Here is a 60,948-nt window from a genome sequence, read left to right on the forward strand (position 1 = left end):
AAGTGGCAAGGGCAGGTGTCACAAGACATCTGCTGGCCCACAGACGGGCACGTGGCTCAACCCTCTAAACCGACCTACGACCAAGTACAGGAAAAAGTTGAGAAATCTCTCGAACCTCGCAATAACTAATTAATTTATGGCCATGTCCTTTTCTAGGAAGTCTATAAGTTAATTTTTGAATAGTTTAAGGCAAACTTTCGATTTCCCTTTGTTTTTGCAGTAAATATTGAATGTTGTGTTGAACAAAGACACAAAGACAACGTCGACATTCCATTTTCAAGTATTACGTAATGAAGTTACGTCAACGACTAAATTAGAATAGTATTTTTTTTAATCATAAAACCTTATTATTTGAAATAAATAAAAAGTATTTTTATTGTATTTTCATTACTTTCTATAAAAACTAACTTCTACAACAGCTTTAGTTTCAAACAAAGACTAGCGTAAAAGACTTCAACGAGGACTATTTCGTTTAACCATTTCCACGAGCAATAATAATATGTGCTTACTTATACAATTTAATGGCAGTGCTAGTCCACTAGTTGAAATTCGGTCTCTCAATCCAGGGGTTCCAATCTGATTTTTAAAAAGTTATATCCGAATTAAAATTGATTATCCTATTCTAAAACAACGAAGAAAACATGAGGAAATCTACACGCCTGAGAGTTCATAAAGAATCTCATATGTAGTGAAGTCTACCGATTCCCACCTAATCATCGTGGTGGAATATAGTCTAAACCCTTTTCTGGAATGTGATCTGGACCCAGTGGACAAATGGGTAATGGGTATATTACGACCTACTACTGTAGCAATATTTATATTAATAACTAGCTGACCCGGCAAACTTTGTACCGCCTCAAAATCTATTTATCAAATATATTTCATGTAAATTATAGCCTATGTTACTCGTGGAAAATGTAGCTTTCGAATGGTGAAAGAACTTTTAAAATCGGTCGAGTAGTTTTTGAGACTATTCATTACAATCAAACAAACAAACAAAATTTTCCTCTTTATAATATTAGTATAGACATAGAATTTGCAGTCAGATTTAAAGAGAATAAATAGCAGCAGGTGATGTGAGAAGTACTTAACGTGATTTTCCTACCATATTACAGTATGCAAGACCTATAAATCAGTTTTATGTGTGTAAATATTAATGAATGTAATGTATTAATATTTGGACCAATCTTAAATTGCTTCCGATGTACCTAATCAAGTTTTAGTCCATTAAAATAAATTATTATTCCCCCGTCAACATATATCGATGGATTAAGCAACGTTTAATGATATGGCTTTTCAAATGTACGGATGCCAGATTAAAAATAATCTAATGTGAAAAACTGAAAATGTATTAGAGTTCCCACTAATTCAAAAGTATTATAATTATTAGTATTATTCAAAAGTATTAGTATTAGCAAATGAGCATAAAGTCCATCTGATTGTAAGTTCACACTGCTGCTGATAGACATTTGTGACCAAATCAATATAGAACAGGATTTCTATCTGAAGATCTTCGTCTCGTATATATACTATGTAGCCTGCATTTATATCGTCACTGAAACGCAGGACTTTGAAGGTGGTAGAACCCTTTGTGGTGCCACTCCGGCGGCACCACCGCCACACCTATTTCTGCCTAATCACAGCAGTGTTAGGCGCTGCTGTGTTCCGTTTTGAACGTTTTGAAGGGTGTGGTAAGGGAGACATACTTTTCCGAGGCGTTTTAGCTTAGTCCTCAGGGGTAGCGGCGCATCTGTGGCCGACCTCAGGTAGGAATATCTAATCCTATCTGGGGACTTCCACTTACCATCAGGTCGACTGCATGCTTGTCTGCTACATAGGTATATATTAAAAAAAATACTAGCAGTTAAAACTAAGCGTGACGGACCACCGCCAAGTTCGTCAGTGTAAGTATCACTCTTCCACATCTTAGAGGGTCGGCGGCCATTCCACCTATTTGTATCTTACTGTATTATCATTACCTATTAACCTTACCTTATTACTCAGAGTAATGCGTCTGTGGCCAACTTTAGTTAGGTCTGAACCATTTGGAATTGAGTTTAAATATTCATGCAACTCTATATTATTCTCTATCTTAGCTCTACTTTAATAAAAATATAATAATAAATTAATTAAAGGTCTTGAAAGGTAAATATTACTTATGTTAGTATTTTTACGTACTTACTAATACAAATTCTAATTCGAAGTCACGTTAAATAGGCCTAGTGCTGCATATTGAAGACTTTTCTCACAACTCATGAAATTTTTCCAGACTAATATTTTTTATCTAAAATCTTATGTAGCCTATTATATCAATATGAGACGAAATCATGTACACGGTTTTCGTCCCCAAGAAAATATAATCGTTGGTTTAAAAGCAGTCCCTTATTACCATCATACATGCTTCATAAACAAGCTTCCATTTAGGTAATTGACGCCGGAAAGTAAATTAAAGTATCCAAAATACGATGCATTACCAAAATTAAGTGGGCTTCATTAAAAATAAAAAAATCTTCAGCGAACACGCAGTACCGAATTTATCTTGATTTAAAAACAGACATCATACATCTTATGATTGTTTCCTTGTTAGTTATAAATATATACCTTAGTCGATTTATTCTCGTTTACTTTTTGTGCAATACCTCCTTAATTGGTCTTTTGTTTCTCACTTCGCCATAGATTAGTAAAGATTACTCACTCCTAACAAGAAAATGTACCCAGTTTTGAGAATTGAAATACTTGCGTAAAAAAGTTTTGCCACGTCTCCGTGCTAAAATGTCCCTAAAATATTTGAAATAATTATTTATTTATTATGTAAATTACGCAGTATTAGTTATTAATTTTCTCTAAGAATGTTTTTATTTGTCAAGAATTCAAAAAAATAACTTACTAATAAGCCGTTTGTGGCTTCATTCAATTTCAAGGCGGCGAAGTATCTTTACTAATCTATGCATTTCGCGAAGACTCTGTTTTTATATGTGACAAAACGCAGTTGAAATGTAGTGCGAATAGCGAAGTTGAATCTTGCGAATGTCATTTTATTTTTAAAATTTTTCTATCTGTGTATCTGTAAGAATAGTCGATATAGTTTTTACGCAGCAGTCAAGACATTTAAAGCAGTTAAAGCAAAATAATAGCTTTTTAAAATACTTTATATCATTTAAAACAGCCAAATAGTATTACGAATTGGAATAATGTAGGTACATAAGCTGGTCGCTCATCTTCAACTAGCATTACATAGTCCATACTTAAGACATCACAACTATTGAGGACTAAACGTTTAATATAGGTACATACAACAACCTTCAAATGACAATACAGCAGCTTTACACCATGCTTTTATAAAAAATACCTATCTACAGGTTTGGTACTTCTTTCCTAGTCGAAATACAAATAATTCAACACATATATTTAAATATTTTTTGCGGCATAATATATAAAATGGCGATCGAAACTAACTCAATCTATAAAATTACAGTATTACATTACAGTATCATTATGATCCTACATAACATCAATTATAAATATAAATCAAAAGATATAACTAGCCAAAATATTGAACATAGCAACACTTCATTCCAGTATGCATTCGTAGCGCTGTCGACACCCATATTCAGTTTTATTGGTGTACATTATTACATTTTTCTTGCCTCTGTCGCATAAAATTCAATAACCCTATACAAGTGAATTCGATAATGTAAGAGCTTCCTTATTACCAAAGATTTAACGTTTTTGCTGTACTGAACTGAGTTGGTACAAGTTTCTTGTATCACTTAACTTTAAAACAGCAATTTATTATTATATTTTACGAAATTTTAAAGGCAATGATAACATAGTGGTTGAATCGCCCTCTCAATCCGGGGTCCAAAGTTCACTCCTGATTTCAAAGTTATGTGCGTATTAGAATAATGCTACAGTGAAGTAAAACATCGTGAGAAAACTGTCTCGCCTGAGATTTTTTTTTAAAGAAGCGTCTTCTTTGAAAGCTTTGCGAAGTCTATCAATTCGAAATTGACCAGCGCGGTACACTAAAGCCTACGTCCATCTGGAAGGACAGCCATGTCCAGCAGTGGGATAGTATTGGTTGAAGATGATTTAAGAGGTAGTAAACCAATCGTGGTTCAACTATTACTACTAGTGGAATGAGCTTCCTCCCGAGGTATTCCCGGAGCGCTATGACATGGGGCTCTTCAAAAAAGGTGTAAAAAGAGCTCTCCTTCAAAGCCGGCGATGCATTGGCGACTCCTCTGGTGTTGCAAATGTCCATAGGCGACGTTAACTACTTTCCATCAGGAAGCACGTCTGCTTTATCGTCAGGTTCAAATATAAAAAAAAGAAAATTTGGAACTTCTAGTTAAAACGTTTCAACTTAGTACTCAGGTCAGCGTAACTATAGCCTACCACCGGTAAGACACAAACCCTATTTAGAGTTGACACAAGTATGTACCTCTGTGGATACAGTGTCCAGTGGTCACTCATCATTAAGTTAACAATAAGCTATGTCTATATATTAAACTAATGTTTCCTAGTGTCTCTTCGAATATTATTACCTTATCTGTAGTAGCATTTCTACTGATAGCAACTACCAATTAGGTTTTTAATAAAGAAGAAAAAATAAATAGTCCCTACAATATTAATGTCATTGACGGTGAGTTACGAAAACCGGTATGAAAATAAAAAAATCTATTTTACACTAACTACTGTGTTACAAAACAGTTAACTATAAACCTTAAAATCCAATTTAAATGCATGTAATGCAGACCACATAAACAACGTTCGGTGAAAATAGATTGGCTATGAAAAATTCATGTGATTTATTAGATATAAGTGTGCTAACGAAACGCAACTCCGCGGGAAGTAAATAATACGAATTAGTGTGACTTGTTACAATTTATCGCGACAATAAATTGCGAACGGTAGCAACAATAAACAATGGAGAGTAAATCGATTTTCATGGAATGCTAATGATTTGCCTGGACCCCATCCCGGTTCGAGATGCAGTAAAGCAGTAAACTGAAGGTACAAATCAGTGGAATCCATCTTACACTGAATGGTCACCGATGCAGGTAATATGTGGTAAATCCAAAATAAGACGTACGTCATATATATTTTCTAGTAAATATATTACTTATAAACATTTTTTTCAATAGTAGTAACTTGTTAAACTATTTGGTAAAGAAACTAGGAGTAGACAATGGTACAGGCGAATGCTGTCCCATGAACTACTTTACATTGCCACATTTAAGCAACGAGCTTCAAAATGATACAAAATGTAGCAGCGTTAAACTATTGTTTCTAGGAAGTTGGAAGTGTGAGCATGGTCCGCGCTACCACCCTTAAAAAAAATAAGTTCTATCTCCTTTTCAATTATCTCTGCGTCGGTAAGTTTCTCTCACCGTTATAAATTGAGGATTTTATGTCGCAGGCGCTACGATGCAAAATACTATTTCACGCAATAGATCATTTACTAACCTCAAATGATTATTTTTTTAGCAATATTTTAATGTTGTTTAACGACGAAAAAGTTGCAAGTTCAGTAAATATTACTTATAAATAAAAATATTGAAAGCTAGTAAAGCACTACTTTTAAAATTCCATAGCGCCTTAGCGATTTTGAGAGCAATATTCGTATTGATTTTATTATATTTATGTTTTCTTTAGGCGTTATAGTGATGTCCCTGTTAAGTGTCACTCATATTTTTCCGTATTATATTAAATATTTGAAATTGTTAAGTACTAATTCTTTATCAATGAAATCTGTAATCATAAAATAATCACTTAATTCTGATTAAATATTTATTTATAAATACTGACAGGGAGCCGACCATCTAATATGTACCTACTATTAAAATTTAATGTTATGTAGCAGGTAATATAGCTATTTTATTGTTTAAGGAGTTGAAAATAATAACGTTCGAATATCAAAATAGGCTTTGTTCACACAATATTTTGTAGTTTGTAAACATAATTTAAAATAACAATATTCTAAAAGAATCCCTAACTTAACCACTTTGTTCAAATAAAGTGGCTATAACTCTAGCATCTATTTTAAGGAAGGTGTTTGTAATATATTCTCCTGTATAGGGTAACCAAAAAATGTTTTCATTTATGGGACATTACAAAATAGTTTAAATTTAAATACGAACTATTACCATCAGAATGAATTCATACACAATAGTATTTAATATTTTTGTAATAGGTACATAGATTAGTAAAGATACTTCGCCGCCTTGAAATTGAATGAAGCCACAAATGGCTTATTATCGTAAGTTCTTTTTTTTAATTCTTGACAAATAAAAACATTTTTAGAGAAAATTTACGAATAAATAACTAATACTGCGTAATTTACATGAATTTACATAATAAATAAATAATTATTTCAAATATTTTAGGGATATTTTAGCACGGAGACGTGGCAAAACTTTTTTACGCAAGTATTTCAATTCTCAAAACTGGGCACATTTTCTAGTTAGGAGTGAGTAATCTTTACTAATCTATGAATAGGTATAAGAGTATAGGTTTGATACCACCGCCACACCTATTTCTGCCTTATAAAAGCAGTGTAAGCACTGCTGTGTTCTGATTAGAAGGCTTTGATAAGAGAGACATTATTTTCCGAGGTATTCCAGCTTAGTTCTCAGGGGTCGAAGCGTATCAGTACCCGAACTGAGTGAAGGATGTTATCTTATCCGTTGATTACAGATATCCGCAAGCGGCAGTAGCCACTTGCATCAAGTGACTGCATGCGCATCTGCTATTCCTATATTTAAAATAAAACGTTTGGTCACCTTAATCTACGCATGCAACAAAACATTCCAGCTCTCATTCTCGATTCTATCTACATAAAAAAACAGAATTTATTTCAGAAAATATATTTTTTGGTCACCCCAGTCTAGGCACGCGACAGGAGGTTCGAAGGCTCGAAGCACTGACAGGTTTCCTAAACGGGACTGGGACTCGACGAAGAATGCCAAAAGGATAAAAATAAACAAGAAACACTCATCAACGTGGAACATTGTTTTGATCGTTTATATAAATTGGCACCAAAGTTGAATGTACGAAGTTTATAGGCAAGTAGCCACAGATAATTAATGTCACAGATAATATACAAGTTGTCACAGATAATTAATTGATTTCTATTCATCCAATCCCTATTGATTAAAATAAATCAATGACTGTCAATTATTTTTAATATACTTCAAAATCCGTCATTTGTTTTTCAATAAACTACTACCAGACAATAAAGTTATAAAGACACAAAGAAGACATCATTTATTAGTAATAAATAAGTCAATAATAATTCGTCAATGACTTAAGTAAAGTGCTTTACAACACTCTTAATTGGGACATGTTACATTTCTACTAGTTATAGAAACAAACATAGTTGTTAAAAATCTCTCTGTTTAGTCGTTCACTCTTGACAGAGTGGTCGTGGTTTCACGATGTTGCACTTTTTTTGATGGTAAGTGGCTATTGCCGCCCATGGACATCTGTAATCAACCCCAGATAGGATTAGATATTCCACATCACACATCCTTCAAACCGGAACACAGCAGCGCCTAACACTGCTGTTATTAGGTAGAAATAGGCGTGGCGGTGGTGCCGCCGGAGTCGAACCACAAAGGGTTCGACCACCTTCAAAAAAAAGATGCTGCCCTTGCGATGTGCCTCCACTTGTTCCGGTCTTCAGCGTTGCGGCAGCATTGGATAATGGACGCTTGTGTAAGTGTACCCCTTAAGTCGGTCCAACGCGTAGGAGATGGTCCGTGTTACCGCTTGCCTTCCATGTGCCCTTGGACAACTACCCGTTCCATGGAGTTTTGATTTCGAACAATGTGTCCGCAATTGTTGATGTTAAATATACAGGGTGTTTTTTTTTTGGGCCGTCAGGGGCCAAATCCGAAAAGATTAGCTAAAACCCTCAGGACCTCAGGAACCTCAGGATTGGAAACAAAATGCCATCATCGGTTAATGTCGCTTATAAGTATTAAATTCTAAGAAGTAATTATAACTGCAAAAACAAAGGAAAAGGCTACGGTTTGATAAAACAAATATTTTTTAATATTACGCTGGCAGCTAAGTTCCCGCCATTGGTTAATCTAAACATTTCGCATACTAACAAATGTTTGTGACCTTATGTTTCAAATTATCCAACCGGGGAAACTTGATTATTTGCGTTTAAAATTAAGGTTAATGTCCCACTTGACAATACTTTATCGTTACAGCTAAGTAAAACATGTGCGGTATAAATAAGACTTGTTTGCATTGACATTGTGCGGATCAAGCTAGGACCTAGCAAATCTTCAATTCAGTCGTTTTAATGTAGCGTCGAGGCGTGAAAAGGCCAGGGGCCTTCCACCATCTTTTAAAACCATCATAGTTCAGAAAAGTTTTATTTCAATATTGCATCACCATTATTTTGTTTGTACCACGACCTCCTTAAAATAATATTGTTTTATTCCTACCGAGTGATGTAAAAGAATGAGTAATATGTGTATTCCTTATCCAAGAGGAAACGAGACATCGAAACTAGTGTCATTGCTACGGTCTTGATTGTGTCCCGTCATACGCAGTTAAACAAACTTAAACCCTTGTTCATTTTTCGCTTATCCATTGTATAAAACCAACTGAAATTGTCATATTTTGCTTAAAAAGCTAAAAAATCCTTAAATAAAAGGAATAAATAATTTCGACCGACATAATACAAAACTGCTTATTGTAATATTATAAAAACAATTTTACTTTAAGGAGGTCGTGGTACGAAATTTCAATGTATGATTAAAATAATATTGTTTTAAGAGATGGTAGTAACCCCCTGGTTATTTATCGTGACACCATTGTCTCCGTCACTCACTACCATACAAGAGGGAATTTGCTCGCGTTTCAACTCCATATACATTTAGTTACTTCTTTATGTACCCAGAAAACAATGGTGACAATCCGTAGAAGGTGCTACTGAATACACGTGATACTTTATTAAGACCTGATACTCGTATTATCTTGAGGCTGCAGCAGACGGTCTACTTTTGGCTAAGGTGACGCGTTTTGGTGATTGCATCTATAAATCATCACGTTTATGCGACGTCCTGCTTTCGTGGTAACGAAAAGATACGTTTTAACTACTGCATTAATAAGTGCATCACGTTTTTCGCGTACAGGCATTAATCATATGTAGTATGTAGCATATCGCTTCCAATATCAGCTAAAGACTATAACATGATAGCGACAGTAAGGTTCTATAAGTGTCAGCCCGCGCTGACAAACCTTGCTGAAAATCACCCACTGTCAGTAGCAGTCGCTAATGGCAGAACGACAGGCAGCGATATTCGGCGGCAGTCGTCAGCCGTCAACAATGCCGAGCGTCAGGGACCGACGTCAAACACGATCATCGTTTTACGATCTTCGCCGACCGTCAGCAATGTTCGTCAGCGACCGCTGACTGTCGCCGCTTGTCTTTAGCGACTGCCCCCAACCTTCGCCACATGTCGCTGTCGCTCGTACATTAGAGCATCTATTTTTTTTTTCTATAATAAAGGAGTAGCAGACTAGCATGCAGTCCACCTGATTGTAAGTAGCAACTGCCGCCCATGGACATCTGTAACCAACCCCAATAGGATTAGATATTTCTACCTGAGGTCGGCCACAGATGTGCCGCTACCCCTGAGGACTAAGCTGGAACGCCTCGGAAAAGTATGTCTCCCATACCACACCCTTCAAACCAGAACACAGCACCGCTTAACTGCTGTTATAAGGAGGTGTGGTGGTGGTGCCGCCGGAGTCGAACCATAAAGAGTTCTACCACCTTCAAACGCTAAATCTAAACCTAACTAATCTAACGATCTAAATCGTTGATCGCTGATGTTAAAAGTAACATGTCTTTTTTGTCCTCTTAGCGCGTTGCCCCGTAGGGCTCCGCCCTGGTGAGCTTGACGCTCGGCACACCATCTGGTGCGCTACCACACATACTGGCCGTCAGTTCGATCTCCCACTCCTGCCGTAACCCTGGAAGTCCCCTTTTAGTCACCTCTTACGACAGGGATAGCGTAGCCCTATTTTGGTTCCGAAACTACAGGGACAAAAAGTAGCATGTCTACTGATGCCCTTACTTGGCCTTCGAGGTCGATAGTAGGTAATCGTAGAATCAACGGAACTAAATTATGAGCTTAAAGCTCTCTCGCTCGCGAACTTGACATTGATTGATGTCTGCCATTTCGTAACGCAAACATGTAGAGGAAAAACATTTTATGTGACAAATTATAATCTCAGTTTAATGTAATATTGTAAACAAACGAGTGTCAAGGTAGTTAATTTTGTAAAGAAATTCTTTAAAGAATAATTGTTTGACTTCCTTATCTATAGTTGTATATAAATTAACATGAACATAAAAAAAATATGTCTGACTATCTGTCTGTTTGTCGTTTATAGATTACTACGCTATTTATCCGATTTTAACTTTAGGAATTTTTGAGTACTCTTCCGAGAAAATTTCTGTCGTAGTCCATATAGAATTCATTAATTATAATCATGTTTTTGACAAGATAAGTGGCATTTATGTCGATTTTTTCGACTGCCAGAGTCCAATAGTGGATACACAACTCACTAGCACACTTAGTACATCGAGATGCTGATTAACATACTTAATTAAATTAATCATTTACATAAACAGAATTCTTCCGCCCAGTACAAAAGCAACGTAAAAAAATCATATAACAAATTGTAATGAAGCGCTAATTCGAAAACACATAACCTACAAAGATAAATAACTTTTGACGCAATAATAATTACTCGTGTATAATCTGTAGCTTGTATAATCTGTAGCTTGTATAAATTTGTAGCTACCGTCAAAATCAATTAACGCAACATGTTTTGGGTGGGGCTGGAAATCTGGAACAGGGATGTTATGGAGATCCGTAAACTTGACCGAAAAAATGGGGTATTCGAAATAATATATGCGAAATCATGACAGGATAAATAACCTAACGACAAAAAAAAACATTTTCATTCAGGTCTTAATGAAACGCGTTATAAATAGAATATTTCTATGAATTGATTTCTACTTTCGGTCGTTAAAGTAGCAAATGATAACCTAAAATAAAGTGAAAAAAATTTAAAAAGTTAAAAAAAACTATTATTCGTAACTGAAATTATCCGACATTATACATATCTGGATCCGAAATTTCATTTCCATGGCATCCCTAGTGTGAATCTTCTTTTATCTAAACGTGTTAAAAGTATTTTTGTTTGTGTGCGACTAATTTTTCATTTACTCAATTTTATTATTACGATTCTGAATTAATGAATTATGGTTCTAATTTTTTATGCATTTCTAACAGCTTGGTATGAGTTAATGGGTTCCAAAAATATTTCGGTTTATAATCGAGTATCAAACTACCTATATTCTTTATGTGGAGATTATTTATATTCAAATAAAAGGAATATATGTCCAACAGTGGACTTGTAAAAGTTTTAAGAACGGAGATCTCAGCCTAGAGAAAGAATTGTTCTACAGCATCTGAATGGATAATTATTATAATTTATATAATATTATATTTATATTAATTTCTTTATTTTACACAAACACATCTATCATTAGGTATTATTCCCAATGCGGTAGTGTGGTCAGTACAATAGTTTTTATTTTACCTTTCCGTACATAACATATGTATCAAAGCGAAGGCCATGCATGTCGTTAAAATGATAAAATACCTGTACAACGCACTTTAAAGGCCTGTCCAACAAAAACACACATAATTATCCCAACATGCAACATGTTAACTCAGAGAACGACAGAATATTTACAAAAGTAGCTAATATTTACATAATAACTATCTGCGGAGGCTGTGACGCGGCGCAAATATGCTGCTATTTCACAGAGTTATATATTTGTGCCCTTTTGAGATGATGGGACCGTGGGGACCAGAAGCGAAGCAATTTTATAAAGAATTGTCTTGGCGCTTGATGGAGACCTCTGGTGACCCAAGAGCTGGAGCTTACCTCGGTCAACAAATAAGTTTGGCATTACAACGAGGTAATGCTGCTAGTGTCTTGGGTACACTACCGCGGGGCAGCGACCCTGCTCATTTATTTTGTCTATTATAATCTTAGTTATTTTGTTATTCCTGTAAATATTTTATTTGTTTTTTTTTTTATTAGTTTAAGTTATTGTAATATTACAAATAATTTATTTAAAAATATTCATAATAAACTGAAATATCAAAGATTATGTGGAAGTTTGCTAATTAAACATTTGAGGTATTCTACAACGCTATCAGTAATCAGAGCCGACGCTGCCCTGCGATAGCGCGTTTGTTTTTATTTGCGATAGCCGATATTTCGATTACAATTTCAAATAAGCGTTAAGTTCATTCTAATTATACAATGGTATGTTTATCTCCGATTAAGGGGCTCGGGTCCATAGTGTTTCCTCATGGTCAACTGTCCTAATTGGCATCCGTTAATTTTAAGGCAGGAACCTAAAGAATATATTGCTTTCTTGCTCTGAAGGTTAGGGCTAATCGTGGATTAAATCGGCGGCAACAAAAAGTCGAATTTGCGATGATTAGAAAGCAGATGTTCCCGCTAATGAGCTAATATTACAAATGTTTGAGTAACTGGCAAAAACGTCATCATGACATCAAATGAAATTACAAGAGCACTCATATTAAACACAATTACTGATATCTAAGTGAAGACATCGAAACAATTTGGCTGCAACCCTTTTTGTGTTCCATTGCTGGGTTTAAACTCCGTCCGCCTAATTGTCTATGCCAATAAGATTGTCCATGCCATGCCAATAAGCGCAGAGCGTACTTTACTTAGCTTTTGTATAACGGGTTGATTGAGAAATATACAATTGTAGTACGAAGAGGTAAGGAAAACCATTTCATATTGGGTATCTGTAATGCTTACATTATCCATAATGCTTACATTATCTCGTAAGCATTACTTCGAAAACCAGAAAAAAATCATTAATAATTTGGTAGCTAGAGTTTGTTACTTGCTAGAGCTTTTTATTTTCCAAAATACTCCACTAACACCCTATTTTAACTTTCCACGGACACTTTTACGACATATGATGAACAGTGACGATTCTCCTTACCTCTAAACTACTAGTCGTCTCCTTACCTCTACCTGCAATCGTCGGATGACTTGAAAGTGTACGTAATAGCACCGACACGGTTAATGACTGTCTCATGACTGCTAACCATTAATATGAACTATGAACACGGAAATACACATAAAATTAAACCACTAGCGGTCACCCATCCAATTCTCGGCAGCCCCGACGTACTAACTTTGTATATTGGTTAGGTGTTTGATCAGTTATGGTGTATGTATTGACACGGGTGGTAAGTAATCATGCGGTCGAATCTGAATATTTACGTACCCAAGATTCGAGTCCGATATTTCTTTGATTTGAAGTCTGACAATAAAATACAACCGCTTACGTCAACAGTGAATGAAGCCGAGAGGAAACTTGTTCTCAAAGGTATGTGAAGTTTGTGAACGATACCTTTTTTATTCTCTCCAGCCGTACCACAACCACACAAAAACAAAAATTTCGCGAGGTTATTTGTATGGTAAATTCATGGTTTAATCAGACATGTGGTTCACATTTTGCCGTAAAAATCTACACTGTGGACGATATTGGTCAGATCGCAACTACGTAAAAGTGACGCTGCGTATATTAGGCAGAGTTTATAACGTATGTATAACGTAAATCTTAGCCCTTGTAAATCTTAGCCTTGATACGGGCATATACGTTGCCATTAAAATCATCGTTTTGTTTTTTATAGGAATTCTCTAGTAGATATATTGACCACAAATCAGGCACAAAAAGCTGTAGCGATGTTATTCACACGTGTGGTAATGGGCTTGCCAACATGTTCTAGCTACCATGTGGTATTTTTCATCATCATCAACCCATTACTGTCTTACTGCTAGGCACGGGTCTCCTCTCCAATAAGAGAAGGATTAGGCCATAGTCCACCGCGCTGGCCAAGTGCGTATTGGTAGACTTCACATTCCTTTGAGATTTTTTTTATAAATCTCTAAGGTATGCAGGTTTCCTCACGATGTTTTCCTTCACCGTTTAGCAAGTGATAATTACTTTCTAATACGCACATAACTTTGAAAAATCAGAGGTGCGTGCCTGGGATTTGAACCTCGGATCTTTCGATTAAGAGGCCAAGTTCCTTAACCACTAGGCTATCACTGCCTGTGCCTGTGGTATTTTAGTACGTATGAATAAGCACTTACGTACGTTACGTACGTGTGAATAGGCTGTGTACCACGCACACATCCCAGTAGAACGATGCATATTATGTTATGTCATTCATATCATCACTCATTGGACCGCAGTGTAAACCAACCTAATTATTATTCCATTAAGGCGTTATTACTATCTAAGTGAACATATTACTTCAACCACCGAATTATTTCCTCGGTATTCTGATTATTTCAGTTATGAAACTGGAATTGAGGAGTTCCAGCTGTGAAATTATGGTTGAATTTGTGGCTGAACTGGTATCTTTAGATAGGTACCCTGGATATTTTGAATATAAGAAAAATAGGGAGAGATGGAGTACACAGAGAGTAGAGTAGAGGAATCTAATCTTATCTGGGGTTTATCTCATATGTCCATTTGCCACCTCTATATTATAAAAATTCGAAGACTTTCAACTTAAGCTCCAGAAGTTAAGGTATATCTGGGGGCTTACTACCATCTCTTAAATCAATAGTATTTTAATCATACATTAAATACCTATAATGTTTAAAGGAGGTCGTGGTAATAAACAAAATAATGTTAATGCAATATTGAAATAAAACATTCCTGTACCCTTACCATGAGTTCCAAGAGTACCAAGATCTGACACAATCCGCTAGGGGCGCTGATTGGAAATTGTATGGGCAAATACGTAAACAAATACTAAAACAGTCTTATTTGTCAAAACGTAAAAACTCATGGTAAGGGTACTGAACTATGGTGGTTTTTAAAAGATGGTGGTAGGCCCCCTGTGGTTAAGCTTAGAATCTTATTTTAGATTGACCACCGATGTCCACTGTCAAGTTTGATTAGAGAATATTACATGCTCATTAGCTTTTTTACATTATAGAAGTAGTAAAAGACCGTGCAATCTGCTTTTCTTGTTCATTACGGTCGAATTATGCTACAAAAACTGGCGTATGAATGTACTGGACGGACCACGCCTTGCATACAATTTCCACACGAGTAACCATCTTTATTGCATATGCCAAACGCATTTCAGCAATGCATTCAGTATTTCAGTGAAGTCTACATGCAATGGTCATGAGCTATGTATAGGTAGGTACAGTACCTATGTATGAAGTACATTAAAAATGTATAAATGTAGCAAGGATCAATAACCGATCAAAGGGTTTACTCAAGATGTTTTCCGTTATCGTTTGAGGTACACGCCTCGGACCCTCCGATTAAGCCAGTGTTTACAACCACTCAGCTTACACTGCTACTAGGCGTAAACAAAGTTTATTAATGTTCATTACAAAATTACAATAATATGACATAACTATAACTAACGTATGATTTAAACTGAAATAAATAAGGTATAACGTTTTCTCTTTACTAGACTTCTACCGTTCAAGTTCAAAAACATACAATTCAACATCAAAGTCAAAAAGCCAGATATTGTATCCAATATAAATTGACCCCAAATTTTAATAATTTAGTTGTATCTATATTTACAGCTTCCATTTATGTATTTACATCCATAAAAAAATCTTTGATTCTTTTTAAATTTTTGCACCTACTTTCATATTTTTATATATGAACAAAAGTATGATTAGTTTTTTTTCTTTCCAAAATATTTTATTTAAAATTTATTTACGAAAAATTATATAACAATACTAAACTGCTATAAAATTCAGTGCCGGTCTAGTTGTGTTCATATCTTAGTATTTTTAATATCGTATCTCCATTTTTTAATAATATTATAATCAACTTTCATCATATCTCATTTACATTTTCACCTATTTCATGTTTAGATATGGTACTTGCTTTTAAAAATGAAACTAGGTCAAAAATGATTTTGAGCAATCAATTCGAGTTTAGTCAAAAATGTACCTTGACCCAGTAAGGTCAAATATACGGTGGCCTTGCTACACGTTTGTGAAACAGTTTTGCCCGCAACTTTTATATTCTTTCTTTCTTTGATTTAGTGAACGGACATGCAAGTCACCTGATGGTAAGTGGTCAATGCCACCCACGAGAAATATGTTTTTTTAGCCGCCCATGGTCATCTATATGAACATATATAGAGAATAGAAGAAATTTCTGAATGAAGCCGATCATAGATGCATTCCTGGGGACTAAGTTGTTTGCCTTCTCTGTAAGTGAGTCGGCAGCCTTACCCTTCCCCAAATCTAGAACTACTTCACGCTTCAGAACTAGATATGGTGATGAAAGCTTCCAAGTCGAACCATTTACGTTTGAACTTTGAAAAAAATATAGCCCGCTTCACCATTTTATCAGCCTTACGAGTATTCTATTCTTCTCAGTATCATTCCTATTTTAGGATACCTACTGCAGATGGCTCACAACATATTTTAGCACATAATAGTCGTACATCTTCGAGATCAGATCGCTATTTTAAAAGTCCGAACGGTAATAGTTTTGTTGAACAAAAAGTTAAGTTATACAATAGAAAGGAATGCCTTATTGAAGTCTAACACATTTAGAATTCTTCAAGGCGATGTTGAGTTTTGCTAGCGAATTGTATTCCAAAGCTTACTTAGAAATACTTCACCTTAGTCTGTAGGTACTTTTAAGTTCCAATACCTACCCTTATGCGACTGGAAAATAATCTCAGTAAAAGGTTCCTTTATAAAAACTACGCCATTCATATAAAATCGGCGCTGTCGTCGCGACGTCATTCAACTATCGATTTTCAGCGGATTTTCGTTGCAAGGTTATCTACTTTGTTAGAAAAAAAACGCACGGAAAATATAGATATACAAATATTGCCAAAATATTTTTATATCTATGATAATTAAATCGTAAATTATATTTTGTCTTAAATGTGTGTCCACTTTTTACCTCTTTTAATAAACAATACACAACAATAGCTAATTGTTATGTAAATGACATCAATAAACATTAAAAACCTACCTAATTGATATCATATGTCAAATATATTACGGATTTTACGGACAAGTCCCACACCGCAACCGCAAAACTTCTTTCATCTGACTTACATATTTATCAGTGGAATTAAGCACATGGCCTTATTTCAACATTTTTAAATTCCTATCACTCGTCACAAACGTAGGCCTATACAATTACTATAGTGATAGTATTCTGAGATAAATTAATCGAAGAATCGATATTTTGGACCAAAAAAAAACGATTATTTTAATCGATTTCCAGTAATGGATGCTTTCAGTGAATTAATCTTTCATCTTAGAAAATCGAAAGTCGATCTTTTCGAATTTGGTTGAATGTGTTATAGATATTTTTTTGCTGACGGATAGCATATTTCAGTTTGGTCCTGATGATCTTTTTTTCGCTATCTTAGCCCTTTATTAACTGAAAAGATCGAAAATAGATTTTGGAGAATCCATTTTTTGGACCTCCTTTTTGTTAGTGAATCGATTTATTGCACTTCAATTGGAATCGATTCAACAATCGATGTTTTCGGAAAGAATCGCCCATGCCTAAATTACTATAACGTTCAATATACGGTAACATGACTGTCACAGCTAATAACATACATTAGTTACAAGCAAGTTCTACTGAGTAGAAAATACATTATGTAATATAGAAGTTGTAGCACGAAAATATCTCTCGTTCATAATTAATAGGCTTACTTAAGTCAAATGCGGTAACAGCGATTTTACGACATCCGAAAAACGTTATGCAATCTAAACCGAAATAATTTAAATTTCTTATTTACTTTATAAAATTTGAAATGAGTATGAACTTCGGTTTTATTTTTTTAATTCGACAAAGCGATGCCCCAGGCACACCTCAGGAGGAAGTTCTTTCCAAATCTTGCAAATCCATGGTAGAATTGATCGTAAGTTTGTTGTTCTTTTTCACAAGGATTGAAGAGGCACATTTTTTATAGTTGTAGATATGTCTCGTGATCTTGCATGATCACAAGCGAAACTACACTGAATGGTCGGAAAGATTTTTGTCCTAGCCCTGTAAATAACAATGAAAGTAAAATCTATTAACTTGTAATTAAATAATTTTGAACAACTGCACCGTAGAGGACCGCCGTCGGTCTATTTGGTGTAAATGGACTATATTCATCAAAATATTCCAGTTACACAATTCTAAAACACGCACACTGTATTTTCAAAATAGATTACGTAATAAATTACTTGTCACATTCAAAATTCGAAGGTCCTCTGTAATCAACTTTAAATGTTTTTGACATTTACTTTACAGAATTTTAAATTAGAAACTAATCTTAATTGCTTAGCCATATTTACTTTAAGGTCATATTAGTTGCTACTACAATCGCTTTGCACGGGACTTCAGTATAATTAGCACTAAAGAATTAATAATTGGCCAAGTACAAATCGAACTCGCATATGGACGCTTCCGTACCACCAAATATTCATGATTTTTATTTATTTTCATTCATCTTATTATTTTCAACAATACTTATATGAAACAACAATACATGGTGTTGGAGTGACGTAGATACCTAAACAACGAATAATAAAATTAAAATAACTACCTACCTATCAAAATATGTTTTATTGTTCTTATTGTTGTATTTATTATAATAGCAGTTATGGTAGTAAATGGATTGTAAAAATATCAATCGTCTTCCTAGTACAGTTTAACAGTTAGGTCGAAAAATGCCAAAAATACCGGTTTGTTGTATATTGGAGACCCCCTTTAATATTCAAATTTATTTTCATTTTAGTATTTACTGTTATAGCAGCCACCTTTATGCATTATTTGTAAAAAAATCAAATTTCTATCTATTACGGTTCCAGAGATAGAGCCCTGTGACAGACGGACAGACCACAGACAGCTCAGTCTTAGTAATAGAATTCCGTTTTTACCCTTTGGGTACGGACCCCTCTTTTCTTTTTTTTTTACGAGGGTTAAACCTTCAAAAGGTACCCGACGACGTGGGAGCGACGCCGGGTTATGTGGGATTTTTACCGCACTAAACCCCCCCCCCCGGTGGCCGTCCTCGGTGCTTGGTGGAGAACTCCGGGATCTCCGATGGAACACAACCGGAGTCCTCTGAGCGCGATGCCCCAATCGGGGGAGGGATCTTCCCTGGGGGAGCAGTTTACGCTCCTCCCACACACCTAGTGTTTACAACGGTATGCGGTCACACACACCGCCGTCCTTCCCGGGGTTACTTGTTGGACGGTTCGAGCTCCCACTCTTGCCACCCGCAACCTTCTTCTTCAACTAAAAGGGGGCTTCTGCCCCCTTTTAGTCGCCTCATACGACAGGCAGGGGATACCGTAGCCCTATTCTAGTCCCGAGACTACAGGGACATGGGTACGGACCCCCTAAAAAAAACAAATGCGCTTTAAATTGATCTTGATGTAGTTACGAGTATTAGCACAGAGTTTGTGAATGCCATACCTTTTTTACGTGTCATTTTTTAAGATATACTTTTTTGACGCATTAAGGAAATTAAATCAGTGTTTTTAGAGTGAGCCTAAGTTGCTAACACTGATGTAACACATAATTTGTTTCTAGCACACTTTCGTCCATAGTAGTTTTTTTAGTTAAAAGTTTATTCATTACCTACGCCAAAAATATTACTTTTAAATAATACGTTCCCTTTTTGAAAAGAGGTTAATCATGAACGTGTAATACAATTTATTGTTGATGAATAAATGTTGTGGTGGGACAATTATATCCATAATAAAACTAAAGTTATACAATATTATACAAGATACTATATTATACTATACAAGATGACAAATGCTAAACTTATTAAACACTGCATAGAAAGCTTTTTTACCTCTAAAGTTAATTTAACTATTACCTTGACTACGCTTGTTATAATTTTGCAAGGCGAATTCGGGTCTACAGTCTTACAATTTCATTATAGACTACACTGAACTAAAATGATCGAATATTTTTGATAAGAAGTATATCTCAAACAAATTTCATTGTAAATTTATATGTTTTAACAACTAGTAATAAGTCATTGATAACATTAATAGAAGTGATAAGCATGAGTATAAAAGAGAAACTGAGTATACCACTTAGGCAAATGTCCGAGCAGATGATCAATAATTGATAAAAAATGATCAGATATTAACTAGACCTAAACATTTAACGTACAATGAAGTAAAGCTTAAAGAAAATCGTGCTATTATTAAATCACCACAAAATACTTTGATAATTAATTTAAATTCCTTCAATACTTAATTAACGAGTAATAAATTATTGTGTCTAAACGACCGTGAATTTTCAACGGATATCCTGGACACTCCTATTACTATAATTTATCATTAGTATCTAACCGAAGTATATGCGTGCATGTAAAATTACTTGCCATTCAAAATAATGTATTGCCTATTTGTAAAATTACCGCACGTCAAGCACAAATTTGATCATTTTGCTCCATTGCCTATCTCAGGGCGTACGAGAAGACTAGCGCGAGCGTCTGTCACGTGTGACATACACTACATACTTCGCTATTTTGACCACGTGATCATCGATATTTTCATACATTTTAGCGTTTCTATAACGCAAGCGATTGTAGAGTGTCAACTTGGCTAGCCCCCATGATACAGTGTCTACTATAGGATTAGCAGATTAGCATGCAGTATATATGTAATTGGCTGCTGCCGCCCATAAACATCTGTAATCAACCCCAGATAGGTTTAGATATTCCTACCTGACGTCGACCAAAAATGCGCCGCTACCCCTGAGGACTAAGCTGGAACGCTTCCGAAAAGTATGTTTCCCTTACCACACTCTTCAAACCAGAACACAGCAGCGCTTAACACTGTTGTTATAAGACAGAAATAGATGTGGCGGTAATGCCGCCGGAAATGTAGTATGTATGTATACCGGTATGAAGTATCGGCGCTTAACTGCTTCAGAGAAATAGTATGAGAGCGGGCGCCTGCCGCGTGTTTCCGCCGCCACAGGTGGACAAACCCGTCGCACGTGCGCGCCAAGCGCTTCTCATACTATTCATGCAAACAAGCGAGTGTGCACCCACGTCAGTTTTAACGGACGCCCTAAAGCCGCGTACCCATTAGCAGGCTCTAACTATAACCGTTGCAGGGACTGTAATCCGAAGGTGGTAGGACCCTTTGTGGTTCGACTCCTGCGACTACCCTTTCACACAGCAGTGTTAAGCGGTGCTGTGTTCTGGTTTAAAGGGTGTGGTAAGGGAGACATACTTGTCCGAGGAGCTCCAGCTTATTTCTCAGGGATAGCGGCACGTCTGTGGCCGACCTTAGGTAGGAAGATCTAATCATATCATGTACTGATTACAGATGTCCATGGACGGCAGTAGCCACTGGACTGCATGCTCTTCTGGTACTCCTATATTATATTAATAGTGTGTATGCCGCTAGCGAGCATGAGTTTCTCGCAATGAGACGACGATTACCGCGTACTCATTTTGTAACTGTAACAGTTATATGTGTACGTGCCCGAGCCTGACGCATATTAGAACCCCATTAACGCTACAGTTATGATTCGCCAATTGAGTACGGGTCTGTAGACCACTTTCTGGACGTGTCGAACGAATCGTTTCATACGTATACATTAGAGCAGCGTTTCCCTGCCTTTTTCAGTCCACGGACCCTTAGTAAATTAAGCACAGTTTTCACGGACCCCTTTAATAAAATAAACCGCAAAGAAAACGAAATCCCAAATATCATTTTTACAGGAGAGCCAAAACAAAATTTGAAAAACCAATTTATGTATTTTTTCTTTTTTTTAATAGATTAATAATAGTGTTTACATCATTGGATGCATCTTTATTAATTTTTTAAGATTTCGTGTGCTTAGGTCACATTTTTCTAGTAAAACTGGTTTGCTGATTTTTCGTTTTGCGGGCCTTTTGCATTTAATGAGCAATAATGTATGTATAGTCCAGAGATGACACCGCGGACCCCCATACATATACTCGCGGACCCCCAGGGGTCCGCGGACCACAGGTTGGGAAACGCGGCATTAGAGCACGGTACCAGATTGGTTGCAGTTATAGCTCACAAATGAGTGCCCGATTTAAGATCGTATCGATAAATTGCATGAAAATGGCGTAAACACTTAAAACCGTATAAAATCGTCTGGATGCTGGATAGGTAATAAAAAAATATATTTTATTCAAAACTAGTGGTTCCCGCGGCTTCGTCCGCATTTTAAAGATATAATATGACATACATAAAACAGAAAATTCGTACTTTCATTGGAATGACAGTGGTGCCATCTGTCGAAATTTAGTCTTACCACTCCCAAACCTTCGTGGGCTTTTGGACAACAACTCTACAAAAGATCATTACTTGATCAAATGCATAGTTTCCGATTCTATAAAATGTATATAGATAAATATTCATTTTTATATAAATAGATAGATGATCAACTAATGGATAAGTAAAGTAACTGTAGGTACAATCGAAAATCGAATTTCAATCTTCTGGGTTGAAAGATCGTTTCACTGAATCGATCCACTACTGGAGTCCGTTCTGGTGGGATTTCCGAGATAAAAACTATCCTATGTCTTTTCTCGGGTCTCAGACTATCTTTGTACAAAATTCCATTCAAATCGGTTCAGTGGTGTAGCCGTGAAGAAGACACAGACAGACAGAGTTAATTCCACATTTATAATATTAGTAAGGATTAGTAAGGAAGTAAGGATTTGCTGACGGATACATAATTTCAGTGCTTGTTTGATCCTGATAACCTTTTTTTTCGCTATCCTCGAAAAAATATCGAAGATAGAACGATTCTTAGGGCCTCGATTTTTTGTGAATCGATTTATTGCACTTCGATTCGAATCGATTCAAACATCGATCTTTTTCGATAAGAATTGCCACCCCTATTATAATCCCAATAAATCTATATAAACGAATATAATGTTGCAACCGTCTCCGATTGCAAGAACTCATTAAACTCATGGTTATTTAGAGTATGCCAAAAGACCCACAAACGTAGGTAGAATCCATTACCAGTGACCGATTAAAGAAATCGACTTTTTGGTCAAAAAGATCGCTTCTCTGATTAATAGATCTAAGATCGCTAGCCCTAGTTCCTGTGGGATTTCTGGGATAAAAACTATCCTAGCTTCTCAGACTACCTTTGTACAGAATTTCATGAAAATCGGTTCAGTGGTTTAGGCGTGAAGAAGAGACATACAGACAGACAGACAGACAGAGTTACTTTCGCATTTATAATTAAGTAAGGATTAGTAAGGATATCGATTAAAATAATCGACTTTTTGGTCCAAAAGATCGATTCTCCGATTAATCGATCTTAGATCGCCATCCCTAGTTCCCGTGGGATTTCCGGGATAAAAACTATCCTATGTCCGTTCTCGGGTCTCAGACTATCTTTGTACAAAATTTCATTAAAATCGGTTCAGTGGTTTAGGCGTGAAGAAAAGACAACCAGACAGACAGACAGACAGAGTTACTTTCGGATTTATAATATTAGTAAGGATAGATCCGGACGTAGGCTGTGATCATGAAACGAAAGAAACTATATTACACATATTTTTATAAACTTTCCACTATAACAAATGTAGGCAATAGAACATGTAGAGCAAGAACTACATTAGACCACATATTTTATTTGTCACGTAATCACACGTCTATTCGTAAGGTTAATGTCTATTAAGTACCGTCTGGTAATACTTTTAAACTGTTCCCTTAGTATGAGTTTTTCGTTTTGACAAAAATGACTGTTTTTGTTTTCGTTTACGTATTTCCCATATATTTCCAATCAGTTCTGATACAATCCGCTAGGGGCGCTGATTAGAAATGTATGAGCAAATGCTTAAACAAATACCAAAACAGTTATTTTTGTAAAAACGTAAAAAGTCATACTAAGGGTACATACCTAGTAACTATTTATTAATCTGTGGTACTGTTGTGTTAAAACAACCTTAAGTCTCTTTCTATCTACTTCTCCTTATCATTTCTATTGTTTCTACTGACCTTATTATTAATCTTCCATGTAAAAACATCCTTATTTTATAAAAAAAAAAACAAATACAAAACTGATAATTTAAAATGTATCTTACATACGTTTTAGAATAATTTCATTCTAAAGTGTTACTTTTATCGGCAGTTAATTACGTTTTACGACATAATCATTGCAGATAAACATAACAGGCTTTGCTCGACAACAAATATGTTATGAAGGTATCTCACACTTTTCAATGAAACTAGTTTCAGTACAGTCAACATAAAACCTAACGTAGAAAGAAAAAAGTATTTCTGTAGCTTTACATTATATTTTGTCAAAATATGCATATTTTTTATTATTATTATGATATGTATCGCGAGATTCTACTGTACATTAATAAAATTAGTATTTGTTAGCAATTGTTTTTGTAATTTTGTAACTCGGGATATATATGCCCTATCCCGTATTGCCCTACCCCGTATTGCCCCAAAAATTGAGCAAACTCGCACGAATATAAAAGATCCATAGTCCACTAATCTTAGTTTGTAGACTTCATAATTTTTTGAACTTTTCATATTTAAGAGAAAAGAAGGAAAAGTCTGACATTTAAGCTACTAGGCTAGACGAAATTAAGACGTAATTTTAATATCGACAACTAAACATAATTCTCGAAACTAAATATCAACGAATGTTCATACAAAAATGTGAATATTAATTATAGTTACTTATTTATAATTACTTCAATCCAAATTTACTTTCATTCTCCCAGCTTCTGTTGACTGTACACGCGTGACACGAATTCTAAGCATGATTGAATTTCAGAATATCATTACTCTGCCACCAATATTGGATCCCTGCTTTTCTAGAGCATTTCCCACATCAAAATATTTCGTAATTTAGTTACAATATGATCTGAATTACTTTTCCGACACTATGTTTATAATTTATTTCTTAAATAACTTTTTTATAATATAAGTAGCAAAGGACCATGCAGTCCATCTAAGTAAGTTAATTCTGCCGCCCGTGGACTTTTATGATATTTAACACCAATAAGATTAAATTCCTACCTGAGGTTGGCGACAGACGCTCTACATCTAAAAACTAAGTTACAATGTATCTCATGTCTTTCTTAGCACATCCTTCAAACCCCTTACCAGGAGTTTTTACGTTTTGACAAATATGACTGTTTTGGTATTTGTTTACGTATTTGCCCATACAATTTCCAATCAGCGCCCCTACCGGATTATATCAGAACTTGGAAATAGTATGGGCCAATACGTAAACAAATACCAAAACAGTCATATTTATCAAAACGTAAAAACTCATGGTAAGGGTACAGAATACAACAGCGCTTAACGCTGCTGTTATTAGGTCGAAATATGTGCAGCGACGGTGCCTCCGGAATCCAATCACATAGGGTTCTACCACCTTTAAAACACTCAATATTTCCTCCTAAGATTTGAAATATGTATTTGCGCTTAAAGATCATGATGACGTATTCTATTGTTCTTAGTAACAATTAAATAAATCTTTGCAGATTGTAAAACAAATTCCTTTACTCACACACATAATCATATCTTATCAATCTTTATAGCTATTATTAAGTTTTTAAAGGATTACACTACCTTTTGAACACGTATAAAAAATCTCTATTGTTACCCAACTGGCCCAGAAGAAGATTAATGTTTATTAAATGTATGTATTTTTGTACGTATTGATATGTATAAAAAGTTATTATATTTGTATAAATCGTGGGAATAACAGAGTAGTTAAACATGAAATCCACAAATCGAAAAAGAGAGGGCCAATTTTTGTTATTGAGAATATCATTGGTTATAGAATAATATTACCGTGGTATGCTTAATGCTTATGTGCATTTGTGCATGCACAGAACAATCCTGGGACTCTACACCTCAAGCGAGAAAGGCCAAAATACGTAGAGCTAGTTCTAGATATATGCCTGGATATAGCGCGAGTTATAACTTCAAAACCATGTTTTTGACACTCAGATACAAAACTATTGAAATTTCATATAATAGCCATTTAGTGTAAACTAAGAACGTTCTCATAATAAATGCTTAGGTACCTTATAACGTGCAACATTATAACCTAATGGTGGATTATGCATTATATAATGATAACATGCCTATACGATAATACGTATATGCTCATTTTCTATTTTAGTACTTAACGCAACGCTTTCTACACTTACAGCCCCACCGTAGGATTCCCTGTGTCCGTGTATAGGCAGTACCAAGACAAAAATGATATGTTAAAAAGAAAGAAAAATATCTACCTGAAGCAGGCCACAGATGCATTAAAAACTATAGGAGTTTTTAATTTATATATCATGGAAGTAAACACTATATGTATACAATAAGTATGGGATCATGGGGTATACACTATACAGTTCATCTAATGGTAAGTGGTCAATGCCGCTTATGGACATCTTTACCCCAAATAAAATCTTGAAAGAGGCCCCCTTGAGGTCGTCCTCAAATGCATTGCTCCTGAGAACTAAGTTGGAACACTTTGGATTGGTATGTCTCCTTTATCACCTTTTCTGCCTCGTAACAGCAATGTTACGGTTAGGTGTGGCGGTGGTCATCCCTGTTGTTCCGGGAGTAGCATAGGACTACGGTATCTCCTGCCTGTCGTAAGAGGCGACTAAAAGGGGGCTTCCGGAGTTGCGGGTGGCAAGAGTGGGAGCTCGAACCACCCGTCGGCGACCCCGGGAAGGACGGCGATATGTGTGGTCGCATACCGTTGTACACACCAGACGGGGTGGCAAGCGACAAGCTGGGCGGAGCCCGACGGGGCAATGCGCTAAGAGGACTCCGGTTGCGTTCCTTTGGAGATCCCGGAGTCCTCTACGCAGCGCCGAGGAAGGCCACCGGGGGGGTTTTAGTGCGTCGGGTACCTTTTGAAGGTGTCCCCCTCGTAAAAAAAAATAAGGGTGTGCCGGTGGTGCATCTTTAGTTGAACAATAAAGGCTGATATAACCTTCAAAACAAATCAAAAGTCGTAAAGATTATAAGGCAAGAATGGATGTGACGGTCATGTCGCAAAAGTACCATAGAGAGATCAACCTTCAAATTGACGTGTAACAAATGTTCTTATAAACCCCATTCATAACCAGTGTTTACTATTACGAAATATGAATTGAATCAGCGGTGACGCTTACACGGTAACTCGAGCATACCAACACTGGTCAACAGTGACTATGTTACTGTTACCAACCATAGAGGTAGGTAGCAAAAGAACTGGCAACCGCAAAAGGGTCCCAGTAAAAGTTATGCGACATTTTTCATTAATGTAGATGTAATACATAAATTGAAAAAATGTTTTTTTTTTGTTTTAACCGAGTTCGAAAAGGAGGTTCTATGTTAGGCTGTGTGTATTTATTTATTAAATATTTTTTTTAAACATATTGAGAAAAACAGTTTTTTTCTGTAAACACATAATATTTTTTTATCGAAAGTATTATAAAGTATTAGTAGTATTTTTCTCTAATTTTGTATATTTTATGGCATTCCAAAAGTTCTGTCACTAATAATATAAAATCGAAATATCTATATCGTTCAACTATAATAATAATAAAATTGGGTATCAACAGTTATAATTTTTTTACCACAACCAGGACATCATCACGAGTCCTTCCAATATTCGGTATAAATAAAACACCTGTTACTCCGATGCCAAATATACAACGCGGAATTTCGCGTGATTGCTAACTCTATGGCGGTTTCCTTTGTACTTCGCTTGGTAGGAGAGTGTGGTAAGTTTTAAATAGTAGGGGTGCATGGGCGAAATTCAGTCTAACACCAACCGCCATCTGCAATCTTGGGCGGCACGTCATCAAATGTACGTTTTGCATCTTAGAATTATTTTATCAAACCAATAATAATTAAGCTTAAAAAGTGATGTGATGTTGTGTTTTTATTAGTTTAAGGGATTATATTTCGAAGTGGAATTCGTTGTTGTATATTTTATTACTTCAGGCAGAAGGGGTTTCATTTAACGACTTGTAAGGATAAATAATTTTGAAAAGTAACAGTTGTAAATAGCAAAAAATAGTTTTTTGGAAAATATAGCTTAATTCGATAGTAATATAAAACATTTTTATAAGATTGAAGTATCTTACGGACGCAGGTCATCTGACGGTAAGTGGTCACGGACGCCCATGGACATCTGTAACCAACTCCATACAGGACCGAGGTACCAGAAGCCGGTCTTAGATACGTTGCCACACTTGAGAAGTAAGATGCTCGCCTCATATGTAAGTCAGCAGCAATATTAGTTGTTTTCGCCCATTAGCAATAATCAATCTTTCCAATGTCCTATCCAATGGTCATGTCAATTTCTGCGTAGTAGAAATTGTCAAATAACGATGTTTGGTAGGAAAAAAAATGATCGATTATTAAAAATGGGGGTATACAGTGTAGTTCGAACCTACTATCATAGGTTACGCTACTCTACCTACCATTGGTGCGAACCGTTATTATACTTATTGCAAAAATGTGTTACGAAAACAAATAAGTGTTGAACTGACTTTGAATTAGCGCCACATCTAATGATACAATTAATTTGCACGTCAAAATGGAATTACGTTTACGATACCTGCTAGTGGTAAACGAAATTTAATGATTATGTATCATTCGGACCTCAATGATGACGAAACAGCAATTTACTTATTACAATAACAATCGGTTACAATATAAATGCCTTATTACCCTTGAGAATTGTTTGAATATTTCATGTACATTCTACAGTGTGTTGATAAATTAGGTTGGAATTCAACAATGCCATATCGTAATTGTATCAAACTTATAAACTTTTTCCCTATCAAATAAGTTAAAAAATCAGTGATAGCCGAGTGGTTAAAACTCGGCTTCTCAGTCGAGTTTAAATCTCAGGCACGCATTTCTGACTTTTCAAAGTTATGTGCGAGTTAGAAATAATTATCATTTGCCGTTAAAGGTATAAAACATCTCGAAATGTAGGCTTGAGAGATTTTTTAAAAATTCAACCATATGCTAAATCAACTAATTAGCCTTCTCTGACTCTAAGGAAATCCACGTGCCCAGCAGTGGGGCAATATTGGACTGACGACTTATGTATATCGTACATATTATTATAAACATAAACACGTTTATATTACCCTTCTGCTATTTGGGGAGGGATATAAATGCCAAAGAGCTGCAGTGACCACATAGCTTCTGATATTTCAGAGATCACAATGTGATCATGTCATAACTTTTTCATCCTTATTAATGATCATCTTTTTGTGATTTATTGCAGGAAAATGGACACGCGGATCATCATCCTTTGCTGCTTAGTGAGTTTCGCATCAGCGGCGGTTAAACTCCAAGAGCTGTACTCTTGGAATGTCCTGGATTGGAACTACCCAGACCCGTACTCGAAGCAGCTAGCCCTTCAGACGGGCGCTCTGATCCCTGAAAATGCTCTGCCTGTCGGAATCGAACGGTGGAGAAACAAACTTTTCGTCAGCGTCCCTAGATGGCGTGCAGGTAATTTTTTTGTTCCATAATTTAAGTAATAATAACATCAATCTTATTATTTATTAACCGACTTGAAAAGAGGTTCTATGTTCGACCGTTATGTATCTATATATCCGCGATTTTATTTTAAACTACTGATCAGATTTGAGTGGAGTTTGGAATATATTACACATGATTTCAATGCTTTAAGAAGTAACGCCATCTGGTAATTCATTCGACATATTTTTTGCTAACTAAAATGAAAAAAATTGCTTCTTCAAACATTAATCAATTAGTTGCGTTGTGAAAAGAGAAACCTAATTAGATTTTTGTCTTATTTATCTTATTTATAACATCTAATATCAAAATAAAAAAAATAAATTTAACCACATATATAGATTTTCATGTAATATATTGCTACATAGAACTTTCATTAATAAAATTATATAAACATGAATATTATCTTACAAACAGACTTGAACTATTAGAGAAACTACTATACTAGTTTTTATATAATACGAAATGTAGAATTTCAGCTGTTTGTATATATTAACATAAACATGTTAAAACGAAGCGAAAACTAATGTTTCCACGTAAATTTGTAATAATTAATCGTTTCCATTAAACCAAAAACCGAGCTCGTTCAGTGAACCGCGTCGAAGCCTGAGGCAACGCCTTCGATGTTATCATACTAGTAATCGTAGCATACTTAGCATGAAATACTGAATGAGTGACAGAAATATGATAACAAATTAAAACTGGTTAGTGCGTAAGCTGCTTAATGGATTACGAAATTTTAATATAAAATAGCATTCCGATCAAATTTCCAATTTATGATCTTAAGTTGTGGTTAAAAATATATAAATATTTTGTACAATAATGTTACAAAATGTGCTCAAGGTGTTAATGAAATGATAGTAAATACTATGTTAATTATATAAAAAAATATAAAAAGGACCTTATTTTTATAAAACTAGTATTAAATCGCCACACCGGACTATAAGAAGGTTTTGAAGGTAGAGAACCCTTTGTGGTTCGACTCCGGCGGCACCACCGCCACACCTATTTCAACCTTATAACAGCAGTGTTAAGCGCTGCTGTGTTCCGTTTTGAAGGGTATGGTAAGGGAGACATACTTTTCCGAGGCATTCCAGCTTAGTCCCCAGGGGTAGCGACGCATCTGTGACCGACCTCAGGTAGGAATATCTAATCCTATCTGGGATTGATTACAGATGTCCATGGGCGGCAGTAGCCACTTACCATCAGGTGGACTGCATGCTCGTCTGCTACTCCTATATTATAAAAAAAGGAGAAGTAAAGCTAAAAAAAATGTTTGTGTACTTATGTACGTACTTCGAAGTTATTATTTAAGTGTGCAGAAATAGCTTAGTAGTTGAAATCGGCCTCTCTATTGGGAGGACTGCGGTTCGAATCCCACGCTATACCTCTGATTTTCAAAGTTATGTGGATATTACGAGTATATATGAATGATAACTTGCGAATGATTAACGATGAAGGGAAAATATCGCGAGGAAATCTATACGACTGTGTGGTCTAAAAAAATCTCAAAGATGTGTAGCCCACCAGTTCGTACTTGGACAACGTGGTGGACTATGGCCAAAACCCATCTGACCCTGAGAGGAGACCCGAGCCCAGCAGTGGGACAGTAATGAGTTGACAACGATGACATGGGGCTCGTCAAAAAAGGAGTAAAAAGTGCTCTTGTTCAAAGCCGGCGATGCATTGGCGTCTCCTCTGGTATTGCAAATGTCCATAGGCGGCATTTACTACTTTCGATCAGGTAGCACGTCGGCTTTATCGTTAGACTCAACTATAGTTAAAAATATATAATGAATTCTTGTGCGAACACATGTTTCTATTTTTCACTACATATATATAACTACTTACAAAGTGAAACTATTATTATGATTTATTCTACTATGCACAATGTTACTCGTTACGCCTTAGATAATTACCATCTCAAGGCAGTATGTTTATCTTCAGTGAATAACTTAATTAAATGATTTAACTGCTTAATTATAACCGTGCATTTATAACTTTCTAGTTCATAGTAATTATGTGTAAAATTTGACATTGATCAACGTAATGTTTGTGTGATAGCAGTATCACGTAGGGATGGCAATTAATCGAAGAATCGATCTTTTGGGCCAATAAATCGATTATTTTAGTCGATCTCTAGTTATAGATCGATTCAGAATCGATCTTTCAACGCAGAAAATAGAAAGTCGATGTTTCCGAAGTTGGTTGAACGTGCTATAGACATTTTTTGCTGACGGATACGTATTTCAGTGCGTGTTTGGTCCTCCTTTTTTGCTATCTTCGCCCTTTGTAGCTAAAAAGATCGAAGATCGATTTTTGGAGAATCGATTCTTTGGGCCTCGATTTTTTAGTGAATCGAGTTATTGCGCTTTGATTCTAATCGATTTAAGAATCGATCTTTTTCTGAAAGAGAATCGCCATCCCTAGTATCACGTAATACAGTTCTTCTATTTGTACCTTCTCGTAACATGAGATGTGCGTGTTAGCTAAAATAAGAACCAGTTTTTAAGATGAGTTTAAAAATGTTAATTTCCGATTTTTGATATAAAGACTATGTACATATTTATTAATATGCCTTTCTAACAGTAAAATGATAATATACATATAAGAAATAAGTAGAAAAAAGCTATCTTATCTCTATAAATAATATCATTATTAGCCTATTAATGTCCCCCGAGCAGGCTTCTCTTGTAAGGAAAAAAAAAACCATTCATAGTCCACCAAGTGCCGATTGGCAGACTTTAGACACCTTTGAGATGTTTTCTTCATCAAAGTTTATGTTAATTTACATTACGCATATAACTGAAAATTAAGTTTTAATTTGATTCAGCGACAAGATAACCACTAACTAACACGCGATACTAACTGACGGGTGGTCAGCCTTACGGGTGTGCTGGACGCTTATTTAATACTACTATATGAAAAAATGATTACAGCATTGATTATTTAACTCCATGCTTAATTATACTGTACTGATAAGTGATAACAAGAACGCCAAGTTTTATATGAACGGTCTATTACATTTGAACATATTGCGTGCCAATTGTGATTTACAACTGGAATAACTAACAATGAAATTATAGGTACTGACTACAAATTGTTACTATACATATTAATTATTTGGAGACTTCAAAATAGCCAATATCGGTCAAAATATGACTTACTGATCTCACTTACAAAAATTACAGATTTTTTAATTATTGTCTCAGATTTTTTATAATGTGGTCAGATTGAATAAAAGATTTACTTTGGGGGATTCCCTAAACGTGATGTGGGATCCATGCAATCGCGAAAATGCAAATGCAAATATTCGGTACTATAAGGAATATGTCTGTAATACAATTTAAATACAATGAAGGATAATTTGTTTAAATAAGATACAATAAAAATTAACTGAATATTTACAATTATAATTAAACTTATAGAAAATCAAAAGAAATAAATTAAACTATAAATATAAAACAACTTATTTACTTTATTTATTAGATACAATAATTATGTTTTGAGATATGGCTCTTGCATGGGAATGTAATGGTGTAAGTGAGGAACTAAATGAATGCCTCGAAACATAGTGTGAAATATAAAGTTATGAATACGATATCCGCTTTTAGTATCAGATAAATGCTACTATACGTATTTGTAATTTAAAATACGTATGGACGCAACTCACCTGAATTATTAACAAAGTCCGGTATATGACAGGGCATGTTCAACGGATGCAACATTGCCGTTGCACGCTTATTGTTAACAAATAACAAATTATTACAATGGATGATCGACTGCAATCCACGTGTTCTTTGAAATTTTATTACCCGACACGCCCTGGATGTGTCCATTATTAATAATTGCCGTAAATCGGTTTCAAAGTGCCAATGATTTACAATTAAATAAAGTAGTCGCCCGTCGCGGTGGTCGAAATTCGATCGTATTACGTCCGTCATGAATCAATCTATCTAATATTTTTCCTATATGTGATTCCAAATTGTCACTGATATCTTTATTGCAACAAACTTTAAATATATCTACATTACATTATTTATAAAAAAACATATTTACAATAACTATATTATAACTATATTTATGTACATAATAATATATACAAAAAAGGGGAATAAAAACAATAATCACTATAAATAAAACAAACCATCTAAAATTGCCGTGTGAGGCATGGTTCCCAAAACGCTGGCGGCGTTCCCTTGCTGCACTGCTAGGCTCAATCTTTGGGCGAAGTAGCCGCCAGCTCTTTGGTCACCAGAAGCGAGGACAAGTCTGGTCGACATATCTGACATGAATTTCTTCATGTCATGACATTTATCTGACATGAATTTCTTCATGTCAGATGACCATGGACCCATTGTCTCTACTGCAAGCGCCGCAAACAAATAATTATCCAATATATTACTATATTTGCGGCGCTTTAGTATCTGGGCATGGTCGGCTGCAGCCCCAGCGCTCACAGAGGTATTACCAACGTGAGATGGGGCTAGAGTGTCGACACAGGTCGCGTCCCATACCAGGGGTCGTCCGAGACTCCACGGCACCAAAGTGATACCATCGGGTCTCTTGCCATCGTCTCTGAATAGACCAGAAGGTTCCAGTGTCGCTGGTACAGAAACGGTAGCAAGAGCACGACGAATAAGATCGTTAAGAATCCCGTGACGATAAAGCCGACCGGCACTCCTGGTACAGGACAAGCCATGCCGACCCAACGTGTCCACCGCCTGCCCACACGGACAAAAGTGAGACTCGCATACCTTGGCACCGAGCCGGAGACCTGCCAATATTACTAGACGGTAGCGCATGTAACCAATAGCCTGACTCGCTTTGAGCAATAGCTAGTAAACGGGCCCTATCGAAGTTATCCGAACATCGTTCAAGAAGGCAGGCAAAAACAGATTTAATTGCTGGCATATCCCAAATGCATTGTTTAGATTTATCTATAATTGAGGTATCTTCAGACGGAAATAAAGCACTCCAGGCCTCCGTAGCCTCCGACATGTACGCCACCCGAACATCATCCATAGAAATGTTTAAGATGTCGGCGATGAGGGTAGTCGTACTATGACAAGAGGCCAGGAAAGCCGGGAGCGCCAAACTTTCCGTCCTGCGGATACCTATGCCACCGAACTTAATCGGAAGAGTTGCCTGCATCCAGGAACGATCATCAAATTGTAAATTTAGAATTTTGGATACACAATTTTTTAATGATAAGTCTAAAATGTGAGTAAACGTAGGAAATTTCCAAATAGGACAACAACGGAGTAAGTACAAGAATTTAGGTGCGAATAGGCAAAGGCGTAAAATGTAGATAGCCATATGCGGTTTTATGTCGTAAAGTCGTTCCGAATTCAATTCAAAGTGTGTCAATTTAGAATTTATAATGGGCAAAAATGCATCTTCAAATATTGGAGCACCTAATAACGTTAAATTTTCTTTATCTACAATAGCTATATTTGGAGATAATAAATTAAATTGTTCGTAAATATGATGACAACTTTCGACTGATAACTTGTCCGAAAAAAAAATTTCACACTTATTAAAATTTAAATTTAAACCAATTTGGTTAAAGCGATCGATTATAAATTGAAGGTCCTCCAATACAGTTGATGCATTTCCTCCCAAAGAACCATCATCAAGGTACCATACATTAAATTTTGAATTTAGTTGTGTAATAATTGGTTGTATTGCCAGACTAAACATAAATTAAAATATTATTGTCACTTATAAATTTGTCGCTTGTATCATACGAAAAATAGTAACGCATTTTTTTTAAGCTGTCCTTTGACCAATTCTCTAAAGATATAATGACTAAATACTGATCGAGGGCGTGTTGGTGGTATTACTTCGTCACCATACTGCCTTATTCCTGTACCATTAGTATAAGTTTTTACGTTTTTTTTTAAATTACTGTTATTTGTTTACGTATTTGCCCATATATTTCCAATCAGCGCCCCTTTTTTTTGTATACGAGGGGGAAACCTTCAAAAGGTACCCTGTGCCGTGGGAGCGGCACGGGGTTATGTGGGATTCTTACCGCACTAAAACCCCCCCGATGGCCGTCCTCGGCGCTGCGTAGAGGACTCCGGGATCTCCAAAGGAACGCAACCGGAGTCCTCTTAGCGCGCTGCCCCATCGGGCTCCGCCGCCAGCGTGAGCGTGACGCTCGCCACCCCGTCTGGTGTGCACAACGGTATGCGACCACACATACCGCCGTCCTTCCCGGGGTCGCTGTCCGGGCGGATTGAGCTCCCACTCTTGCCACCCGCAACCCCGGAAGCCCCTTTTAGTCGCCTCTTACGACAGGCAGGGGATGCCGTAGCCCAATTCTGGTCCTGGAACTACAGGGACCTCCAATCAGCGCCCCTAGCGGACGTAAAAGCTTCATACTAATGGTACTGGACGCGAGCCCATGTAGACGAAATTATTTTAGTCCATTATGCTGATCAACCGCGAATTTGTACCTATTATGAATTATTGAACATACTATAAAGTACTCTCACGTATGCATGTGCCCCGCTGACGTTAAATCTACTAATTTACTAAACACATAACTTTGAATAATCCAAGGATTCCTGAAATTCGAATCCCAAACCTTAAAACATAGATTAGTATAGATATCTCACCGCCTTGTAATTGAAGGAAGCTATTAAATGCCTTAAATGGCTAACTATTCTGTCAGCCATTTAATGGTTTTTATGGTGTAATTTGCGCGGAACAATTCCAATATGCGCGGTTAAGTGGTGCAAAAACACGAAATCGAAGAAAAAAATGCGGAGAAATATCATTGCGTTCGTAAATGATCTAAAAACTACATTTTTTTAATATTTTTCAAGCACGAAAATAGATGACAGTGACAATTTCAATTGTCAAAACTGGTTACATTTTCTTGTTAGGAGTGAATAATCTATACTATGCCTTAAAAGAAGAAGTTTGAACTATGTACCTATTCGTACGTGTTATTTGTAGTTTTAATTTTATAAAACTGGGTTACCATACCATTTACGCACTTACGCAAATATTTTTTATTGCATAAATTTCATTTGTGATACGTTATCGTCAGTAATCTTAATTTCTCGATAGCTTGTTCATTGACAGACCTGCGTTTTACTTTGACCTTTAGTAATCAAAATATTTCTCACGATTAAATCGCTCAGATTTTACGTAAGTAGGTTCATGTTCTTGTTAAGGCAGATACTTATATATATATTGGCCAAGTGCGAGTCGAATGTAATGTTCCGTATCACCATTTCTTTTTTTTCATTTAGCTAATTAATATACTTATTGCGGTTCAATAGATAAAGCAAAAAATGACGAAAAATAACAATATTTTATATATTGTCCCTTTTATTTTCTACATCTAAACATAATCTGTAAGAAATTACATACTCTATAAAAATTAAGTTTGTATCTATCATGAGATAGAGCCCTGTGAGGGACAGATAGCGGAGACTTAGTAACAAGGGTTCCGTTTTTACCCTTTGTGTACGGTACCCTAAAATGTACTATATAAAAATGATACTTGTCCCTAATTTATATACTGAATCTATAACTTTGTTTTTATTATAATTGTTATGGACTTGTACCTATAAAATAAGGTAATTAATTGTGTTTATGATTTAAAAATACATGCAAGTTTATGAGCGTATATGTCTAAAGTTTATTTAGTAATACGATATATTATTTAGTTCGCAGTTAAATATTTTATACATATTTTCAATAATTGCTTGTAAGTGCAGTGTAGCTTTATGTAAATGAAAAGGGAAAGTATTCAAGATGTTTCGTTTATATAAGTATATCCTTTGAATTCTATAGGTATATCCCGATAAATGTACTGATCTGGGCTCTTTTACTAAAAACCAAAGTCTTTCTTCAAAGTAGGTACTTATTGTAGTATACAATAAAATGGTATCTGAGACATTCTAACTGAGTCCGTAAGGATAACAATAAATGTGTTGCTGACCTCACTACAACCATCGTTAGCTAGTCATCATCATGTGAACTGTATGATTTGCTACTTCTACATTATTGCCGCCTATTGCATACAATTTACCTATATAATTGTGTATTATTTTTATGATCTATTGAAGTGTTAAATAAATCTATCTATCTTTATTATAAAAAAAACATACTTACTATGTTTACTATGTTTATTCACCAGGTATCCCCGCAACTTTGAACTACATCCCGCTAGACGCTCCCTACGAACCTTCGCCGAAGCTGAACCCGTACCCCAGCTACGAGGCCAACGAGCTGGGCAACTGCCAGACCGGACTGAATACCGTCTACAGAATCAAGGCGGACAAGTGCGACAGGCTGTGGGTGTTAGACGTCGGAACATATGGTTATGGTGAGTGTTCATGAGAAGGGACTACACGGGAAGGTGGTAGAACCTTTGCGGTTCGACTCCGGCGGCACCACCGCCACACCTATTTCAGCCTCATGACAGCCGTGTTAAGCGCTGCTGTGTTCTGATTAAAGGGATATACTTTTCCGAGGCGTTCCAGCTTAGCCTTCAAGGGTACCGGTGACCGACTTCAGATAGAAATATATAATCCTATCTGGGGTGGTTTTAGAAATCCATGGGCGGCAGTAGCCACTTACCATCAGGTGGACTGCATGCTCGTTTGCTACCCCCATAATATAAAAAAATAATAACAATAAAACGTATATCCCCAAATGATAGATAGGTGGTAATTCATATCGTAGAGGGCCTCGTGGTGCGTCGGAATGACCACCCCACACCTATTCCTGTCCTTAGGAACCTTATTTTGGTGTAAAGTGTTGCTGTGTACAGGTTTGAAGGGTCTGGTCCAGATGATATTTTCTTATACGAGATATTGTCTTGCATAGTCTTTTGGGGAAGTATTTGTAGCTGACTACAGATAAATTTCTATGTAGGTTTTTAGGTGGACTGCATGCTGATTTTCTTCCGTTATATTATTTAAAATGATATAAAATACAAATACAAGGTACTCAAGGTTAGAATACATAGAAAGATAATAGAACTACTTTTTGGTTAACTTTGTAACTACTTTGTAGTTCAAATATCGACAGCATTGTTTCATAACAGCAACGATTACGCTGTATTCGTGATTGAAGGGCGTGAGGAAACGTCATATGAAGGGAATTCCAATTTAGCCCTCAGGGCATCCAAGGTCTTAGATCGTTCACAAGTGTTTGATTTAAAAATTAAAACAATCAACATTCACAATTTATCTTTGTTCGCAAATTATACATAGAGACGTGGAGAAAAAGATGAATGGGGCTACCGAATCTTTATATATATATTTCTTATGTGCGTGTGTATGTCACTGAACTCCTCCTAAACGACTGGACTTATTTTGATGAAATTTGTTGTGTGTGTTCAAGGGGACTTGAGAATGGTTTAGATTCACAATTTAGTCCGTGGGAAAAGGTTTTTTAATATTCTATCTATTTTTCAAACCCGTAAGTGATAAGGGTTGTTAACCCTTAACATTTTTTTATTTATATGGCAACACAACGTTTGCCGGGTCAGCTAGTAAACAATATAATACGCCCCTAGTTATAAATTGACACGTAAATCATCAATGTAAGTAGGTTTTAGATAACCTTGAATTCATACGATGCCTTGAATGAATTACAAAGCTATAAATTTTAATCCGGTTAATGAGGTGACATATCCGCAGTTAAGTGCATGATAAATGATAAAAGATAGTCTACCTTAGACAAACAACGTTGTGATTGAATGTAATAAATCATTAACGAACGTTAACTTTATTAATGATGCAATAATGATTAACGATCCTTTCAGTCAAAGAAGATATTATGTCACTATTGCATGATAGTTACATCTAATGTGTATCGATCGATAGCCATTATTACCACATCACGGAAAAGAGTGGGTCAGTATGGTTAACGTTGAATTAATTTAAAGAAGAAGAGTTACTTCAAATCATTAAAATGAAGGAGAAAACGCCGATAAAGTCAGTCATTACCTTTAAAATTTTTATCATGTGGTACAAGGACACGACACACATAAAGTAATTTATGTTGAAAGGAAGTGGAATGTTAATTACTTTTACTGTTTGTTAAAAGCATTTATTAATTTTCAGATCCCAACGTGACCAACCTTTGTCCATACGCCCTGAATGTCTACGACCTGAACACTGACCAGCGTATTCGAAGATATGTATTCCGTCCCGAAGACATCGTGTCTACCACTTTCATCGCAAACATTGCTCTGGATGAAGGCTCAAGCTGTGAAGACACATTCGCTTACTTCTCCGATGAATTGGGCTACGGACTCATTGCCTACTCGTGGCAGCAAAATAAATCATGGCGTTTCACCCACGGCTTTTTCATGCCAGACCCTCTTGTTGGAGACTTCAACATTGCCGGCCTCAACTTCCAGTGGAGCTCTGAAGGCATATTCGGAATAACCACCTCGCCAATTGGACCAGACGGATATAGAACACTTTACTTCAGTCCTTTGACGAGTAACACAGAATTTGCTGTGTCAACGCGTATTCTAAGAGACGAAAGAAAAGTAACGGGATCGTATCGCGACTTTTATGTTGTCGGACCCCGTGGAGCAAATACCCATACCACAGCTAAAGTTATGGACGAAACGGGTGTGCAGCTGTTCAGTTTAATAGATCAAAATGCTATTGGATGTTGGAATTCCGCTCTTCCCCATAAGCCACAAAATATAGCACTAGCTGACAAAGATGATGTTGGATTAATATTCCCCAGCGACGTCAAAATCGACGAAATAAGAAATGTATGGGTAATGTCAGACAGAATGCCGGTATTTTTGGAGTCAGACTTGGATTACAGCGACATAAATTTCAGAATTTATACTGCTCCATTAAAACAACTACTAGCGGGAACAGTATGTGAACCGACAGCTCCCGTCGTGAAAATCAACCCAACTATAAATGACAATCTTATAGCGCAGCAACCTATTTATGGATCGGCTATAGGATTAGTTTCAAACGCCAACCAAGTCTTCTTGCCCGGTGTAGGAGCTTCTACCGCACCTCCGACATTCCCCGCTTTCGGTATACTCCCAGAAAATAATAATATTCCAAGGACATCGAGTTATATTAATTTTTCGAACCAACGCTCACTACCTTTTGTACCTGGTGACCCAATTAGGACCGGTACTTCGAACAGGTGGCCCATCAGAGGTAGATACCAAGTTAGTGAAAATGTACAATAAAATATGAATAGAAGAGGCTGGAGTAATCCGAGAGATGATCAAGTTCAAGTACGTTCTGAACCTTCCATATGTGTATATAGGTAATAACGAATGTAGTCTTATATTCGCCGAATAAGACGTAATATAGTAGTACATTATGCTATATCATCGATAGCTAATATGTAACTACCAAAAACAACGAGAATAAATACTTTATTTATATTTATGATTAAGAAACAATATAATATTTTATAAGTACTTAATCTTTCACTATAAATGTAGGATATATCTATCAAAGTTAAATCTTTTCTTGTATTATATAAATCTCATAAATCTTTACCTAGTTTAATTTATTATACTGTATTTTAAACATTTGTTTATTCTTAAGGTCTATGTTATTTTGTACTTTTATACTTTTATAAACAATTATTTTACAAGTGTATAATGTTAAATAAAAAATATTAATACTCAAATATGTTATTACTTCTTAGTTTATAAAACCATAACCATTACCATATACCAGCAGTGTCATACAAAATCATATTTTTCTATACAATATTTGCACATAATACAAATTATATAAATACATCGTATAGAATATAATAAATTGTATAGAATAATACTATTTTAGATACAGCATGCGACTCACAAAGTAAATGTACAAGATAAAGGTAACATTAAGATCTTCTTTAATTTAAATATTCATCCTTTATTCTTCAAATTAAGTTTGTAACCCATATAACCATTAAATCCTAACACTCAATCTATAACAGTATATGGGTCATTATACATTATAATAGCCATGCATGGTATGCCAATGTCCTCAACTATAGTAATGCATCCGTTAATTACAGATCTTAAATCTGGATTTGTTACTTGTTAATATTACATATATAAAAAAAATACAAAAATGCATATAGGCAACTTATTTAATTGACAAATAAATTAACCCAAATAAACCATATACGTAAAAGTCACATGAATAAACACACCTGACTTCTTATTTTCATTTTATAGTAATAATGTTTGTTTTGCCTTCATGGTAAATTTATTTATACTTGGACAAACATGCACGCATACACTGTTGTACTCATGTCATTGTGGTTGTTTGTTCTCTACGTGTAAGTCATAAAGATACAAAATCTAACGGAAAGTGTTACTTGAAATGTCATTGGTTTACCACTTTATCTAACATCAGTATAGTGCTAAGATTTACACACGATTCTGATTCAAATTAAATCACAACTGCGTGGAAAAAAATACCATTGTTTTGTTGATCAATCAATGATTCTCATTAAGAGTAACCTTATCGCTAGAATCATAAATTGTCCGTAAATTAGTAAAGTGATTTTGTAATTCGCAGTCACTGCATTCCATCACACGTAACGCGACGTTTTGGCAATGAGCAATAGTAGAGTACCTAAGTGTTTTAGTGTGTAAAAATGGAAAATATGAACAACGTCGAAGCGAAAGAAAATGTACAGGATGACTACAACCCCTATGAGCACCGGGAAGTCGAAAAACCTAGCTCGTAAGTAGCGCAATTAATTTGATTTTGTTTTGAACATAACGATTGTGACAAAATAACACTTGTTATATTTTCTTTTGAAGAATGATTAAGTACTTATTTTGAATAACTGAGGCATATATTTTTGAAATAAATACTTTTTCGCATTTTAGGAATAGAATTCATTTGATTGCTTTTTAATATTTTGCTAAACAATATTGAATGAATTTGAAATACATTTTTAGTCCAAGATATTACTATGATATGAAATCACTTCAGATATTTTGAAGTTGTGTGTAACACTTTTATGCCATAAAATCCTTCGCGGGTATAAAAAGTTTTATTGAAATTTAATTCACACATCAGTCACGACTGTCTTATAAAATGTTATGTAACGTTCAGAGTCAGTTTTATCTTAAAGTTAAGTAATAGCTATGGAAATAACATTTTTTAATTTTTAAACTTGTGGAAGGTTTGACGAATTTGAGAAAACGAAGAAAATAAAGCTACGTATGTCCAGAGGTCATGCCGGGATCAAGGCTGGCGACATGGCGATCTGGCGACTTGTTGCAATTTTATCGAATTGTATAAGTTTGTTTTTTTAGGAAAACCTTTAGGCAATTTATTCAACCCGGCCCAAATGATTTGAAGATGCGGTAATATTTAGTTCGTTGTTTTTCTTCATTTAGGGCGATTCATGCTACGTCACTGAGTACCTGTTAAGAGTATGCAAAATAACTTGATTGCACTGATATTTTTTACTTATTATTGTTAATGTACTTCTATATTCAGGGGTCGCACTCAAAGGTTACCATGTGATTGCCAGTAGGTAGTAAGCTATTGTTATTTTCAGATAATACAACCTACTTACCGTTTAATGCATTTATTGCTACTAAGCCAAAGAAATACATAAAAAATTTCAAGGTTGTTTTTTAACACACTCTATTTAGATATGTACGAAACTTATTACGGTTTTTAGTGTCTAATATCTTGAATATTTCAGAGACTTAAGGTCAACAGCGAACTTGATCAAGGCATCTTTAGGTTCCGGCCTGCTCGCCGGACCACTGGCTTTTTCCAATGCCGGCTGGGGAATTGGCATTGTAGGCACTTTATTCGTAGGTTTTCTATGTGGTCACTGCATCCATATCTTGGTGAGTTGCTTATTTGTTTAATGTGTTTTGCAAACGGATTTAAAATGAACATATCGGATGTCAAATGATCTTTACTTGTAACCAACCCGAATACGAGTGTACAGCATTAGAGATATACTACTTGATGAAATTGAAACATGTAATATTATTATCTCTGTCATGTCATCAAATTATATTTGGGTTGGAGGCCACCAGCAGATGAACTGCATTATCTATTACTTCTGTATTAAAAACTGTAGATATTAATAATTTTTAGACACTTCATTTGTTGTCTTTTCACATATATTACTCGTTTACATCTACGGACATAGGGCGTGTCAGACAAAATAGGATTTTCCTACTAAATTTGTATTAATGTATTTACATCAACCATAGCACAACTGTAATCAAAATATTGTACATAAAATATGATTTTGTCTGCGACGGCCCGTGTCTGTCAAGTTCAATGTCTGTAGATGTATGTAGACTTACTCAATTATCGGAATTTCGTTTCCCATGTTTTATTTATTAATAGAAAATTACACGTAATTTTTGAAATAAATTAATATTGAGAATTTAGCATTGAACTTCATTACGTAAATGAATTAAATTGATTAGTTCCGTAGATTCCGATATGCATTAATATAATTTACATAAGAGGAAATAAAATTATATTACCATTACACTAAAGAAAATTAAATACGCTATTACGATACCTAATGAAGCACGGCATAATGAAGTTAAATAATGCAGGAATTTCTATAATTTTTTTAGACTTGCATGGCGTTTGAGATTAGTCGTCGTCAAGTCGTTCGTATCCCACTGCTGGGCAGAGGTGTTATTTGAGAGTCAGCTATTAAGCTATAGTCCACCATTCTGGCCAAGTGCAGCTTAGCAGACTTTACACATCTTCATTAAAGATTACCATTTTTTTTAAAACGCTCAGATATAGGTACAAAATTTATATTACCTCGCTATGTTTCCGTCAATGTTAAAGCACGCGATAACTAATATCTACTAAGCACATAACTTCGAAAATCCGAAATATGTGTCCAAGACACCCGGATCTCCGTCATGAGAGATCGAAAATCATAAGACTAGATCATACAACTGACTCAAACTTTATTCAAATACATACGTAAATCATTATGAATCATTAGAGTGATTATATTTTTACTTGATTACAGGTAAAGACGTCAAGAGGATGCTGTAAAATTGAACGTAAACCATTACTGGATTATGCTCAGACATGCAAGTCGGCATTTGAAAATGGACCTAAATGGTGTAGGCCCTATGCTCAAGCTGCTAGGTAAATACTTACACATTTGTACGTATATGTAAATAAGGAATTTTCCACATATATCCTATGCCCAAACTCATGAAAGCCTAAAACCTAAGACTCCTGTCCTGTCCCTCGAAAGAATCATAAAACTTCAATTCATGTCTAAAGAACTTTAATTTCCATAGATAATCGAGATTTTTTTCCAAATAGACGAATCCACACTAGTACAATTAAAGAGCTCCAAAAACGTGTCTTAAGGACTGCACTGCTATTTTTATTAACTGCTTTTATCACGCCAAGGATATTCGAATGATTTTCCATTTAAAATGATTGATAAACACGTTGACTCTATTTTACAAACAGTTTCTACTTAACTAACGATGAGTATAACAGAAAATTCTCAAATAAAGACAAAATTAGATTATTATCATCATCAAAATTGATGCAAATTTCTAAAACTCAGAACATACTATTTCGATTCTAACATAAATCATGGCATTCGATATTATTGCTTGCATTGAGAACGGCCTTGACCCAAAATTTGTTATAGAGCATCTGTTTCAATTTCAGTATATTCGCTGAATTCGCTTTAGTTTCGACATATGTGGGCGTGTGTTGTATTTACACGGTGCTCATATCGGACTCAATCAAACAGGTATGTAGCTACTTGTAAGAATGTTAATCTAAACCTCTTCAGTACCTACCCTTAGTATGATTTTTTAAGTTTGTACAAAAATGACTGTTTGTACAAGAATATCTGTTTTTATATTTGTTTACGTATTTGCCCATACATTTCCAATCAGCGCCCCTAGCAGACTGTATCAGAACTGATTGAAAATGTATGGAAAATACGTACACAAATACAAAAACAGACATTTTTGTAAAAACGTAAAAACTCATACTAAATGTACTGTTTATAATACATTTGTTTCTGTTTCAGTTGGTCGATAGATATGTTCCTTCGGTGATACTACCTGTCGAGTACTACTGCTTAATCTTTTTAATCCCTTTGTGCATACTGTGCCAGATTAAGTACTTGAAATGGCTCGCCATATTCTCGGTAATGGCCAATATCTTCCTATTCGCTACATACTTAATATGTTTGTATTATATTTTTGGGAGTCCATTGGATATATCTGATAAGAAGGTTGTCGGTGATCCTGCAAGATTTCCTGCATTTATATCGTGAGTGGAAACTTGATATATCATTATTAGTTACTAGCTGTCATTCATACATGTTTCTCTACAAATCCTTGGGCGCAATGTGTGTGCGTTATTAGGCAATGATAGGATACCATGGGATAACCATGAGTAGCTAACCTGCCTGTTGAAAGTTTCGACGTCATCTGATTTCGGCTTCTCATAATTTTTAACTACGGTTAATATTTTGTAATTTGTAGGATATCAGAAAAAGTACCTTTCAGGAAACAACGATAGAACGAATATTGCTCGGTCGGGAAGGTGCCACTGCCACACCTGTAGCACTACCATGAGTTCACAAAAGTATTACTCGCTAGCGACTGCGTAAAATAAATGTATGAAAAATTGTACAGCGCCTCTGGTGGTTACTCGTAGAACTAAATTCCGTAGTGTGAGTCACTCGTAACGTAAAAAACCTATCGAAATCAAATCGCTAGCGAATGTCATTATGATCTATTGCCATACAAATTCGGTCCCATGAGTCATTAATTTGACAGACGTTGTCAAGAAATACTGTAACGTTAGTAGTTATGTTATTCACTAGCAAAATGACAATAGTTTTCTATTTACAATTTCTATAGTGGCGTTTCTATGCCAACTCATGGTAGTGCTACTGTTATTAACATGAAATAGTTCTTATGTCTCGTTAGAAGGGTGAGGATGCCCACTAACTTACATCTGACCATCTTAGTGCTTCAGATTCAGATTCGCTTTAGATAAAGCTCCAGTTCTATATGGGATTGATTATAAATATCCATAGAACGCAATGAGAACATAATAAGAAACACTACATACTCGATTTCTACTCCAACATTACCTCCGGATTAGAATTTAAAAAAATAACTACACGTTCTATTGTTTTGGCAAAAAGTTCCCATTGCATTTCTGGCACAGAAGTATTAAACGTGTCACTGTGAATCATTTGCTAAAATGCTAAATCTGATTAAAATCCTAACTTTAAGCCAGTTGCATTACTACAAGTATCTGATAAAAGAGCGCCGCCATTAAAATGATGGATGGCTACGATAACTTTTAATCCATACTTGTACGTAATGTTTATTATCAATATGAAACTACATTTATTCACTATCGATTCCAAGTGTAATTGGTAATAGTAACGCATATAATCCATATACTTGCTTCTTTGTAGTTAAATTAAGTGCATTAAGCCAGTTACTATATTCTATTCTATCTTTAGTATTATTATTTACGATCGCATCTTACGCATGCTTTAATGTACCTAAAATAATATAACTTGTTTTGAAATCATCATCAATCTTGAAGGTGGTAGAACCCTTTGTGGTTCGACTCCGGCGGCACCACCGCCACACCTATTTCTACCTAATAACAGCAGTGTTAAGCGCTGCTGTGTTCCGGTTTCAAGGGCGTGGTAAGGGAGACAGACTTTTCCGAGGCGTTCCAGCTTAGTCCTCAGGGGTAGCGGCGCATCTGTGGCCGACCTCAGGTAGAAATATCTAATCCTATCTGGGGTTGATTACAGATGTCCATGGGCGGCAGTAGCCACATACCATCAGGTGGACTGCATGCTCGTCTGCTACTCTTACATTATAAAAAAAAAAAAACTTATTATGTTCTTCTGCTATTCTTAGTAACATTATAAATGTGAATATGAATCTGTTTGTTATTTTTGCTACATTCTCACGCTTAACATAACCGATTGTCATGAAATTTTGTACACACATTGTCAGGGGTTCAAAAAAGGTATATTTAATCTCGAAAAAGTGTGGCTTTCCCAGTGGTTAGCTAAAAAAATCTCTGACCTCGAGAGATGCCGCGGGTACACGTACCTCATCTTGGGATAAGAATTAAAGATTGTCGAATCATCAACTTTAAGTACATTAAAGGACGATTGAAGGACTTACAGGCATTAACATATTCACAAGATGTTTTTGTTTGTCCTTCACCGTCAAATCACAAAAGTGCATGAGTTCACACAATTTAAGATTGGAATCAGATCCGCGTTTACAATGTAGAAGATCTAAATTTACATCATTATAAAATTTGTATACACTGTTTTTATTACCCGACTGCCAAGAAAGGTCAATGATTTCTTTACCTTATTTCTTACATATTTAATTATATGTAGTAACTCTGCCTAAGCTTTACGAGTTTATATTCGTTTATTGCTTTGCTCATTTGACAATCTCTCTACAGTTTATAGATTAGTAAAGATTACTCACTCCTAACAAGAAAATGTACCCAGTTTTGAGAATTGAAATAGTTGCGTAAAAAAGTTTTGCCACGTCTCCGTGCTAAAATGTCCCTAAAATATTTGAAATAATTATTTACTAATTATGTAAATTACGCAGTATTAGTTATTTATTCGTAAATTTTCTCTTAAAATGTTTTTATCTGTCAGAATTCAAAAAAAAATTAACTTACTAATAAGCCGTTTGTGGCTTCATTCAAATTCAAGGCGGCGAAGTTAGTTACTAATCTATGCTACAGTTAAAATATTTTTTCTTAGTCTAATAATTTACAAAACAAGATAAAACATACTAATCTGCGTATCTTTAAATTTAGTATGCTTAATATATCATTTTAGGACAGTGATCTTCGCAATGGAAGGCATCGGAGTAGTAATGCCTGTGGAGAATGCTATGAAGAAGCCTCAAAACTTCCTCGGCTGTCCAAGTGTTTTGTTGGTGGCTATGGCGGCAATCGTCTTCTTTTACAGCACTCTGGGATTATTTGGATACTTCAGATATGGGGATATCCTTCGAGGATCGATTACTTTAAACTTACCTATGGATGACTGGTCAGCATTTGTTTAGTCCAACCTTTATTTACTCTTTCTAGAATTATCTATATAGAAACATCCTACGCATTAAAAGAATTTGGAGATTCAGTCCAGTAGTTTTAGAGTTAACTGGGTCATAAAAGATAAAATCTCAAGTTTTACCGCTTTATCATCTTTTTATAATAGTGTAACTCCTTTAATCATAAACATTAGGCGGCATTAAATATATTTAAAGTTTCATCTTTTTGCCGCAGTTGGAATTAAGGGAATATGACAGCGCATGCAATAAAACTGCTGGTATTAAAAATTTATGGTTACAGTGAGTACTTATACATTTTTTTTTATTTGTTAACATTAATGTTTCTCCTTTGTTACAGGCCAGCTATTTGTGCGAAAATATTCATAGCTCTGTCGATTTTCTTCACGTATCCTCTGCAATTTTTCGTAGTTTTCGATATATTTCAAAAGTACACAGATTCTTATGTAAAAGATAATTACAAGTCTTTAACTTTTGTCGTAGCAAGGATTATTGGTGTATGTTTCTGCGGTAAGTTAAGTCACCACATATTCCGATAATATTTTTCACCTTATGCTTTTACTTAACTATGGAAGGTAACGTTTTTGGAGCGTGTGTATGTGACATTATTAGTCACGCTCTACAACCCAATTGTTTTTTTACAATTTTTACATACGAGGCGTCATTGGATTCCTCTAAATTGCGGAAGTTACATAGGATATATTTTTATGCACTCTATTTTGATAATAAGTTCTTAGTTTAACATATTCTTATAATTTTCAGTTGGTATTGGCATCGCTCTACCTTTATTAGAACAAATTATCAACCTAGTCGGTGCTTGCTTCTACTCCATCCTTGGTCTTATAATACCCGCCGTCGTGGAGACGGTCTTCCGATGGCAACGCCTCGGAAATTTCAACTGGGTTTTCTGGAAAAACCTACTCATATTCCTCTTTGGTGTTGGAAGCTTAATATCTGGATGTACAGTCACTATTTTGGACATACTTGAAATATTACGTAGAAAAACAGAATGAGAAGATACTATGTAGCTAAATTAAATTGTAGATAATCTGTGTGTATTTATTTTATAGGTTCTATTAAATAAGTTATTGAATTTATTATTAAATGTACATATCAAATAATAAATATAGTTTATGTTTTTGTGTGTTCTTGTTGTTTCGACTTTTGAGTATGGGTCCTTGTTTTTTTTAATATACTTTATTGGCTCAATCATACAGATTACACGTGTATTTAAAAAAAGGAAATAAATTACAAACCTTGTCATACGAGTACAATAAATGGTTGCAATCAATAAGGGATTTAGTGTCTGGGACTGCAAATGAAATACTTATTTGTTTAGAAAAAATAGTTTTCATATTTTTTCGTGAAAATACTAAGTTCAAAGTAACCTTGCATTTTAAATAAAATTACTGTTGACCTAAGACCGGGTTAGGTAAATCTAAGAGGGCTCAGCTCAGACAAGTACACATTTTAAAATACTTACACATATTTTAGGACTCTTGTACTATCATTATTGGATTAATTCTGAAGGGACATCGAACCATATATCTACCAAGCTCTCTATTGCGATAGCAAAATAGGCCATGTAGGTACAATTGCACATAACTCGCTGTAATCTAACGTTACAAACTATATCTAGTTTTACAAGTGAAATATTTTCTAAATAAAGCATGTTCATTTGTTTACAATTGGTCTATACTCATTCTATAAAAGTTAATTACAAGGTATAGTAATACTAGTATACTAGTATGGACATGAATAAGATTATACAAATCGAATATATTGAAATGTAAATGCTAATAGCTGTTTATTGAAGGCTTCTTTGTCCGCAACACTGACAGTACCTCAGTTTCGCTATAACTACTATCCATGTAACTGAGAAATATCGGCATCAAATATAAAAAGCGCATTATAAGTACCTATTGCGTAATAAAGTGCAGAAAATTTGCGAAAAATATGTATTTTTGTATTGTCAATTAAATTATCGTTGCCTAACTCGAAAAAGGTGGTAAAAACTAACTTAGTGATAAATAACTAGAACGTTTTTATTTTCAGATAGATACTAGAAATGAGAACAGGTTGTGAAAAACAAGTGAAATTCCAAACAGAACATATCTTGAAGAGCATTGTTGACGGTACACGCTTAGGTACTTAATTTATCTGGTTTTATCTTCAAGTCAAATACGGGGATCATAGCCATAAAACAATTACACACAGATTGGCAATCATGAAGATAATAGGGTAGGCTTTACTTAGTTAAACGAACAATTTTAAAACTGTTTTGTTCTGTGATTTAAGTTAGCTTATCATCATAAGATTCTCGGCAAGATATGTGCATTTAGTTTAGTCTAAGTGATCAAAATGGATGAGAAGAAAATGGATTTGAGTATTGAGGAGTATAATCCTTTTGAACATCGAAACGTTAAGAAGCCGAATTCGTAAGTAACAGTTTTTTTTATGAAACATTTATCAATTTTAAAGAAGTCGTCATAGACTCTAAAACATTAGAATCAAAGAAGAAAAGACACATTAAGTCAGTATTCAGTTCACTCAAAATCTTCGGAATTCGGAATTCGGGAATATTAGATACATTAAAGTACCACATCTATTAAAGTGCACTAGTTATTTTATATCTTTTATTGTAGCGATATCCGTTCATTAGCGAACCTACTCAAATCGTCTCTTGGTTCGGGAATCCTCGCAATACCTCTGGCATTTGCGAACGCTGGCTGGGGCGTGGGCATCGTGGGTACAATTATTATAGCCTTCATTTGTGGACATTGTGTCCATATATTCGTGAGTACTCTAAATTCTTGTACTTATATTAAGGAATTTCAGTCATTTGTAATTGTCATGAACTCATGTCTGTGGTCCAACAGGTCTGTGGTCCCATTGCATTGATAATAGTTGTCCATGCCGGGCAAGTGCAGATTGATAGACTGCTTATATTTGTGAGATTTTTTAAAGATCTCTGAGGCATTTAGGTTTCCTCATGATATTTTCCTTCACCATTAAATCATATGATAATGAACTTCAAACAAATTCCAAAAAATAGAGATGCGTGTTTGAGATTTGAACTCGACTCGGTAAAATCTTTGTTCACTTCGTTACGTTACATTACAGGTAGTCGCATCTAGAGAATGTTGTAAAGCAGTGCATAAACCATTACTAGGATATGCAGAAACATGCAAAACTGCTTTTCAAATTGGACCAAAGCCCACACGACGTTTGGCGTCTGCTGCAGAGTAATAAATATTATAATTAGTCCATCGCATCAGCCCATTATTGTCCAATACACTTAGAACATAGTCCACCACGCTCGCCTGAGAGCGAATTCGTAGACTTCACTCACCTTAGACATATTTGTTATTTAAAGAACATTCAAGCATATATACATTTCTTTATACTCGCCATGTATTTTTGTCATTAAAGTAAGGAGTTTTTAAATTCTAATACGTACGTAACTTTGAAAAACTGGAGGGGCCATAAAAAACATGCCTCGGATTCGAACCTCGGATCGCTCGATTCAGAGGCCAAGTTTCATGTTGACTGTTACCATGTTACCACCTTAATACATGGAATCCTTGCAAATAAACGCGACATAAAATGGCTAAAGAAAGTTACTAAAAAGAAACTGGGCCAAGTATTACACCTTGGAAGAGACCTAAGTTCAGAGGCAGAATAATATCAAAAATAATTTTACATATAAAACTAAGTTTAGTAAGTTTAGTATACACATTATAATGACAATCGACAAATTCATTTTATTTTCGGATTTACATAGAATTTTCCAAGCATTACAAACTTCGTAAAAGAAAAATATATTATCGATCATTCACACGACAAATATTTTCATTAAAATACTGTTTATATCACGGCGTGCGTAAATTGACGTTTTACGCACGCTTCGCGTGCGCAAAACCCCCATTTCCGACCCCGTAATATAAAATTTTATACAACACGCGGACGAAAAATGTTTTTCTGACTCGTGTGATTGCAGTCCTCGCCTGCGGCTCGGCCTGCAAACTCACACTTGTCAGAAAAAAATTTTTCGTCCTCGTATTGTAATGTACTATTACTCAACTCTCAAGCACATTAAAAACATACATTTGGTATTTTACAGGTCATTTGCGGAATTTTCGTTGCTATTCACATACATAGGCGTATGTTGTATTTTTACCGTGCTCATTGCCGAGTCTGTCAAACAGGTTGGTTTACCAAATTACTATATTTTTCTAACACCAGATTTTATTACTTTTCATATATGTAGGTTTCATGTTTATAAATCTCTACATGAAACCATATTTTTCATTATTACAAACTTAGAAGAAGGTGGTAGAGCCCATGGTGGATCGAGTCCGGAAGCTCTATTTCTATTTCTACCCAATAACAGTAATGTTATACCCTGCTGTGTTCGGCTTCCAAGGGTATATTAGAGAACAGAGGCTTACATGAAGTGTATCAAATTATTCCTCTTAGATGTTAGTGCTTACAGATGCGATCTCAGGTGGGACACTAATCCTATCTAGAGTTGATTATAGATGTCCAGGGTAGTTGCCACTTACCATTAGACGGACTGCATGCTCGTTTGCTACTTTTATAATATAAAATAAGAATTAATCTATATTGAAATAGCAATGATAAAACAGTTTTTTAATCCTTGATTTATTAAATTGCAGCTTTTCGACTCTTACATTCCAGATGTGATATGGCCTGTGGAGTACTATTGCCTCGTTTTCTTGGTTCCACTTTGTGTCATGGGTCAGATCAGATATCTGAAGTGGCTGGCTCCTTTCTCACTGATAGCCAATATTTTGCTTATAACGACGTTCCTGATATGCTTGTATTATATTTTTAAAGACGACATCACAATTTCGGATAAATTGGTTGTCGGCCATGCAGAAAGATTTCCGGCGTTTTTGTCGTAAGTATATAGGAATAAAAAGTAATGACAGTAAAAATAAATGGGTAAAATTAAAGTACTGCTTCCATAAAATACAAGTTAGTGAAATTATACCCCATACATACCATACTTTTCTTCATTGGTTTGTAGGTACTTGAGTTTGTGACCAGTTTCTAACCACACAATAATATTATAATATTTGGTGATTTTTTTTTTACTTAAAAGAATATTAACTTACAGATAAGACGTACCACCTTAAAATTATTTGAATTTTGTGAAGCATACGTGATAGTGAATACGCCTGACGAAATCGAATAGCGTTTAAGATTATTACGAAAAATATTACGTGTAAAACAAACACGATATACAATTAGGCGAAATACAAAACTGTAAAAAAGAAAACGAAAAACTTTTAGAAAGATTGAATTTTGACTTTCAGTACAGTAATATTTGCAATGGAGGGAATTGGAGTAGTGATGCCTGTAGAGAATACCATGAAGACACCAGAGCACTTCCTGGGCTGCCCGAGCGTGTTGGTGGTGGCCATGACGTTCATCATGGTGATGTACGGCGTCCTCGGTCTTTTTGGCTACTTCAGATACGGAGACACGCTTAAAGGATCGATTACACTAAATCTGCCTTTAAATGACTGGTAAATATATTTTTTCTATTACTTAGAGATATTATACTCGTACCTACTTAGAGATATTAAATACTTCTTAGTAGAGAATACTCAATAAGATAGTTTTATACAACAGTAACCTTGTAACCAGACCCATATTGAAAAGGGGTTCCATCTGAAGCCTATCACAAGTATCGCTCCTTTGAGTTAGAAATTGGCGTGTAGTATAATTATCCCGTGTGAGTAACAATTGTCTTTAAGAGAAATAAATATATTGAATTAAAACGTGGTATTCAATTCAAGGTGGTAGAACCCTTTGTGGTTCGACTCCGGCGGCACCACCGCCACACCTATTTCTACCTAATAACAGCAGTGTTAGGCGCTGCTGTGTTCCGGTTTGAAGGGTGTGGTAAGGGAGACAGACTTTTACGAGGCGTTCCAGCTTAGTCCTCAGGGGTAGCGGCGCATCTGTGGCCAACCTCAGGTAGGAATATCTAAATCCTATCTTCGGTTGATTACAGATGTCCATGGGCGGCAGTAGCCACTTACCATCAGGTGGACTGCATGCTCGTCTGCTACTCTTATATTATAAAAAATAATAATAAAAAAAAAAAAACGTATACAACAGTTGAAATTAAAATAAATATTTTTTCCATACATGGTTTTATTATTTAACATACTTACAACTTTTTCAGGCCAGCAATCTGTGCGAAAGGTTTTATCGCCGTGAGCATCATCTTTACATATCCACTACACTTCTATGTAGTTATTGACATTCTAATGAAGTATATGGAGCCGTTGGTACAGAAAAAATATCAAAATATTCTCCAGATTGTGGTCCGGATTGCTGTAGTTTGCTTTTGTGGTAAGTTTCAGTATGCTTAAACAACAAACACCGAACCAATATATGCTTTACGATACATCGATTTTAACAATTATATGTAAAATATTATTGTAACAAATTAAAAAATACAGCGAGGTAATGCTAATAGTAACTTGGGTCAGCGAGGTAATGCTGCTAGTATCTTGGGCACACTTCCTCTGGGCAGCGATTTGGCTCATTTATTTTATTTATAAATTTTTCGTGTTAATCTTAGTATTTTTAATTTTAATATTGTTTAATTGTTTTTTTTAATTGTATTGTAGTTCTTCTTAATAAACCTTAAACTCTTCATATTTAAAAAAAATACAAAATTAAAAATCCTAATTATGATGGATTACTATAAAGGAACAAGTGATAAAATGTAGGCGACATATTATCTCGGACCTAACTCTACCTAGGTAATACAATTTAAAATCCAATTAACAATGTTCTTGACTGTCTTGACAAGTCTGGCTAACTTCCAAAATTGGGCTAACGTTATAATTTAATTGAACAAAGATAAGAGCTTCAAACAATATTTGCACATAATAATATTTGTACTTTGTCAACAGTATATATACCTATGAAGTTATTCTGTTCCAGGTGGTATAGGAGTTGCTCTTCCATTTTTAGAACAAATCATCAACATTGTTGGAGCATTATTCTACTCTATCTTGGGATTAATCATCCCGGGAATCGTAGACACAGTACTTCGATGGGAAAACCTGGGCCGATATAAGTGGATTTTATGGAAAAACATTTTATTAGTAGTCTTCGGCATAATATGCTTAATATCTGGCTGTACAGTCACAATATTAGATATTATTCAAATAATGAAACAGAAGACCGAATAATTTATTGTACATTACAATATTTTATTTGAGTGCTTAAATTATTGTTTAACTATTTAGTATATTGTGTTATGATAATAAATTATACGTATGCATTGGGTGAATATTTGTTTTTTCGTATTGCCCCATACTTACATATATTTTTGTAATCATATATACCAAAATTGTATTTTCTTTAATATTATCATTACTATAACAAATATCTGTGAGAATGGAAAATTCAACCAATTAAGAGTTAAAAACCATTTTTAAGGTCAGTCACAGATACCTGAGGACATAGTTGGAACGCCGCGTATAAGTATCTCTACCTTACCACACCCTTCCAACCAGTTCCAAGTTCTGATATAATCCGCTAGGGGCGCTGATTAGAAATTGTATGGGCAAGTACGTAAACAAATACCAAAACAGTCATATTTGTCAAAACGTAAAAACCCATGGTAAGGGTACAGTACACAAAAATGCTATACTTTGCAATAAGGCAGATATATGGGCCTAGATAGTGCTTTCAGAGTCGATCTATGAGAGCAGGAGCAGACCCAGGGGATTAAGATGCTCAACCCCAGAATCTAAAATTATGTACTTCGTGCCGTTTAGGGCCGACAAAATATTAGTAATAAGGCCTACTTCCCTTTACAAAGACCTACATTTTATTCATCTTTTTCGCCATCATTTTACTTCCATCTGGCTCAAGTCTTGAGCAGCCCTACAATATTTACGTGCAGACAGATATCCAGATATTTAAATACTCCGCCGTTACAATACGTAACTGACTACAGTTGCGCCATAGAGTTACGCAATGTGTCACGAACTACGAGTTACAGGAATAACGTAGCTTTTGCGTAACTACGCATTAGTGGGAATACGCGCAGATTCATTCATTGAACGGTCAGTTTATATACTATTTTATACGTAATATCTTCATTTATTACACTGTATTACACTGAGACATTGATTGAGCCAAGTGCGCAGCGCCGACGTTTACCCACACACATTTTAACTTAAGGCACTCCTTCACAAGAAGCATTTGCTTATAATGTAACAGTTTAGTGAGTACATTAGTAAGTGAAGATAACAGATCATATTATATTAAAATTCGCTGTAAGGTGTGAGAACACCCTTGGTGTAACACAATCAACGCTTAAAATCAAATCGAATATTGGATTGTTAAGTAGGTACATTACTAATTTTCTCAGTGTGAAAATGTCTTTCCATATCATAGAATAAACTGTTATCACTAAAACGATATTTGCGACTTCATCAGCTTATTATCTTTATAGTTTTAACTTAAATCAAATCATCTAAGAATCAGGACGATAAAGGATACAGGTATTTGTTAAGTGAACATATTTCACACACCTTTAAAATATTAAAATCGTAGACATTATATTTTCCCTGAAGTTCAACATGTATAATAGAAGATTTGCTTGGTGGTAAGATCTCTTCGTGGGATCTGCCTGGCTAGCTACCACCCTCAGGTCGGAGTCTACCGCTAATAACGACTCGTCGTGTTTCGGTAGTGCGCCTGGGAGCCAGTTCATCCCCTTATCCCTCCCTTCCCATCCCCCTGTGGTGCTTCCGACGGCGTACTTTACGGGTCCGTTGAGTCTCTTTAAGCATCGTTGCCCCCGGGGGCGTGGTGTGTTGGCGCGGGGGCCAGGGAGACCCGGTGAAACGGTTGTCCGCTGGCCGCCCGCCGGTTAGTTGGGGACCCGAACCCGGGCAACACTGTTAACCTCTGGCCCGGGAGGCTGTCCCGCCAACCGGCGAAAAATCCCGTTGCGCGGCTACCTTGCCGGAGTAAGAGACCGGAGTGGAGCCGGGTAGTCGTGCAAGGGGGGGACCGGGGGCCCTTCCGTCCCCCGCGCCAGCATCCCACATCACCTCCGTAGGCTCGGTGTCACGAGACTCATACTTTGTCCCGTGAGGCGTCGGCGGAGCATTGCAAATCCTTTCAAATTCCCGCCCTTTTTGGAACAACCACCAACTATCAGAAAGCCAAATAAAAAGAAGAAAAGTTGCACAGCGGCGACCTCTTCCACATTTACTGTGGATATGTGCAATATCAGAGGAGTCCATTCCAATCTGAATGCCGTCCACCACCACCTTGAGACGGTAAAGCCGGCTTTTCTCTTTTTGACGGAGACGCAGATATCTACCCCGGACGATACATCGTATTTGGAATACCCCGGTTACAATTTAGAACATGCCTTCAGGCGTCGTGCCGGGGTATGTGTGTATGTTCGGGGGGACGTCTGCTATCGCCGTCTCAGCTTTCTCGAAGACAAGGACCTATCATTGTTGTGGCTGCGCGCGGACGTCGGAGGTCTTACCCGTGTCTACGCGTGCCTGTATAGGTCCTATAGCGGAGACGTGGAGACAACTCGATTATTCGAGCACGTCCAGTGGGCTACCGACAGAATGCTGCAGCAGTGTCCTTCGGCAGAGTTGGTGGTTCTCGGTGATTTCAACGCTCATCATGTTGATTGGCTGGGATCCCGGACCACCGACTTTGCCGGGAGATCTGCATATGACTTCTCCTTGGCATATGGGCTCTCTCAGGTCGTACCTGGTTTCACTAGGGTGCCTGATGTAGAGACCCATACTGCCTCTTTGCTGGACCTACTGCTGACTACCCATCCGGTGGACTACCAAGTAATGGTCAAGGCTCCCCTTGGATCCTCTGACCATTGCTTGGTAAGTTCGACTGTGCCCTTGTCGTACCCCGTGGAGACACGTCCCCCCGGGAGACGACAAGTTTGGCATTACAAGTCAGCAGACTGGGACGGATTCCGGGAGTTCCTGGCTTCGTACCCGTGGAGGCAGCTATGTTTCGTCTCGGGTGACCCTAGCTCGTGTGCTGAGTCTGTAACCGACGTGATACGGCAGGGTATGGAGTGTTTCATTCCAAACTCTGTCGTGTCCGTCGGCGGGCGGAGTCAGCCCTGGTTTGGTGGGTCTTGTGCTAAAGCGCTAAGCCTTAAGCAGGAGGCCTTCCAAACCTGGGCATCAGCACACGCTAGCAAGGACCCAAAAACCCCCGAGCTCCGAACCGCGTTTAATGCTGCCTCCCGTTCAGCGAAGAAGCATATGGCCAAGGCGAAGTCTAAGCACATCGGCAGAATTGGCGAGCGGCTACTTGGTTACCCCTCCGGGAGTCGAGCCTTCTGGTCGCTGGCCAAAGCTGTCGAGGGTAATTTCTGCCGGTCTTCACTACCGCCCCTGCGGAAACCAGATGATTCTCTGGCCCACACGGCAAAGGGGAAAGCCGATCTTCTTGGTACCCTCTTTGCCTCAAACTCGACTCTTGATGACACAGGGGCCACACCGCCTACCATCCCGCGGTGTGAGAGCTCTATGCCGGATATTCGCTTTACGCAGAAGGCTGTCAGGCGAGCTCTATTGTCCCTCGATATCAAGAAGTCGAGCGGGCCAGACGAAATCCCCGCAGTGGTGCTCAGGACGTGCGCTCCCGAGTTGGCTCCCGTCTTAACGCGCCTATTCTCGCTTTCCTACACCACAGGACAAGTACCGTCTTCGTGGAAGGTTGCCCTTGTACACCCTATTCCCAAAAAGGGTGACCGCAGCGACCCGGCCAACTATAGGCCTATAGCGATAACCTCCCTGCTCTCAAAAGCTATGGAGCGTGTTGTAAACACGCAGCTCCTTAGGTACCTGGAAGAGCACCGGCTGATCAGCGATCACCAATATGGTTTTCGCAAGGGCCGATCAGCTGGTGATCTTCTTGCGTACCTCACTCACCGTTGGGCGCAGGCTGTTGAGAGCAACGGGGAGGCATTGGCCGTAAGCCTGGACATCGCTAAGGCCTTTGACCGGGTCTGGCATAGGGCCCTTCTCGCGAAGTTACCATCTTACGGTCTTCCCGAGAGGTTGTGCACATGGACTGCCAGCTTTCTGTCTGAGCGGCATATTAAGGTCGTAATTGACGGGTGCTGCTCAGACACGAAGCTCATCAACGCTGGCGTGCCCCAAGGGTCTGTATTATCTCCCACGCTTTTTATTCTGCATATCAATGATATGCTGCTAAAAATCGGTGGCATTCATTGCTATGCAGATGATAGCACGGGAGATGCTGTGTACACAGGCCGTGCGAACACCTCTCGGACATTCGTGGAAGAAAGCAGAATCCGACTTGTGTCTGAAATCGAGAACTCTCTGGAGCGGGTCTCGGAATGGGGTCGTCTTAACCTTGTTGAGTTCAACCCCTCGAAGACACAAGTCTGCGCGTTTACCGCTAAAAAAACCCCATTCGTCATAGCGCCTAAGTTCCAAAGTACCCCGCTCACCATTGGTAAAAGTGTAGGGATCCTGGGAGTCGACATCTCGTGCGACGTGCAGTATCGGAGTCATTTGGAAGTTAAAGCCAAGTTGGCTTCAAAGAAACTGGGCGTCCTAAACAGAGCCAAGCAGTACTTCACTGGGGGGCAACTCCTGCTGCTTTATAAAGCGCAAGTGAGGCCCCACATGGAGTACTGCTCGCATCTCTGGGCAGGGGCACCACAATACCAACTTAACCCACTTGACTCCGTACAGAAACGCGCGGTGCGAATCGTCGATGACCCAGTGATCTCTGATCGGTTAGAACCCTTAAGCCTTCGGAGGGACATAGGTTCCCTCTGCGTGTTCTACCGACTTTACAATGGTGAGTGTTCTGAGGAACTGTTTGATCTGGTGCCTACGTCGCCTTTCCTTCATCGCACCACTCGCCGAAGGATGAAGTTCCATCCACATCAACTGGACCCGTGGCGGTCCTCCACGGTTCGGTTTAATAGATCATTTTTGCCGCGTACGTGCAAAATGTGGAATGAACTTCCTCCTGAGGTATTCCCTCAGGACTATGACATGGGGCTCTTCAAGAGGGGTGTAAAAAGAGCTCTCCTTCAAAGCCGGCGATGCATTGGCGACTCCTCTGGT

At 36.4% G+C, this 60,948-nt stretch overlaps 3 protein-coding genes across 5 annotated transcripts; all 3 read left to right on the forward strand.

Moving 5' to 3' along the window:
* Nucleotides 1–27,943: 27,943 nt before the first annotated feature.
* Nucleotides 27,944–41,331, forward strand: Y-y (yellow-y). Its single transcript, XM_073085725.1, has 4 exons — nt 27,944–27,979; nt 29,417–29,646; nt 37,835–38,023; nt 39,771–41,331. Coding segments are annotated over exons 1-4 (1,530 nt in total). The 5' UTR covers nt 27,944–27,977; the 3' UTR covers nt 40,880–41,331.
* Nucleotides 41,332–41,941: 610 nt separating this feature from the next.
* Nucleotides 41,942–49,925, forward strand: LOC140751700 (proton-coupled amino acid transporter-like protein pathetic). The gene is made up of 9 exons (XM_073085710.1): nt 41,942–41,979; nt 42,222–42,389; nt 43,369–43,519; nt 44,686–44,807; nt 45,351–45,435; nt 45,721–45,965; nt 48,547–48,759; nt 49,119–49,288; nt 49,541–49,925. The coding sequence occupies exons 2-9, from the start codon at nt 42,301–42,303 to the stop codon at nt 49,789–49,791; spliced, it is 1,326 nt and encodes a 441-aa protein (XP_072941811.1). The 5' UTR covers nt 41,942–41,979; nt 42,222–42,300; the 3' UTR covers nt 49,792–49,925.
* A 697-nt stretch (nt 49,926–50,622) lies between these two features.
* LOC140751629 (proton-coupled amino acid transporter-like protein acs) lies at nt 50,623–56,022 on the forward strand. Of its 3 annotated transcripts, none has more exons than XM_073085596.1 (9): nt 50,623–50,693; nt 50,838–51,216; nt 51,424–51,574; nt 51,902–52,023; nt 52,902–52,986; nt 53,458–53,702; nt 54,121–54,333; nt 54,999–55,168; nt 55,769–56,022. In XM_073085596.1, exons 2-9 carry the CDS (start codon nt 51,140–51,142, stop codon nt 56,017–56,019), a joined length of 1,314 nt encoding a protein of 437 aa, XP_072941697.1. In that variant the 5' UTR covers nt 50,623–50,693; nt 50,838–51,139; the 3' UTR covers nt 56,020–56,022. The 3 variants fall into 3 exon arrangements, with proteins under 3 accessions (XP_072941697.1, XP_072941699.1, XP_072941698.1); XM_073085598.1 differs by lacking the exon at nt 50,623–50,693 and having other exon boundaries at nt 50,749–50,925; nt 51,077–51,216; XM_073085597.1 differs by lacking the exon at nt 50,623–50,693 and having other exon boundaries at nt 50,749–51,216.
* The last annotated feature ends 4,926 nt before the right edge of the window (nt 56,023–60,948 follow it).

Source organism: Epargyreus clarus, unplaced genomic scaffold (genome assembly GCF_041222505.1).
Source record: "Epargyreus clarus isolate Ecla_fem2 unplaced genomic scaffold, WU_Ecla_fem_2.2 ptg000023l, whole genome shotgun sequence".
NCBI lineage: Eukaryota > Metazoa > Arthropoda > Insecta > Lepidoptera > Hesperiidae > Epargyreus > Epargyreus clarus.

What these genes read in the sequence shown, in the direction of transcription:
- Y-y (XM_073085725.1), top strand. An exon ending in CGTCCCTAGATGGCGTGCAG is followed by an intron (nt 29,647 to 37,834) that starts GTAATTTTTTTG and finishes TTTATTCACCAG; the next exon opens with GTATCCCCGCAACTTTGAAC. An exon ending in CGTCGGAACATATGGTTATG is followed by an intron (nt 38,024 to 39,770) that starts GTGAGTGTTCAT and finishes ATTAATTTTCAG; the next exon opens with ATCCCAACGTGACCAACCTT.
- LOC140751700 (XM_073085710.1), top strand. Translation starts at nt 42,301, where the DNA reads ATGGAAAATATGAACAACGTCGAAGCGAAAGAAAATGTACAGGATGAC. An exon ending in CCCTATGCTCAAGCTGCTAG is followed by an intron (nt 44,808 to 45,350) that starts GTAAATACTTAC and finishes TTTCAATTTCAG; the next exon opens with TATATTCGCTGAATTCGCTT. An exon ending in AGATTTCCTGCATTTATATC is followed by an intron (nt 45,966 to 48,546) that starts GTGAGTGGAAAC and finishes ATATCATTTTAG; the next exon opens with GACAGTGATCTTCGCAATGG.
- LOC140751629 (XM_073085596.1), top strand. Translation starts at nt 51,140, where the DNA reads ATGGATGAGAAGAAAATGGATTTGAGTATTGAGGAGTATAATCCTTTT. An exon ending in AACGTTAAGAAGCCGAATTC is followed by an intron (nt 51,217 to 51,423) that starts GTAAGTAACAGT and finishes CTTTTATTGTAG; the next exon opens with CGATATCCGTTCATTAGCGA. An exon ending in AGATTTCCGGCGTTTTTGTC is followed by an intron (nt 53,703 to 54,120) that starts GTAAGTATATAG and finishes TTTGACTTTCAG; the next exon opens with TACAGTAATATTTGCAATGG.